The 72,089-nt window shown below is 37.7% G+C and overlaps 2 protein-coding genes and 1 pseudogene across 2 annotated transcripts; 2 read left to right on the top strand and 1 right to left on the bottom strand.

The window, feature by feature from the left end:
- The first annotated feature begins 9,109 nt into the window (after positions 1-9,109).
- On the top strand, positions 9,110-10,619 carry XTH16 (xyloglucan endotransglucosylase/hydrolase 16). The gene is made up of 3 exons (XM_010248659.3): positions 9,110-9,674; positions 9,762-9,955; positions 10,041-10,619. The coding sequence occupies exons 1-3, from the start codon at positions 9,402-9,404 to the stop codon at positions 10,447-10,449; spliced, it is 876 nt and encodes a 291-aa protein (XP_010246961.1). The 5' UTR covers positions 9,110-9,401; the 3' UTR covers positions 10,450-10,619.
- Positions 10,620-24,685: 14,066 nt separating this feature from the next.
- LOC104590123 (uncharacterized) lies at positions 24,686-37,722 on the bottom strand. Its single transcript, XM_010248660.3, has 5 exons — positions 36,887-37,722; positions 36,233-36,338; positions 35,301-36,145; positions 25,488-25,586; positions 24,686-25,392 (listed from the first exon to the last, which is right to left on the bottom strand). Exons 1-5 carry the CDS (start codon positions 37,556-37,558, stop codon positions 25,288-25,290), a joined length of 1,827 nt encoding a protein of 608 aa, XP_010246962.1. The 5' UTR covers positions 37,559-37,722; the 3' UTR covers positions 24,686-25,287.
- Positions 37,723-38,116: 394 nt separating this feature from the next.
- LOC104590129 (uncharacterized) lies at positions 38,117-39,228 on the top strand (annotated as a pseudogene).
- Positions 39,229-72,089: the final 32,861 nt, after the last annotated feature.

Here is a 72,089-nt window from a genome sequence, read left to right on the forward strand (position 1 = left end):
TATAAATTTTTGACAATTGTTGTTGTTACATTATTTGACAATTTTAGGTATAACAGTTATCAAATTTCAAAAAAAAAAATTCAAATAGCAATATTTTCAACTTACAATATGTAACAATATCTATAAATGTAAACCAAAGCAATTCAAGGTTCAAAGTATCGACACATATCCGCCCATATTGGCTGATATGTATCATGTCGGTGGCTCCCCTGGTTAGCCACTGGTTCAGAGGGTGGTCAGGCCTTAAACCAGCCCCTTTGAACCGATTTCAAAAAAAAATAAGTAATACATAAAAAAAGCACCAACATAGGGCGTATTGGCCCGTGTCGTTATTTAGAACTTTGAAGCAATTCATTAAGCTAAATGAAAATAGCATTTTTAACTAACACTATGTAACAACCTTCAAAGCGCAAAGCCCAAAAATTTAAACCAAAGAAATTCAATAAGCAAAAAGACAAACATTATTTTTGTTGTTTTTTGTTAACATTATTTATTAAATATTTAATTATTAACAAACATTTATCAATAATAGTAAGTAATTATAATATTTTATTAAATAATCAATAATGATAGTTTTAATAATATTATTTAGTTATTTTTAATATAACAATAATTATTAAATTTGTGATTAGAATTTATTAACAATATTCATTAAATTAATAATTACCAAAATCAAATTAAATTAATAGTATTTATCAGTAATAATCAGTAATTATAATATTTTATTAAATAATCAATAACTATACTTTTAATAACATTTTTAAATATTTTTAATATACCAATAGTTACTAAATTTATTAATAACAATATTTATAATTTTAGTTTAAAGTAAAATTAAAGTAAACATCTATTTATTAAAAATATTTATAATAACAATAATTATTAATTATAATCACTAATTATATTTATTAAATTAATGTAATAATCAGTAATTATTAAAACCAGGTTATTAATTTTATTAACAGTATTTATAATTTTAATTTAAAGTAAAATTATTAAAGTAAATATCTATTTATTAACAATATCTATAATAAAAATAATTATTAATTCTAATCACTAATTATATATTTATTAAATTATTATAATAATCAGTAATTATTAAAACCGAGTTAAAATAAATAGATAACAGTATTAATTTGGCGAAAGGGCAGTAATGAATGGTTGTAAAACATCCACAACAATTCATCTATCAAATCAATATTTCTGTCCCCCAAAATACCCCAACTCCAACTTCATCAGCCTTCAAGTTGAAAAGCTGTATAACTAAATTCTGATAGAAAATCCTTGACAATCCTTTTTAATTTTTGTTGATAATTTTCATAGGCACTTTTTACAACATAAAAGAAAGACACACCATAAGGTTTGCATAAGTGGATTTAACGTAGGGGTGTCAATTGGACCGGATTTGGTCCAATCCGATCCGGTCCAATGGGAGTCTATTATAAATGGATCAGGTCTAATCTAATCTAATGAATATTTTGGACCATTTTGTACTGGTCCAAATCAATGTTTAGACTGTTCAATCTGTTTAAATTCATTTTAATTTAGATTGGTTTCAACAAAAACTCGGTCCATTGACACTTATATTCTTATCTTATATCAAAAGATCAGATATTGACTCAATCCAACCCAACCCAATATTAAATTCATTATGAATGAGCCAGACCCAATCGAATCCAATAAATACTTTGGACCATTAAGTCTGGATTGGTCCAATTCAATGTCTTGTTGGTCATCTAATTCGTCCAAATTGATTTTGGTTTGGATGGATCGAGTCCAAAACTGGTCTGTTGACACCCTTAATTTAATGAATGTATCCAGTCTCCCTTAGGATATTTGGTTCTTTTTAAGAGGTCATTTGGAGGCTGTTATGATGTGGGTTTTGGCTTTGTGAGGTGAGGTCCACTAGGAAGCTTATAAGAAATGTTTGATCACTCACACGGTTCCCAATAGGGGTGCAACATGGGCGGGCCCAACCCAAGCCTGGACTAGCCCAACCCAAAATTTTACATGGGCTGGGCTTGGATTTCGATCCTTGGGCGGGGCTTGGGCCCAAGAAATCAGACTTTTCTATTTTTTAGGCCAGGCCCAGGCCAACTATACACATGTATATATACATATATATATGTTAATTACGCATACATATATATACACACACACATATTAAAATGAAGGACAAAATCATCACAAATGCTTATTTAAATGCTTATTAGAGAAAAAGACTACCAAACGCCCAATATGAAATAAGTGCTTATTTTTTAAAATAGGAGTAATAGCATATAAGGGCAACTTTTGGGGTTTAATATCAATAAAAGTAATATATTTAAAAAAAATTCGAAAATAGGTTAACTTTTTAAAATTAATATCAATAAAGGGCAAAAACAATGTTCATCTTCTTCTTCTTGCTATTTGTTCACTAGAGCCGCCGTCCACCAATGCTTGTAACCATCTGCCATCGCCGTCCACTACCGCCTCTGCCTCTGGCAGCATTGCCGGAGGTGGTTGGAGGTAGAGGAGGTGGCGGCGGCGGTGGTGGTGGTTTCTCTATCCAACGCCGCAACCTCCGACCACCTCCGACAACGTTTCCGGAGGTGGCCGGAGGCAGAGGTGGCGGTGGCGGCGCTGGTGGTCATTCCTTTGCCCGCCACCACTGCCACCTTTGTCTCCACCCATCTCCGGCAATGCTGCCGAAGGCGGAGGTGGAGGTGGGTGGAGGTGGCGGCCTCAGTCAGAGAAACCACCAGCGCCGCTACCGCCACCTCTGTCTCTAGCAACATTGCCGGAGGCGGAGGTAGAGGTGGGTGGAGGTAGTGGTGGGCGGTGATGGCGGGCGGCTCTAGTGAACAAATGGCAAGAAAAAGAAGATGAACAGTGTTTTGCCCTTTGTTGATATTATTTTTAAAAAGTTAACCTATTTTGAATTTTTTTAAAATATTACTTTTATTGATATTAAACCCCAAAAATTGTCTTTATATGTTAGAAACCCTTTAAAATAAGAACTTGAAAAAGTTGGATACCAAATGAAAATAAGTGCTTATATTCAAATCAACACTTATTTTTAAGTACTTATTTTAACTTAAGCACTCCCAAACATGGCGTAATATTCGTAAAATATTGACTCTTCACAAACAAAATAGCTGTCAGGATAGCTATTCAGCCCCTTCTCCAATACCGATTCTTTCATAGCATATTTTCCTCTTAAAATATGTAAAAAAAAAATTCGCTGATCTTATTTTCCTGTGATATTCTTTGAAACCCAACAAAATATATCTGCCTCCCAACACTATTTGAAAAAGTAATGGAGAAACCGTCTTGTCTCAAAATGGAAAATGCAATTAAAATCTTTTGAAATTGAAATCAGAATAATTTATTTTTATTGTCTGTTTGATTTATATAAGAATTAGAATTGGAATTAGAATAAATTAAAATGAGATTTCATTTCTAAGGAATCAGAATGCCATTTTAACAGGAATGAAAATGAGATTTCGATTTCGCCCAATCAAATAGTTGGAATAAAAATGATCGATCCATTTTGATTTTGATTCTAAACCCCTATTAATTCCCACAAACCAAACATGCGCTAAGTCTTTACTAATGTTGTAAGACTTGCATCGATTGAACGGTTGGGCTCTAAAAATTGAGGACCGATGGCCTTTCTAACTCTGCTTAAACGATATTTTTTACAAGTTGAATGAGTTATCCACCTGATTAATCCAAACATCCGTGACCCATAAAATATTCCAGTTTTCAGTCCGGTCCAAGTCTTACGACATTGACCGGTACATGAGCGGAGATTTTCCCAGATTTTCTTGGACTGCAAGCATTTAGTTGGGATCTAGTTAGGTTCTATGCGCATAAAGTAACACATTCAGGCTCTGTAGACTGAGTTAAGCCTACATATAGATACCACAATCCGAGGCCTATATAAAATTCATTAAATGCATAAGATTTATATTAATTACATTAATTATATTGCTTGAGCTTTGATTAAGCTAAACCAACACACTTGGGTTTGGACTTATTTAGCTAATTAATGTTAATAGATTAGGCTCAGGTGTGGTTCATGCGAGCTCAGCTGTCTCATCAAATTGACTAGTGCATGCTTTGATTCTAAAGTTCCTGCAACGCAAAAAGGTGTTATGAAACTGTTTAGAGAAGAATAATAGCTTCTCCTTCCTTTTCTGATTGTACATGAATTTCTCTGCCCCGTGATGGCTGATGGGGTCCAAGATTGGAGCTATCTATCTAGATTAGCCACTGTGCACTGTTCTGCTCCTATCTCATCAATTCTACACCCAACAAATGCCGTGAAATTTTTCCCGTGCATAGATAGTACCTACTACTTTTATTTTTTTTCTTGGTAAATTGTTAGAAGAGACCCGTGAAAGATGTTTATGTTTCATTCAGCTTTTTATTTAAGAAAGAAAAAGAGAAAAGCTTTGTTGAAGCATTAAGAAAAGACGAGGGAGACATCTAGTTTGACCCTCAACACAATACAAGGAGCATAAGCTTAGGCATTCGTCTAGAATAAGAAAACAGGGAATTGAAAAGCTTTATTTGAAATTGAATTGGTTGTGGATGAGCTTGAATAATCTTATATTTAAAGGGATACGATTGAGGAGCAGTATGAAGAATCTGACATAGGTAATTGATTTTAGAATATATACATGCATATATATATATATATATATATATATATATATAATATGGTGACATAGACTTTGTATTTGCCATGTGGCAAAGTTTCAAAGTTCATCTAGGCTCAAAGTTTCTCGGGAAGGTGAGAACAGTGGTAGAATGTATGGATCGTCAATTTCAGATTTTCAATTCAATTTCCATTAGGGGTGTAAATACATAGAATTCAAATCAGATCAGACAATATCCAAATTTGAATCCGATTAAATATTCGAACATTCAATTCGATTTGAATTTGACTAATTAATTATTTTAGGTAATTAATAAATATATAAAATAAATATTTTATTTATATAAAATATATAAATTATTTATATAATTTAATTATTATATATAGATTATATAAAATATTTAAAAAATTTATATATTATATATAAGAGTTAAATAATCGGTCGATTTCGGATATTTATCGAATCGAGTAAAGTCATATTCAAATTTGACCGATTAAATATTCGAATTATTCGAATTCGATTCGATTATATCAAATCTCAAATTCGAAATCGAATTTTCGAATACTGTTGACACCTCTAATTTCCATGTGTAAAAGAAGCCTGCCCTGTCAAAAGAAGGCGAAATGAAGGAATGTAAAGTGGAATCAATATAAAAATCTAACGTATCTACTATGGATGTGATAATTATGCCTTTGGTTTATGCTGAAGACAGAAAATAGCTAAGGATAACCAGGCAAAGACCGTTTGGTGGGAATTTCTTTATCGATGAGAATCTCGTGCCTTCAATTATTTATGCATATAGCGAAGCCAATTTTGGAAGGTAGTAGTAGTAGTTATGCTACATCTATTTTATATGACTTAATAATTATACACTACTTAACAAGTTTATCATCAATAAGATTCTTAAATAATCCCAAATTTGATTTTGGATTGAGAATTCAAGAATGATTAACCAAATAAAAAATCTAAAGGGATCTTTTGAGGTCCCCCTCCCTAAACCATACTAATGCTGTATTAGAGAGAGAGAGCTGCTGGGAATTATATAAAATTCATGAAGACCCTTAAGGCATTCACCATGATATCCTCTAGAGGGACAGCATTGATTGTGCTGCAGGGGGATATTTTTATTATTATCATTTTTTAAATAACGTTTGTGCTATAAGTAATGTTTTCAAAACTGGATCAGATCAGATGGTTGGTGTGGAAAAACCAATAATTGGTTATTAGATCGGTTCCGTTTTACCTTAAAACTGTTTTTTGGTTAAAAATTATTAATTTGGTCAGGGAATTGTTGATTTGGGCAATTGAACCGTCGAACCATTAACTCGGACAATGGTTTTTGGCCATTTTTTATTTTTTATTTTTTTTGTCAGAGCAAATCATCTGTTCAGATCGGATAATCGGGGCCATTCAACCTAAAAACCAGACCCAAAACGGTTTCCTATCCAATCCGGTTTTAAAACCTTAGTTTAAAAAAAAACTACAAAATACAGTTTCTTGCTGTTTATATTCTATACCTAGTATATGCAGCCTCTGTGAGCTAGGCTATGCTAAAAGAGAGCATTCACATATTTAGTTGATCAAATAGAGCAAAAGATTAGTTTAGAGAGTTAAATATCGTGATGGGGGCAATTTTAAATCCCGTGTGATCTTGAGTTATGTGCATTTCTTTGCCAGTTTCTCAAGTCTCTTTCTTTATCCTTTCTACAGTGAAAAGTAAGCAAACCCTTATCTAGCATGCATGAATTCCCTAGTTCAGTCCTGCTTAGTTCTCCACCCAACAAACATAAACAATTATTGAGGAGAATTATAAAATAATTTAAATTTAGCTAAAAACAATATGGTTCTACCTTACAATCAGATTGTTGAATAAAAAAAAAGATAGATACAGATTAATACTATTTGTTTGAATTTTGAAAAGCCTCAAACCCTTTTTGCATAATGTATAGAAGGGTGGGGACCTGGACACCTGGTTGGGCAACTTGATTAATTAGGGAGGAATCCTTATCTTTGGGTGTTTGTTTGTGACCTGTGAACCCCTCCAAACATTGTTGTCCAATGGAAAATTCAAAGATGATTAAAAAACGTGCCAAACAAGTATGGAATGGAGCCCACAAGTAACCAATAATGTAGAGATTCTTCAAATAAGTTGTGTTTGGTTTTATAAAAAAAAATAAAAAAGAAAAGCTCTTAAGGATTTTCTTTACCAAACACAGCATAATCAATACATGCACGAGACCTATCATAATTAGCAAATTCTACAACACCTAAAGAAAGTTTGCTGCTTGTGATGAATTGTGGTTTATTAAATGTGAGATTTTGGGCCATATATCGTATGGCAAAGAGATCGATATTGATAAGATGGTAAAATTCGAATTTATGTAATTCATGGATTTTTTTTTCCTGACAGGCAAGGTGGGACCCATGAATGAGAAAAAATTAGAAGAAAATAGGTAGGGCCCATGAAATGATATGCCAATTTTGTCTTGTAATGTATCTTTTATGGCCCCATTAGATTTGGATTTGTGTGGGTGAAGCTTCCAAGAGGTTATAAACTTTGTTTATTAACTTTTATTAAGGACATTTATTCTTTCATAGTAGTATATTTTCTAATAATATTTCCTTCCATGTTGTTAACTTATTATATGTTATTTCAATGTTTTAGAAATGAACTTGAAAACTGGTTGTGGTTCCACCATCCAGTCCTAATGGATGTCTAGTTGCAATTTTAAAAAATAAAAAAATTAAGGAAAACTAAAAAATGGTTAAAAATCATTGTTTGGGTCAAATAGATCAATGATTTGACTGTTCGGGTCAGTAGATCATTAATCAAGCCAACAGTTTTGAGAAGATTTTGATTCAAAGATGAAACAAAACTAATTGCTTAAACGGTTTCTGTGCCAAATGGTCCGACCTTCTGGATCAATAACTGTTCAAAAACCATATTTCATTTCCTTTTTCCTCGTTTATACATATATCCATACCCGTAAAATTAAATTTTAACTTCAAAACTAAAGAGCTCCTTAGTTAACTGTTGGTTCTAACTCTTAGAGCCATTAATTAAAGCACTGACGAAACATTTTCCCTTATTAATTACACCTTGTAGACATGGTTTTTCTCTTCTAAGAAGAGTACATATATATAATTCCTATATTAAAATGCCGTGAAGATTTAACCTAAAAATATCAATATTTTGTTTTTAATAGAAATAATAACCTAGCTCAAATTCCAAAGATGATGCCTGTATCCTGTCCATATCCCTTCTTAATTACAAATCAAGTTTTAGAATTGTCGAAGAACTAAAATAAAGAGTTGAAATGATATTTTGGTAGAAGCTTTTTCCCCTATAAAATAGGCTTTTCTCGAGTCTCCATTTGTTGAAGGCAAGCGCCAAGCGAGTAGTTTTTTTATTTTCTTCTGTCTTTGCCATAAAAGTGGTGCAAGTATAGATGAAATATTATTAAGGCCTTAAGGGTGAAAATTTTTTCTCCCTCACTTCCTTTGGGGAAAGAAGATCGGGGAGAAAACCCATGATTTGATTGTATTAATACAACTTTTTCAAGACTTCCATTGTAAAAGTTGTTTTTTATGGCAAAGGAAGTTTGTATTTTTTCAATGGAAGTGAGAGAAAATTTTTACAATGTAAATTCTCATCTCTTTTACATAAAATTTTCTCTCATCTCCTTTACCATTGAGGAGAATTTGCCATTGTAAAAATTTGCCAAGCGAGTAGTTTTATGTTTATATTAACGTAACCCATGATTTGATTGGGGAAAGGAGATGAGAGAAAATACAACTTTTTCTAGACTTTATTATGGGTGAAAATTTATTTCAAAACCAAATGAGTAGATTTTTGAAGAATATATATATATATATCTTGCTTTCCATGTGTTCTCTCACAGGGAAGGACCACATGTATTTAATTATCAAAACAAAAGGGATACCCCATGTATTTGAAGGGGAGCCATCAACTAAAGTGGGAACCCTATCACATTCTTGGATCTTTGAACACCTCTAATTTGATCAAGTCCACAAAAAAGAAAGAAATCCAGTGGTCAAATTGGGCTTGCCCTAGGATGTAGAGAATCAATCCTGAACCACCATAATCCATATTTGGTTAACTACAATACAACCAAATCAAAGAGCATTGTTGATTGGAAAAGAGATTGGTTGGCCCTACCATCAACTCAAGAGCACAGGAACCACCAATCAATTAGTGGGTCCACAACTCACAATTCTCAATTCCAGGATCCAGCCATAGCCTTCTCTTTCAGTGTTCAGTGATTCAACGTAATAACTACAACCAAATCATGGATCCAACATGGACATAAAAAGCTATATCCACGTAGAACCCACCTCTGACAGCTGTTTGATAAAACCTAAAACAAAAGGAAACAAAAGCTATGGCGGGACCACCGCCGCTCGCTCCCTACAAAAACAAATTAACAAAACAATCAACCTACGCGGAAAACAAAAGCTCCTCTACCCCTCCTCCCATGTCTTCTTTAGGCTCCAGCTTTCAAATTGTCCAGCTGTGTGTTTGCCAGCTTTACTCTCTAGTTTGTAGTCACGCGTCCTCTAACACCATCATAAAGACATAATCTCTCTATCTCTCTCTCCCTCTCTCCTTCACGGGCATTTCCTTTGTTCCTACCCATCACAATATCCTCCCTATATAAATCCCTGAAAACCCAACTCCACTCAACACAAAGTTACAAACGTTTCTCTCTGCTTTCTCTCTCTAAAGTGTCAACCATGGCTTTTTCCAATGGGGTTTCAGTCCTCTTGATTGCTTTAGTCATGAGTTCTCTAATGGCCGCCTGTGCGGGTAGCTTCTACCAAGACTTCGACCTCACCTGGGGTGACCATCGTGCTAAGATATTCAATGGAGGCCAGCTTCTCTCCCTTTCACTCGACAGGACCTCTGGCTCCGGCTTCCAGTCCAAGAAGGAATATCTCTTCGGAAGGATTGATATGCAGCTCAAGCTCGTTGCAGGCAACTCTGCCGGCACTGTGACTGCCTACTATGTAATCACCATTCCCTCACTACTTTACTAGAAAAGGCTTACATAGGCTACGACATAGACTCAATCATCACTACTGTTTGTTTTGCAGTTATCTTCTCAAGGGCCAACTCATGACGAGATCGACTTTGAATTCTTGGGAAACCTTAGTGGAGACCCTTACATCCTCCACACCAATGTATTCACACAAGGGAAGGGTAACAGAGAGCAGCAGTTCTATCTCTGGTTCGACCCTACAAGGAACTTCCACACCTACTCAATTGTCTGGAACCCACAAAGGATCATGTAAGAAAACTACATTAATATTACTATGGTCAGTACTCTATCATTGTTTTCTGATGACATTAGGGCCTGTACGTTCTTGTTTCAGATTCTTAGTGGACAACGTTCCCATCAGAGAGTTCAGCAACGCAGAATCAATCGGTGTTCCCTTCCCTAAGAACCAACCCATGAGGATCTACTCCAGCCTCTGGAACGCCGACGACTGGGCAACAAGGGGTGGCCTAGTGAAAACTGATTGGTCTAAAGCACCCTTCACTGCTTACTACAGGAACTTCAACGCCAATGCCTGTGTCTGGTCTTCTGGGTCCTCTTCTTGCAGCTCCAGGTCCACAAATTCTTTCAAAGATAGTGATTGGCAGACTCAAGAACTCGATGGCTGGAGCCGGAGGAGACTGAGATGGGTACAGAAGTATTACATGATCTATAACTACTGCACTGATCTGAAGCGCTTCCCACAGGGTCTCCCTCCCGAGTGCAGACGCTCGAGGTTCCTTTGAGAAACGGCATGGCATTTGCTTTATTAGTATATTGAGATCAGTTTGTAAAATATCCGTTGGTGGTGATTCCTTATTGGTTTGTTTATACTCAAATTTTCATGTCTAAATTATATGTAATAATGAAGTCAAATAAATAATATTCTTGGTTTCTCGTTTTCCTTTTATAATAAGAGTATAAGACCAGATTTTATTATAAATAAATATCAATTACATTTACAATGATTGTTCTAAAAATAGCTGTCTAGTTGCTGATCACAAGGCCCATGAGACGTGTGGCTTCAGTCAAATACCATGAATTATAGGGTCCATGGTGATGTAGCCTCAAAACTAGTCACTCGAATACTGGATCTCCTTGTTCTAATGGGTTTATAGCCCTAGAGAGAACTGCACTAGCCCAGATCAAAATCACACCAAGACTCTGATCGTTTTTCAGAAAGTTATTTATCCACTAAAGAGATGGGAATCACAACCACTTAAGAAAAATAAATTTTTCATAGACTTCATATAAATCTGAAAAAAAAAAAAAACATGGATATCTTGGTCAATGAAAATCAAAATTCCATTAAACAACTTCCCCCTCTCAAAATTCAAAAAACAAATGGGCCCAAAGAAAATTGTGCCCTAAGCACCTTCCAACCTAAAACTAGAACCAGAAATTTGTAATTTGAAATAGAAGAATATTTTCTATATTTACTTGTGGCTGGGGATGAGGGACTGAGGGATGATTTTAATGTGTTATATGTGGGATTTCAGATTCAAACCAGGTCAGTTGGACTCAAGAATTTTTTTGAATTTCTTTGAATTTTTTGAATCACAAAGCGGTCAAGAAATTTTCTCCTTTTCTTGATTTTTTTTGTTTTTTTATTCCATGTCATTTTTGGAACAACCAATGAGATGCACTTTCCCAATAACCTAAATAATCTCTTCTCCTAAAATTTATCCTAAACTACCTCCCCACTTTCTCTATAATTATCTCTAATTCCTATTTATCCTTCCCCTACTTTTTATCTGTATCCATCTAAAGAAAGTTTTGATTAAAAATTTTAAGAATTATTTAAATATTCTAATAAAATTATATAATAACTTCAAAATATTTACTAAAAACACAAAAAATAATTTTATATTTTTACAAAATATATCACGAAATTATGTACTAACAATTTAAATTATGTTTTTTCAGATAATCAATGTAAATGCTATTCAAGTATTGAATAATATGTAATAGCGTTAAATAAATAAAATTAAAATAACAAAAAAATTAAATATTTTATATATTATTTAAATATTTAAATAACTAAATATTTATCATAACTATATTTTAAATAGTCAAAATAACAAAATTATCTAATAAATAATTTTATACTTTTACAAAATATATCACGAAATTATGTACTAACAATTTAAATTATGTTTTTCCAGATCATCAATTTAAATGTTTTTCAAACATTTAATACTATGTAATAGCTTTAAATAAATAAAATTCAAATAACATAAAATTTTAAATATTTTATAGATTATTTAAATAACCAGATTTTAAATAATTAAAATAAAAAAATAATGTAATAAATTTAAAAAATTTCTTTAAAGCAAAAAAATAATTATAACATAATATTGAAATTAATAATAATTTAATATTTTTACATAATATTTTAAATAACTAATTTCACTTATATCAAGTAATAATTCGAGAAAATAACTTTCAAAAAAATTAATATTTATTAATAATAATTTTAAACTCTTAATCTGTATTTATTATATAATTATATATAATAAAATTAATATTTATTGTATTTTAGTAATTATTTATTTCTTTTGTGATAAATGTATTTTCAATGATTATGTATAAATTTATTTTATTTTGTTATTTAATAGAAAACTTTCAATAATTATTGGAGATTAAACTAATATAGTAGTGAAATTTTTAAATTTAATTTATTGTACTTATTGTATTTATTGTATTTTTGTTATAAATTATTGATTAATATTTCTTAGAGATTAAACTATTATTTAAGATTATACTATTTATTGACTAAGTTAATATATTTTTAGTACTTATTGTATTTTTGTATTTTTTCATTATCAATATATTTTCAATAATTGTGTATTTTTGCTATCAATTTTCAATAATTATTGGAGATTAAATTATTGTTATTTATCAGAGAAGAGACTATTAGTTTAGTTGAAATTATGAATGTTCATAAGTTGGTTCGGTTCAATTGTAGGCTATTTGGCCAACCAAATTGATCTGGTCAGGTTGGGAAGTTGGTCAGTTGAAAGTCTGAAATTAGCTGACCTTTTGTGAAACCAACCCATTCAAGTTGTATCGGTTTGGGTCAATTTTTTGGTTTGGTCAATCGGTTCAAAAGATTTAAACTTAAAAATTAAATTTAATTTTAAAAATTATGGTGTAATTATTAAAAAATAAATTTAAAAGTTAGGTTTATGATATAAAACATTTTAAACTAAGAAACATGGGAAATTTCCCACTTTTTCATATTAAAAATTATATTTAAAATATAAAATATTAATATATATCCATGGTTAGGTCATTCGATTTTGGTTGATTTACAAATGGACAAAGTGAAATTGATCCTACTTAGTCAAATTGGGAAATGTTTTAACCAAAGCCGACCTAAAATACTAGAAAATCGACCAACTCAGGTCAAGTTGATTGGGTTAGTCGGTTTCATTAGTTTGATGAATAAACCTAACCAAAATTAATTATTGTTATTTTTATTTTTATTTTCTTTTGATTAAATTTATTTAAATGAACATTACGGTCAACACTGTCATTTTCCAATGTCATCTAATGGAAGATTTATTAAATCCATTACAAATTATAAGTGGTGTTTTAGTAAAACTGTAACTATAGGGTAGATTTTAGTAAATCCATGAAACTATAAAAAGTATTTTAGTAAATAACCCTTTCTATTATATAACTTTCACTTACTAAATCCAGTGCATCCCCACTAGTAAGTCATTAAAATAAAGAATGTCAAATACAACCTTAAATCCTTAACACCAAACAGTTTGAGAAATTGACAAAATGCCTTTATTTAGTTAAGCAGTTTCAGATCATGAAATATTTGGAACTATCAAACAAAATTGTCTACAAAAGCCCTCGGTCTAGTTAAATCTATGTCAATGTGCTTCTTATTACCATGATTTGGATATTGTAGGCCCAGATTTGATGCTTAATAACCATGCCAATTCTTTATTTTTTTTTTGTTTGAACTACCTTAAATGTCTCAATGGGTCTGGCCTGCGTACACAAGTCCCAATATGATCTGGTGCCTATATATAAAAATTTTGTCCCAAAAGGAATTTCTCCAAAAATTCTGTTTTCGATAACAAACAAAATAAAATAAATTCGACCAGTGGAAATTAGATTTATTTGATCTATTCCTTACAATGCCATTAATCTTACAGCAATCATCTTACCAAAATTGCAATGAAAATTTATAAGAAAATTTGGAGAATACCATAGCAATTTTTTATTCTTTTAACATAGTAACTTGATATGGGGCAGAAAATGGCATCCAATCCATTTGTCTGAATTCGAATTCAAATTCAGTCCGGTTAAGGATGATTCAAACTTAACTTTTTTTAATTGGATGTAATATGGATATACCCCTAATTTAATTGTATGTGCTCATAAATACTAAAATTTATATTATGTCTTTTATAAATTTGTTGGTTTGAATGGTATATGTTTTTATTTTAGGCTTCATTCGCTTTTCAGTAAGTTATTTATTGAGGTAAATGCATGTATTTAGGTAAGTGTTTTTTAAAAAAGACTTATCTAGGTAAGTGTATTTATCCATGTTCTTTTGTTTTCCATGTAAATAAGGCAATGACTATTTTAGTCATAAAATCAGGGTCCATTTGGTCAGTTGGAATCGGAATCGGAATGGTCTATTCCCATAGTCTATTTGGTTCAGACAGGAATGAGAATGAAGATTAAAATCAACATGAATGGGATTTCATTCTCAAAGGAGGGGCAGGGAATGGTCATTCCCTCAAATGAGGGAATGTCATTCCAGCAGTAGTGGGAATGGAATTCCGATTCCGCCCAACCAAACGGTTGGAATCTAAATAGCCCATTACAATTCCAATTCCAGACCCTTATTCTCGCAAACCAAACGGGGTCTCAATTATTAAAATGGGGTATTTTTGTCCCATTCAAGTGTTGGCAACATTCCCCATAGGTGGGAAAGTTATTTACCTACCTAGGAGATGGGTATTAGGAAAATAAGCTTTCCCTTATACCCACATAAATCTGAAAAAAAAAATGGGCTTCTTTGTCAATACGAATCAAAATCCCATTGACCAACTTTCTTCCTCTCAAAATCCAAAAAAAGAACGCCCTCTTAGTGTCATAGGGATGATAACATTCTGATATTTTTTGTTTAATTTATCAATGCTACTTAAATCAGATTACAATTCGAATTTGATACAAGTCCAACAAATTCGTGTGTAGAATGCGAGTTTTTGACATATTAAATATTTATAATTTTGCGGTAGAAATAAAAAATCTGCATTGAACCTATCCGTATTTTTTTTAAAAATAAGTAAAAAATGAAAAAGAATGAAATATATACAAAAAAGATGTGAACAAAGGCCCAGCCAAAGGCTAGACCACAAAAAGCTCTAGGTCCAACAGACCAAAAATTCAGAACCAAAACCCAGAAAAGCTAGACCACTAGTTTTCTCGTCAACAGAAACCACCAAATTAACCAGCCTCCACCCTGCAGAATCAATCAATTTGGATCTATCTATAAACAAATTTATTAGATTTGAGAATATTCTGTTAATATTAGCTCTCTTCTCATAATACCTTATATATCTTCTATAAAATAGACATTTTATATGTGAAATTATTACAGATTAAATCAAGACAGGGTCTAATTCAAACACAGTACATCCGTATTCTTATCTTCTGTTAATAGATTGGATATTGGTTAATCTTAATTTAATATGGATCAGGTCCAATCCAATCTAATAAATACTTTCGAACATTAAGTCTGAACGTACTGATCCAATCAATATGTCTACTTGGACCGTGTAAAGTGTTCAAATTGATTTTGATTAATTGGAAAGGATTCCAACCCAAATCCGATCCATTGACACTCCTAAAAGCCAATCCAACCCCAATCAAAAGGCTTAACCATTGCATTATTTTATTTGTATTTTCGGACAAAATTTCAATGTAAACAATTTCTATAGCCTATTTATATTGTATAGGAAAAAACTTTGGCTGTTTGGAAACTTTTTCTGCACGGCATTGTCTTTCAGGTTAATAAAATATTGAGAATAATTATTCCTTTACCCTACACCCATACATATCATCCTTATAAAATTGATCCTCACACTGACCTCGCAATATTTCAACCCTGTATTATTAGGAATATCTCAGTACTTGTATGTTTGTGTTCGTAAGAAGATATTCGCATGGCTGAACTCCAGATTCTTTTCAAACAGTTAGGGTAGCTGTTTTTTACAAACAGCCAAAACTTTCTTGTTGTTGGATAAGGACCGTTCTGCCTAGTCCCAACCTAAGATGTCAATATCTCCAACCTTATTGAATAACTCCAATACTTAATTGAAGCCTAGATTGGCTGGACAAAAAATCATATACAATAGAGTACTGGGCAATCTATCACCACACACTAATATTGTTTTCTACACATACAGTCCATGTGCGACTCACACCTTATAGTATGGAACATTGGTGTCTTTTGTTGGATTTTAATCTCATAAGAAATTAAATTTGATGGGTTTGATTGGTCAATTACATAAGAAATTGCACATTCACACTTGTTTGGAAAATTAATTCTTTTTTACAAAACCTAGTTTTGAACTTGTCCCACATTGGAAAATTATAATCTTTGTTTTCAATATTTTAATAGGAGTTGATTTACACTCCTTAGAAATAGTAGAGGAGAGTATGGAGGTTTAATACCGTGTAATGCATGTGTGTGCGTGTGTGTGGTGCAATGAGGTGCACTTTGCTCGCATTTCGTGTGGCTCGCGAATGGTGGATTTGGTTTTGGTGCGATGTTGACTGTTGATCAACAGTCACGATTCGATCGGGTGTGACCAAGAGGAACAATTCAAAGTTAACCGTTAACTGTTCAATGTGCCTTATCTGAACCAGCACCTATATTTTCTTCATACCTCTTCATAAACTATTTAAGTAGCAGAATCAGACTTCAAAAACACATTGCTACAATCTCACAGAAGGTTTCTTCGGAGATTCTTCAACTTTGCTGGTTGTAGATTATTGCCCAAGACTCTGTTGTATCCTCGAAGGATTTGCCTGTAACTCAACAACAAACTCAGTTAAACTGAGTGGGGCAAAATAACGTTCTAAAGACAGTATCTTCAGACGTGCCTCAGAGCTTCTCCTCCAAAGTTACAATGACCCCATTTCCCAACATGTTCGCTCGTGATTTTGTTCGTCCATCTATCCTGCTTAGTCGGGCCTTGGAAGGAATAGGTGTCACAGAACCAAGATTTACACTTTATCTACTTAACCTTCTTTCTTAGCAAAATTGGTTTTATGTTACCACTATGATTTTCCTTGATTAAATCCCAGTTTGAATCGGTGCAAATCCATGCTCACACCTCCATGCAGTCTCTTGCAATCTTACATTGGGAATATCTCCCCATGAAATAAAATATAGAATTACAGAGATATTCTCGGTGCAAGGCTATAAAGGCTGTTTGAACGGACATTGCACTGACTGAAGCTGAGCTCTAATTTGACGCACTGTTCCACAATGACTGTGATCAAAAGGCCAATTGGTGCTGCAGCCTGCAGGGAGTTTCATCCTCATCACCTCAATTTTAACTGTTTGGCTTCATATTTTACGTCTCTCTTTAATTTTTGTTCCCTTCTAACTATTTCATCAGAAGGGTGGAAGCAAGCCCTGATTTTCTATTGGATTCCTTATAGTGATTCGCAATCTCGCTTTCTACTGTAAAAATGCTGTCTCTGAGATTCGTATAATTGAAAAAAAAAATAAACATAAAAAAACTCAAGATGAACTCTTGTTCAAACAAAGTGTCGGGCTCTTTTAGCTTCAGCGTGTAGAACTCTTTGAACTTGATAGGAATTGGTCGTGTAAGAACCATCTTAAAAAGTCATACGCCACATATGAAGCAGATCAATCCATATTTGGATTGACCGTTGGATTCATATTCCGAATTTGTCCTAGCCCACCTCTCTATGCCTGCCAACTGTTAATTCATTGACTCCGGGATTATTCAGGAGAATGGGGAATTAAGCTATCACAAGGATTATTCAGTGATCTGTGATTGTTTCTTATCCGATATTGCGTTATTAATTAGCTTGTATATCTAATTCCCTGAATAAACTGTTATTCTTGTAATTACTGCAGACCGTAAGAGATTGCTAGATAATAAAAATGAATGAACAAGAGAATGTAAATTTATTTTCACTAGTTCAGATTTTAGAGCATTTCACGATTTTTATTTTATATTCTTTTCCATTCAAGACCTTCCATGGAAGTCAAGAGAGAGAAATGCTATACTGTCATACAATGGATGTTTGATGCGTCCAAGCAAAAGAAAGGGAGGGGGTGACGGTGGGCCGGTGGCGGGTATTCACTCGTTTAGCAACTCAAAAACAAAAGATATTATAATCATGCAAATTCAAATAGCTAGGCTGGGTCAAATCTGGCTTGTTTAAGTCTTAGGGTAGCCAAAAGCATTCCCATTGATTATATAAATGGTTCTAATTTTTTTGCTTCATGCACCATAGATTTTGCCTATTATATCCAAAGTTTTTAATTAATAACTACTAATATTTTATTATTTTTATTGTTATTAAATATCAACTGCTAAGAAAAAAAAATCATTTTTTTCACATCAATTGTTGTTTGATCAATGGCTTTGATACATCATTAATGGATCGATCCTGACATGAAAATCATTAAAACATATAGAATAAATTATTGTTATTATTTTCAAACTTTCTTATAATTAAGGAGATTTTTGGTAAGTCTACCGAGCAAACATCAAATATCCATTTCTATTTGGCAATAAATAAACCAAAACGACCAAAAGCTTTATTCATTAATTTAAAACACATTGGTTTTGCATGCTTTCACAAACCCTCTTCGCCTTCCTAGCACATTTGCATCTATCACACATATTTCATGAATCACAAAACATTTAATTGTTTTTGATTATTCAATAATATAGTCTTCAGCCTCTCTATCAGCAAATAGTGAAGTGCGGTGGAGAAACCCTTCGTGAGTAGAGACAGTCGTCCAAATCCCTAAGTGCGCGCATCAATGGATTTCAGGTAGCGGTTGCAATTGGGTGGGTTGGGTTGGGTTGAGCTTCAATCCAATCCATTTAACCTGCCAATCCATTAATGATTCAGTTATATAAAAATAAATGGATTGCATTTGATCCAAACCCACTTTAACCTAATTCAATTCGTCCAAACCCATTAATCGTATATTTATGTATTTAAAAAAAAACTCTCTTAACAAATAAGTTGGTTATACCTTAGTAATAATATTAGTTGCTATTTACACAAGTTGTGAAGGTTCAAATCACATTATATGCATGTTATTTTTACACAAGTGGCGAAGCCATTTGATTATGTTCGGATTTCGGCTTTGACCAAACCACTTAGGTTCAAACCGGTCAGACCAACTTGAACTATGTAATTGGATTGTCTTCAAGTTAATCAACATCAAGGGTGATTGAACCGTTTAGATTTGGATCAGTCTGGTTGGACCAAACTGGACCGGTTCAGTCAATGGCGGATTGACTTGGACCAGCCCATATCAGGTTTGTGCACAGGTTTGGGGTCGAACCAACTGGCCCAAAGTAGGTCAAGAGAAATAGATCAGACTGGTCCGTATTTGAGTCGAGTTGTGCGGATACGGGTTGGATCGGACGATCCGAACCAAGCAAAGGAAGCAGGAGGCGAAACCATCCCGTCCGAACACGTTTTGGATTCGGCTCAACCCAGATTGGCCTGTAATGGGTCGTGTTGGGTTCGAATCGGGCTGAACACCCAATCGAACCGAACCAAGGTGATTGGATCTATTCATATTTAGACCAAGTTGAGCTGATCCGAACTCGGGTCAAGTTTATTTGGATTTATGTCGATTTGGGTGAAGTGTATAAATTATTTCATTCAAATGAAGAAAATTAAAAAAAATGACTAACGAATTAATAATTATATCTGCAGTGATTAACCCAATGGTTATCGACAACCCAACCCATTTAAATTGACCCAATGGGTAATCAACCCATTTCCAACCAACCAAGTAAATGGGCGGGTTGAGTGGGTTCAGCGGGTTGGGTGAAAATTTGCCACCCCAAATGTCAGGTACCTTTCTCTATGGGTACAAGTGGTCTTGCATGTCAATAATCAATTAGTAGAGGTCATTTTCTTCTTTGCCAGAGCTTTTTTACCTTCTTGTTGTAGGCCCAGTATCTCTGAATTTCTTGAATAACAGTTTGTGTGCAAAAAATATCAAGGCTCAGTTTGGAAGCAGTACAAATACAAATTTGTTGAGTGCAAAACCTTATATTTTGTATTATTTTGTACGCATTTGTATTCTACATATTTGTATTTGTAATCCTTCCAAACTGAGCTCATGCTTTGAAGTGAGGTGTTACTGTTTTCTAAATGGTGCAATGAGAGAAGTCTTGTTTATGTTATGTGGGCCCATATGTGGATCCGACCAATAAGCCATATATAAGTTCTTTTTAGGGCCATTTACTAAAACACCCCTACAGGTCATTTTCTAAACAGTGCAACCAGAGAAGTCTTGTTTATGTTATGTGGACCCGACCACTAAGCCATATATAAATTGTTTTTAGGGTCATTTACTAAAACATACCCTATAGTTTGCATTTTACTAAAACACCCTCTATAGTTTGCAATTGATTTACTTAATTGACCTTTCATTAGATGAGAGTGGAAAATGATAGTTTTGACCCTAATGCCCATTTGATAAATTAAATTAAAGGAAAATAAAAATAAAATACCAATTTTGCCCCTAATAGAACACAAGCAACTACTCTATTTGACTATATTTGGTCAATTTTATTTTGCCTACAAAGAAGTATTACGAGTACTTAGGGGGCCATGCCCTTAAATATTTTCCACTTATTTTAAATAATAATATTAAAACAAACACTTTTTAATGAAAGGCGTCGATTTAATAAATAGATTGTAAACTATAAGGGTATGTTCTAGTAAAATGAAAACTAATATAAGGTCAAATAAATCCGTAAAACAATAGGGGATGTTATAATAAACAACCCTTATTTTTAAAAGTTCGAGATATATATAAGGGAGAAACCTATAATGCAGTAAAAGACATGATATATATAAATAATTTCTCATATATACCCACCGATGCAAACATTGGAAGTTATAAGGGTGTGGAAGAAGACAAAATTTGGAGAGTATCCATAATACAAGTGTACATGCTGACACGAGTAGAATGGTCGATACCAAAGCCCATTCCAACCATGCCACAAGTCGGGTTGCATGGAAATTGAATTAATACACCATGTATGGTTATGTCCGTTGGCATGGACATGGGCATGCCTTTTTTATCCAACGTATCGTATTGATATTTGGAATTTTGTATACATCTTACTGTTATTAATATCAACTATCAACTTTTTGCAATTAGCCAACATCTGGTATAATGAGGTTGGCCTTGTTGTTAAGAGCAAGTATAATGAGGTTGTTTCCATCTACAAATGTCAAGAGGGTCTGTGCCATAAAATTTCTCTCGTACTTTATTTTGCGATAAAGACTCCTGTATTATGACTGTGAGACAAAGATCCCTTTCGTTAGTTTTCCGTTGAAATCGACAGTTTCAATTCGCATACTACCCTTGTAACAAATATTCGAATAATTGAAAGAAAAGTACTATTCATCTTCCCCGAACAGCACCCCAATTCCTGCTTCTCAAGCCTTGGCCGCCCAGAAAACCACAGATTAGAAGAGCTCTTCAAGCTCTCCCTCCAAGTTGCTCTTACCGAGCTCTGCGAGAAGTTGTTATCGGCTTCCAAGAACAGCGACCTCAGGACATGGCTCAGTGCGGCAATCACGAACGAGCAGTCCTGCTTAGACAGGCTACAAGAGTTGAACAGCACCACCGCTGCAGCAGTGCTTGAAGAGTTGAGGGTAGCAATGAAGATCTCAACCGAGTTTACAAGTAAACCTGGTGGTGATTGATTAGGTCGTTCGGGTCAACAGATTAGCCGAGCGGAGCGGCACTCAGAGTGATTCTTTATGCATTTGATGCTTAGAATGCCGTATTTGATGACTGCAATCAGTAAGCCGCATTTGATTCTCAGAATGATTCTTTATTTAAAGTGGCTTCAATTTCATTTGCACTGTGTCTATTGACTGATAGAGTGCTCTTCTGATCTCTAATGATCACGCCATACCCGACTAATTCATGGATGAGTCTCAGAGAAAAATATGGCTTCCTTGGATTACTCGGTCAGGGACTATCCCTTCAAGTCCTTGAACTTTTAATATAGAAAATCACTATTAATGGAGTCTGAATTTACTGGGCCTCAAAACGGACCACCACCATCACCAATTTTTTAAAGCTGGATTGCATCTTTAGCTTTACTCGACTATTAATGGAGTCTGACAATACGCACACAGACCCTTGCGTGCTTAAATGGGTCTTTAGCTTTACTCGACCCATCATACAACAAGGTATGTATGACCAATCGGATCCACAGAACCGTCTCCTCCAGCAGTCTCTGGCCACCAGGGTGCATGGACGAGATAGAGTCTTCAAACTGGGTTAGGCAATCACGCAACGTGGCCACGAGAAGAGGATCGCCATTGACCTTGGGGATAAGCTTTGTGGGTAAAGAAGCGAGCTTTGAGAGCACGGTAAGGGCAACTTGGAGAGAGAGCTTGAAGAGCTGTTCTGGACCTGTGGTTTTCTGGGCGGCCAGTGAAGAAAGGAGAGCTTGAGAAGCAAGATGAAGTGCTTTTTCTCAATTGTTCAAATACATCCCATAGTAAAGGGGTCTTTGTACATAATGGATTCTGAGAATTTTCATTCAAAAAATTATCAAATGTATTTGGCATATCATCTGATTCCTGTTTTTAAGAAATAGGATCATGTTTAACATCACCTTATTTTTTGGAATCAATTCTTTAGATGATTGATATATAACTATAGTAGTAAGCAGAAATGTTTTCGATTAAAGAATGCTGGGCACTATATGTGAAAATCAGAAGAGAAGTAACTTGTGAATCCGGATGGATGCCAAAGAGGGCCCAAAAATCTCTCCTAAATTATTGCTTCTAATTAATACTCATGGTTTCTCCTAAAACTCTTATTCTCTCTCTCAAATCTTCATGTTTTCTTTCAAACTTGTCAATTGTTTGACTATTGCTCTTTTTTCTTATATTTTGGACTGAAATTGCTATAAGCTTTCAGAGGAGTACGTCCATTGATCACCCTTTAAGCTTAGAGGAGGAACAACAAACCTGAAACAGAGAGATTTAAATTTACAAGAAGGTCCGTAGCCACTGAAGGTTTCAAACCATTTCATATCGTCATTTTCTGATTCTTTTGTTTTTTCAAGTTTGTTTAGAGGGGTGGGTCAAAGACAACTTTCATTGAGGGTGCCCCAAAGAAAAAATCGGTTTTTTCAAGTTTGTTTTGTATAGTCTGATGTTTTGTTCAGTTCCTTTTGATTACTCCCTTAATAATTCTTTCTACAATTAAAACAGTTGTATATGCAGCTCCAAATCAATAGGCGTGAAAAAAAAAATTGAAAAACGATGAAAAAATGAAAAAAAAAATAATTGGTTTGTTGCAGAACTCATTTTTACTATGCGGGTGAAGAAGACGGTAAAAATAGGTCTGTGTGGAACTCTTTTCGAAAAAGAACTTGCATCCGGTATGGGGTTCGATATTAGTTTTTAAATGCACTGCGACATCAACTTCTCCCCTCCGATAACTTCAGATTCAACGAACTGCCGCTTATCATTCTCTACTTTGCCATTGCAGCATTTCAAACCCAATAATATTTTCCCATATGACGACTTCAGATTCTAAAACCGTTGCTGCCATTCAGCACACTCCTAATAATAATTGGGGGGCATTGTTTTTTGGATTTGGAGAGAGGAGAAAGTTGGTCAATGGGATTTTGGTTCTTATGGATCAAAAATCTCTTGTCCTTTTTCCAGATTCATGTGTGGATCAGGAAAGTTTATTTTCCTGAGTATCACTTATCAGGACAAGTGATACCCATCTCCTAGATGGGTAAATAACTTTTCCATCTACCGGAAACTTGTCAACACTTGAATGGAACAAAAATGCTCCTTTTAATAATAGATTTTTATGGCTAAAATGGTCATTGCCTTATTTACATGAGGTAAATAATTTACCAAAAAGTGAACAGGGCCTTAATGTCACCTCCTCTCAACGACTTCAGATTCCAAATTGCCACATGCCACTCCCTTTACTCACTGTTTTGGCCTTTCAAACCCAGGTAACTACTTGGTTATATAGTCTAATTGTTGGTGAATAGTACTTAACCATCAAGTGAAGGAGATGAAGGTATCTGGGCCATTGGGTTGGCTATTGGCTCGAACGGAGCATTTGAGTCCGGTCGGACGTCTGAGGAAGAATACGTGTTTAGCTGGATTTGGGGAAAATGTCTAAGAAAAAATGACGAGGAAGAAAAATGAAAGAAAAAATGTTGACAAAAAACATAGTAGTTCGAGTTTACTTGGATTTGGGAAGCTTGTTGCAGAGGAAGTTTGCGCGGAGCGCCCTAAAAGAAACATGGCCAAGAGCTGTGTTTCTATGCTTGTCGAACTGGGCTCTAATTTAAATATGAAATTATCGAAGTGCCCATGTTCGCACGTAGAACAAGCACACGCATGTTCGTTTACTTTAAGGACAACGTAGGGAGAATTGTATAGGATGAGAATTCTCATTCTTAAGGACTTTTTTATGGATTCGGAGAATCGTGATTTTAAGAGAGAAATTTCTATAAAGAAATGAATCGATTCATAGGACGAGTCAAACCCAAACACTATTCTCATCCGTAGAATCCCTAAAATCGCTGGAAACAATTATCCGGATGAATGCCAAACGGGGCCTAACTTGCTAACCTCATCAATACATTTTCGTATTGAGCCACCAATGCAAGAAGCTGATAAGTAATTAAGAAAACAATCTGCATACGAATGGAAATAGCTCCCTCCCTATAAATAGTAATTGCATCTACAACGAGGAACTCAGATTGAATGACAACTTGACCAAATTGCTTGGGTTTTCATCTTGGAGCTAGTTAGTGTTCAGACAGACCTATTCAGTACAAAGACTAACATTTCCAATCTTGGGTGTAGTCTCCAATTCAAATTGTTTCAACCAAGAGTAGAAAGCTGACTTAGCAGTTCAACGGATGGGATGGGACCATATCCTTGAAGCAATTTGTCAGCTTCGAAGGTTTCTAAGCTGCTGCAATTTCCTGAAGAGGATGGGATCTCCACAAATGGTTGGAAGAGAAAAACAACTCTAGTACCTTGTACTTACTACCAACCAACCCAAAGGAATCCTACCTTCGAGACTAACATCCATTACTTTAAGGAGCCCTTATCAATGAAATTTAAGTGCTTTCAACTTTTTGCAATTTCCAATGGGTGACGTATAACCCCTGATAGTTAAGCTGCTACAACAGAACAAGGCACCGCCAGCCTCAAAATGAAACTGGCCTAAATGATAATAGCAATTCCACGAAGATCAATTGCACTCTCATGAACGGCACAAAATAACCTCTTCATCCACTGTTTTCAGATTTACTCTTTGACTGGAAAGCCCCAATACTTTGACTGGGTTTCACTTCAGAAGAATTGACAAAATTCACCCTTGGTCGCTGCAAGCACTGTCAAAAGCATAGGTCAAGCCAAAATGAGCTTTATGACAGTTTAAGGAAGATTCTAATGTTTATATTGAAAAAGTAATTAACAGAAGGCTTACTGTCATTCTGCAGTGAATATTGAGATCCTGTCTCATTTGCATTAGTTGGCATTTAGCCAACCCTTCTGCTTCGGACGCTTTGCTGCAAGCTTCTTGTACCTGCATTTCAGTAAACTAAAACTTTAAAGGTAGGTACTTGAATATAAAATCACACATAATCTATTTTAGAGAACAAAGAGGTTTCCTAATTGAGTAAACAAAGTTTGTTCACTAAATGATCTACCCTACTATCACGTGGATGGATGATGACTGATCAGAACTCTCCACTAGTAGGGAACACTTTGGGCTCATATTCAATCCCCAGTCCATGTCAACCCTATGTTTCACCTTGTATTAGCAATTTTCCCCTCCAATAGCAGGTATCCAAAGTTGGCACTTTGAAGATATTAATCTGGACTTATGTCAAGGCTTTCTAAGGTAAATTACCTATTAATAGATGGTGGTCTGGTGGAGATTCAACCATCTTGCAACAGGGAGATTCCTGTATTGTTTGTACTGCTTCACAGTGGTCAAGGCATCGGGTGACAGTGGAGCACCTAGTTGCTTAGGTCATGCCTAGGAGATAACAATTTCATTAAAAAAAGAAAAATAAATAAATTTTACCTAGTTCCTTAGTTTTATATACCATTCAGAATGCATGTTAATTGCAAAGCAATTTTCTTTATTAAGAACATTACTTTTCCTCTCAAAACATAGCAAATCATCATATCTAGGACTAGTATTTCAAATATATAAATTACAGTACTTTCAAAAATAATACTAATATAATAAGCATTTATAGAGCAGTTTCATATCAAATTAGCAGCTAAAGAAAGCAATAACATTATATGATAATATTCAAGAGAAAAAGTAAAAGAGAAAAAAACAAGGATGAAACGGCTGTGTTATTTAATGTAAGAGATAGATAACAATACTTATTCTTTTTTTCTCTTCTCAAAACCCCTGGGTTTTTTAAATGTGTAGTAAAACCTCGAAACAATGTATAAATTATATATAGTATATAATACAAATATATTAACACACTTATTAGTAACCCATGCCGGAGCCTTGTCGCCTAGGTGATGTCTTGACAACTATGGACTGCTTCACTAAACAGCATATGGAGCAAAGCAGGTTCTTTATATGCATATCAGAAAAAAGGGCCAAGGATGGAAGACACATCAAGTGGATAGGTGGGACAGATGAACATGTAAGACTGGATGAAAAGAGAAATGCATAATAAGCCTAAGGAAAAATTCAAATCCCTAAATGAACTTTCGTTTGAGAAAAAATATCAGTAAGCTGTTTATTTTGTTCCCCGCCATGGATCTGCGAGAGTGGAGAGGGGGATTAATAGCTATGATTAGATGGATGTGTCAAAGAGACAAGTGAACAACCCTCTTCTGTTCTTTCCAATTCTATTGTTCTCTGTCATCCATCTTGCATTTCTCAACCTCCAGAGCATTTTGGCTTCTTTGTTCTTGATTCTATAGATATTCCCACTACATATAAAGAAGCTATAATCATCCCACATTGGAAAGAACCCATTGACACTAAGATCCAAATTTTCATTGATAATGACGACCATGTTCTTGTTTCTTCTATTATTTGGGTGGGAGGATCACTTTGATAACAGCTATCCTCATGAACCTACCTACTTATTACCTCCCTGTCTTTAGGATACCATCTAGGGAAGCGAAGAAACTGGAAAAATTGATGAGGGACTTTCTTTGGGAACCGGGAGAAGGTAAAAAAGACCACTTAATCAGTTGGAGGGTTGTGGGTAGAAGCAGCAAAGAGGAAGGAGGATTAGGGCTAGAGAATGTGCTTAAAAAGAATTCAGCTTTGTTAGGGAAGTGATTGTGGAGGTGGCCTTTGGAGCGAGATAGACTCTAGCACGAAGTGGTGAAGAGTATTCATGGATGTTCAGAGAGTGGATGGGATGTTGGCGCATCAAGGAGGGCTAACCTGACTACACCATGGAAAGCAATTCATAAAATTCTTTCGTAGTTCCTCAGTTGTGTCAGGTATGATGCTTATTCTGGTAATTCTATTCGGTTTTGGGATGACATTTGGGCTGGAAATCTCCCTCTAAAAGACCTTTTTCCATCCTCGTACTCTATTTCTTTGTATAAAAAAGAGGTGGTCTCAAAATTCCTTCTGTCAGTTTTAAATTTTTCGGCGTTGTCTTGGGATTTTGGTTTACGTAGAGGGTTAAGGGACGAGAAAGTTGAGTGTTTGTCCACTCTTCTTTGTCTCCTTGACAATGTTTGGTTGGATCCTTCGAAGCTTGATAAGAGGATTTAGGCCATTCACACCAATGGGTCTTTTCCTTGCGGTTCCTTTTTCAAATTCCTTGGACAAACATCCTCTCAACAAACAAAGTTTCCCTTCCAAAGAAGTCTGGTGTAGGCCAGTTCCCCCCAAGGCTATGGCTTTGTGTTGGGAAGTGTGGCATGGTAAAGTAAAAACAATGGATAACTTACAAAAGAGAAGAACCTTCCTTTGTATTTCACCAAACTGGTGCATTCTTTACAGATCTCATGGTGAGGATTGTAATAACTTATTTTTATCTTGTAGTGTCACTGCAGAGCTCTAGGTTTGGTTTCTATCTTTGTTTGGGTGTAGTTGGGATATGCCAACAGAAGTAAGCACAATCTTTAACCTTTCTATGTTCTCTTGGCCCCATAAAGGAGGAAGGAAAATGTGGAGGTGTGGACGAGCAGCCTTGTTATGGACAGTTTGGGAAGAAAGGAGTACTAGGATCATCCAAGAAAAGGGAAGCAGTCAAGCTTTTAAGGATTGCATTATGTACAGGTCAATACATTGGTTAAAGACTCTGGAATTGTTTAACCATTTCTACTTTACTGATTGTTGGAGGGATTGGTTATTAGTAGCAAGCTGTTCCTCCTTCAAGGTAAGGGTATTGACTAGCTAGGTCCCCCCTCCTCTCAGTTCATTGAAGCTGAATTTTGATGGGAACAGCCAAGGTAACCCGGCCCCTCTGGGTTGGGATGTGTACTGAGGAATGAGGCCGGAGAGGTTGTCTTACTCTACTCTGGCCCATTAGGTGTTGGGAACTCTATTTGGGCAAAGCTGTTAGCTGCAATACAAGGAATACTTCTTGCAAAAGAAATGGGTGTGGAGCAGCTTCTGATTGAAGAGGACTCTAAGATGGTGGACTGGTTAAATAATCCGGAGGATGTCACTTGAGGCTACAAAAATGAGTTAAAGAAATTCAAATGGCTGACAAGGAATATGTCTATAACAGTACAGTGGGTTGGGAGATCAGCTAATGCATTTGTTGATATTTTGGCAAAACAAGGAACAAATAGGGAAACATTGTTCTGGGCGCAACTGTAACTTTTGTTTTATGTGTTTTCTGTTTGGAGAGGCGGCACCTCGCACCTCTCTAAGGGGATTTTCATGTAACAAATATTTGAATTAATGGAACATGATTTTTTATTTATAAAAAAAACATCAAATGTTAAGTCAAATGGGGTAATTGGTGGGGTAATTGACAGATATGAGGCATGTTTGGTTGTACATGGCTTCAAGCAAGAGTATTGGATAGATTATAAAGAAACTTCTGCTCCTGTTGCTAAAATGGCTACTAAATGTGTTGTTCTAGAAATATTTGCCATTCAATAACAGGCCATCTTTCAGATGGATATTAGAATTTCCTTCACCGGCATTCCAAAGAGAATTTGTATGAAGCCTCCACCTTGTTATTCCATTAAGTCAATGGTCTGAAAATTGAAAACATCATTTCATAGAACAAAGTAAGCACCCTAGGCCCTGGCTCAAATGATTTTGACTAGTTATCATTGTTGCTTGGTAAGTGCAAATACAGTACGGCAGTTCTCTATTTATCCACTCAAACTCTACAGGTTATACATTTCTCTTCTATATGTTGGTGACATCCTGATTATTAGGGATGATCTAGATAGTATTACCTAATTGGAAGCTCTTTTTCATCACTTATTTATATGAAGAATATCATGCCATCTTTGGCATGTGGAACTTTGAACTTTGGTGAACATGGAAAGTCGTCCCGTAAGGTGGAACTTTGCAAGGATAAATACTCACTGGAATTATCCCCACTAGTCCAAAAAGGATTGCATTTACCATAAGTCTTCTCCACTAAACCTCAATAGATACCCAAACAACTCAAGTTCCACTCTTTGCAAAATGATTCACAAAGAGCTCATAGGGCCCAATTGTTTCAGGAAGGCAACCAGCATCAGCAAACAACAACTGTAAATCAAGTAACCTCCAAATAAGCTTTCTTTTCCAAGAAAGAGTAACTTCCATTAGAAACAAAATCCAATAGATGGATCATACATGAGAGGATGTACAAGATAGACAAAAAAGGCAAAAAGTCAAAGAACAGACAGCCCAACCAAAACACTACACAGACAGTATTTCCACTCTAAAAAATGAACTTGCACACCTGATTCAGCTAATCTATCAGATACCAATTAATTCCCTTGGAATCCATCTAATCTGACCATTCAGTTGAGATGGAATTTCTCCAACTTCTTTGAGAAAGTAGATGATCTCTAAGGACGACTTTAAGCACAATGAGTCCATGAAATAGCATTTCTTGAGTCTCCTTCAATACTTAAAGAAGTTATTTAAAGAACTTTGGCTGTTCCAAGGCCAACCATGAAATCAGCCTGGCCTATTGGCCCACTAAAAGCCAATAATGTAGCACCATCTGCCTTGCTAATTCTACCAATACCTGGCTGCATTTGGGGAGCCAGGGATCCCCGTGAAGCTACCATCAAACTGAAGTTTGAATTTCATGCAGGGACTGGATTAAGGATTAATCTCATAAAAGGCTCAAAATGTGAGCTACCATATAAGTTGATGATTGGTCCAGTAAACGAGGATCTACTAAATTAATATTTACCATCATTAGAGAAACTGGTTTAACTTAGGAAGCCATTGCCCATTAGAGGATCAAAGCAAGAAACCATGAAATTCATTAAAAAGTTAACAATTTTTCTTTTTTGTATACACAATGCAATACTGTATTGATTTTAACTGACATATCCAGCCTGAGTAGTTTGCATTTTGAAAACTAAAAATACAATGGCTTAGATATCAAGGGCTTTTATAGTTTGTCCTGCACTCAACCTATGTGGGCAGCCCAGTGCACAAGGCTCCCACCAATGTGGGGTCTAGGGAGGGACAGATCTATGCAGCCTTACCCCTGTACATACAGAGAGGCTGTTTCCAAGATTTGAACCCTGGTCACCCAGGTCACAATGGAGCAACCCAACCATTGCGCCAAGACCTGCCCTCAACCTATCATAATCTGTACAACCATCAACATTGAGTTTCTTGAACTCTTGACTTAGTCACAAAAGCTCAACCCTCACCTATTCCCACCAGTCAGCCATAGGATGATAATAAGATACTACAACATCTTTCTAGTTTCCACACTTGATTAATGCCCATTTATTCTTCCTCTGGTTTATATGTTATTCATATGATACAGGTATTTTAATTTTTCAAACCAACTGTGCAAATATTATCCCATATATGGAAAAAATCTGTTTTGGGAAAAAAAATTAAGTAGACATCATGGTCATACAAATGGTAGTCTCAACATTATCTTTGACAATGTTTTAGAAAGCTAAACCATGAAGTAAGGTATTTCATTTACTTGAAGCATGGGTGAAACCTTTAACATGTGAAGCACTGAAGCTTAAGCCTCATTGAACACATCTTTTTAGTAAATAACAACCATAACAAATATAGCATTTATACTATTTTACATTTAAATAGTCTCAGGTTTAACTTCAAGATAAAGAAAATTAACATACAACTGAACTCAACAAAACTTTTCCCATTTGGTTAGCTACACTAATAATGTTTCAACAGTCCACTCTATCAAGGGTCATATCATCTTTTAAACTGAGTCTCTTCAGGTCTTTCTTCACTACCTCAACCCCAATTCCTTTTCCACCACTCCCAAGCATTTTTAGAACCCTCAACTTGCAAGTAGATCTATCCCTATTAGTGCAATAGTACAAATGCACTTAGGCTCCCAAAAAGAGCTAATGTTGATTCCATTGTCTCTATTTTTTCTACTCACCCAAACCAAATATCCTAGCATCTACTACACTACTTTGTTGGGAGGTTGTTCCATGAAAAACTTAACACTTGTAACCTTCTACAAAAAAGGAAACCTAATGTTTACCTTCTCCCGCTTGGTGTGTGCTTTGCAAAGCTAATGATGAGACATGATATCACTTGTTAATATCCTGTCCTTTTATTTCTTGTATTTGGAATTGGTTTCTCTCTCTTTTTGGTTGCAGGTGGTTGACTGCTCCTAGCATGTCATATGTCTTTGTACCTTCTGTTTTCAGATGGCCAAAGAAGTGGGGAAGGATCTTGTGGAATGTACTAGAGCAGAAGTATTATGGACAATTTGAGAGGAAAGAAATGCTCAAATCTTCGAAGGGAAAGAAAGAACTACAGAAGCAGTAGTAGAGTGTATCACTATCAGAGTGGCTCATTGGGCTAAGTCCTTGGAGCTTCTCAACAGTTTTGGTAGATGACATTTTAAGAGAGTTGAGAGAGGTAACAAGAACTTCTATAAAAAGAACCTGATTTACACAATCTGGACTCCTCCAATGGAAGGATTCATCAAGCTCAACTTTGATGGTAATAGTAGGGGAAATCCAGGACCATCAAGGATTGGAGGCATTTTTAGAGATGAGTGAGGGTTATAATAGCGTTATTTTCAGCACCTACTAGAGTAGGAGATTCTCTAACAGCGGAAGTCATGGCTGTTATGGAAGGGGTACAAAGAGCAAGAATGGTGAGTGTTAACAAACTAATTGAGGGAAACTCTAAGCTGATGTTGGAGTGGTTGCAAAAGGGGAGGCAGCTTTATGGCAGTATAGGAACAAGCTAAAAAAGTTTCTATTACCATCTAGAGAGATGGAAATGAGATTTTGACAGGTTCAAAGGACTGCTAATAGTACAGATGATGAATTAGCTAAGCAAGGGGTGGAGAGGAAGCAAATATTCTGGGCACAATTGTAAGGAAAAGTTGTATGGGGAGATAAAAGCATTCTCCCACTGATGATTGTAACATGTAGCCTTAATTTACATTAATAAAATATTCAGTTATTGATCAAAAGATTCCATTCCACCTAATTGAAATGGAAAAGGTGCATTTAAGACCGACAAAAATTGATTTGTTCTTTGTAGGTGAATCCTTTACATGTGGTAGTTGAAGATATTGATCCAACATTCGTCTTGGTTGAAAAACAGAGGAAGAACTTTTAAAAGAATAGAGGGGCATCATGATGAGGAAGACGAATAGACAAAATGGAGATGTTGAAGACGAAGGGTCAAACGAGGAAAGGGGTAATTTGGTAAATATTGAAGGATCTAATTCAAAAGAATCAGGTTATCCCACAACTAACATCACACATATTACTAATGAGGCGAGTATTGGGCCAAGTGGGTCTAAGACTCCACGTCTACAAGTTGGGCAAGTAAACATGGGAAGCAAGGTGGTTGGCACTAGGCTGGGTGGGATTTTTTCTTTAGGGTCTTGAGCTAGCTGAACATAATAAGAGGAAGAATATCAAGAAACTCGAGGAGTTATACAAGAGGGGTAGAGATAAGTTAGAAAAGAGTAGAGTCTAGGAATGTATGGTGTATCACTACATTAATCTACAGAGAAAGAAGATGAGTTAGAAAAGAGTAGAGTCTATTAGGTGAGTTCGAGCAAGGTTAGCAGTGATGTTAAAGGAAAATGTTCAAACTTCAAAGATTAGAAGAAAAATTCATGTGGCAGCAAATCAAAGAGACATGGAGTTCTAGATTAATCATAAACAAGGGGAGTTTGACCGGCTGGGAAAGAAGATCGAAGAAGTAAAAAATTTAGTGGCATCAAGCCAAACTAGTAATAGTGTAGGAAAGAGCTCTCGCAATGGAAATGTTAGAAGTGAGATAAGATCTCATAAGGTATGTTTTGGCAAAGGAGTTAATGAAAGGGGGTCATTGAAGGAATCAAGGAAGAGGGAAGGGCGGATGTGAAAAATCAAGTATTCAGGAAGCTGGAAGGGAGGAGGGTGAAGTTGCAACGGGTGGGGTGGCTAATAATAATGGTAAAGGTGAAAATTAAAAAAGAGGGATTTGTGGTACTAGGAGAAGAGAGTGGAGGTGAAGAAGGTGGGGCTGGTGTTATGGAAGAGGGAACAAGTGAGGACTGAGGAGATTCAAGAAGAAAAGTGATGCGTTTAGAGATGATGGGGGCTTGGCAAAATAAGAAAGGGGGCAGTAGAACCAATGGAGGTTCAGAGTGTTAATGAGGCAAGAGAGGCAAGTGGGACAAATGCAGAAATTGCTGAATCAGATGGGGATGAGGTGTCAAGGGAAATGGAAGACAGTAGGGAGGGGACTAACTTGGAGAATGGTGTAGATGTGTCAGGTAGGAACAAGGGTGAGGAGATTAGGGTTTACAAAAGGAAGATGAGTTATAGAATTTATAGCTGATGGTAAAGAAGACGAAGAAGGGGACAATAATTCAGATGAGGATGTCTTGGATGAAATACATACAACTGAAAAAGAAGTTGAATTAAAGGTAGTGGTGGATAAAGAAGTGGAGGTTAGTAAGACTTTGGGGTTTGGTTTTTCTAGGGAGTGAACAATTTGTAAGGAAGTTGTTTAAAGACCTAGAGTAGAGGGATCAAGAGGAAAAGAAGTCAAATTCATGATGAGGATGGTTCCAATTAAGAAGAAGAGGAGGTTCAAGATGGAATGGGATCAGTTGGAATTTGGAAATGGTGGAGTGGTCAATAAAGAAGGATGCCGGGGAGTGGAATTCAAGAATTTTGAAAATAATGCAGTTTTGGAGTTGGAAAGGATTACTTACAGTGCTAAAGATGTTAAGAACTTTAATGCAGTGAAATGTGTTAAAAGGTTTAAGCATCAGCAAAATTTTCTGGTGTCAAAAGTATTTGCCAGATCAAGAGGAAGCATCAGTGGCATGGAGTCTATCAAGAAGGTGAAGAAACCTAAAAAAGTTATTGAGATATAGTGAGGTTGTGGCAATCGAGTTCAACATAGCCAAGTAATTCAGTTCAGGTTGGGGTTTTGAAGGTCGTAGAAGATCCTGGCTGGTTGAGAGTTTTTTATGCTTTTGCTGGTGTGGTCAAAATTGAAGGGTGGTGGTTTTGCAGGGTTTCAGTTTATCTTGTTTTGGGTGGAACCTGTCTGTATGGGATTCTGATAAGTGGGTGCTTTAATTGGGGTGGGTTTGAAATTTGTTTGTTGTTGTAGTCATCTTTTGGATCTAGGGTGTTGCTGCTATTGAGTAATGGAAGTTGTTGGTTGGGGCTAAGATTGGTTTTAGTTTTAAGATGTGTTTTGTTCTCTTTGTTGATTATAAGATCACATTGATTGTGTTTATCCTCTCAGGTATGTGCTTGTCACCCTTCTTGTTATATTCTTTTTCTTTTAATAAAATTTTGATTTTATCTTCAGAAAAAAAAAGTTTTTAGTCTTTCAAGCTATGTGGCATGTTAGGATACAAGATCAAAAAATAGAGATTCAACAGCACTATCTTTGTTTCCCAATTCAAGTACTCAACATACGGTTCAAAGAATTCTAACCAAGATAGGAATTAATGGGTATAGAACTAATGAAGCATTCATTTATCAAAAACAAAAGAAAAAAAAAAAAAACTAATGAAGCATAGAACAACAGCCAAGTGCAAAATCTATTAGACAACCATACCAATGCTGAGCAATCACCAAGAGAAATGACATCATAGAAAAGCCTTAGAGTCTTTTCTATATTCACCTGACTAACTTGAAGAACAGCTTGATCCTTTGAATCATCAATACATTTCTCCAATAGATTTCTCAGGCAAGACAGTTCTTTCATCAAATATGCAGTTACTTCCTCGGCATCTTGCATCTGATTCCTTGAAAATTCAAATGCCCTCTCCGCATGAAGACGAAAAGAAGAACAATTTAGACATGTGCAAAGCCCTCTGCATCCTCGTGGATTTCTCTTGAGAATCCCCTTCAGTTTACCAACACCAGATGAATCCTGATGAATGCTGACTGCAGCAACAGGATTCATGTCTGTAATTAAGTTTGGTAATGGCGTTACAAAGCCATCTTCAACTTCAGAAGGCAAGCAAGAAGGGACTTCTAGGGCACCTTTATCTATTGTTGAAGCTTCAGGACAAACAGAAGAATGTGATGAATTGTTCACTTGATCTGTTTCATGAATGGAATCAACAGCATGATGGCCAGGTTCCAACCTACTGGATCCATCTGGTATCACCTGTTGAACTTTTGGTGTACATTCACTGTATGAATCAGGGGTTATCTTGATCATTGAACCACAAACTGGTGAAACAAGAGGGGTATCAGGAGAAATTTGTAAATGAGGTTCAATAATGGGTTGTTGAATAGATACCAAATTGGAATGCTCAACTTCAGATGAACCAGTAGATGGAGTTGATTCACTTGACTTGATGGTTGGAGTAACACGCAGATCATCAAAATGATGTTCCATGGGAAATTTTTCTGCATTAGTTCCATTTAAGAGAATGTCCCTAGATTTAGTGACTGAAATTGGAAGAAGCCTTTCCTCAGCCTTCTCAACTTTCTGACATGGATGAATTTCCAAAGCATCTGCAAGTATTGAGTTCTGAGAAAATTAATCTTCTTGATAATTTATCAGAAAAATTAAAAAGTACAGATAAAGAAGATAGAAATTACTGGAATTATCTTTGGCAAGATCCATAAGAAATGGCAACAATCTTCTGTAGCTGAAGGAACTAGGGGTCTTAAATAGCCTCAGTCGTGAACATGGAACAAGTCCCTCCTGCAAAATCGCAATTCCTATTTGTATATCATTTATGGAAAGACATTAACAAACATAGGCCAAAACATATAGCAGAATATTTTTTTCGTCCCCTTCTAGTGCTTTTCCAAGAGGTTTATTATTGAAATTTGAAACAAGAAAAGTTTCAATTTTTTTTCTTTTCTTTTGGTTTGTTCCTATAAAAAAAACAAAGAGTAATAAGAAAATTATAGGAGCATTTAGGCACACCAGAAAGCAAAAATAAAGAGGTCATTTTCTGCAGATAAAGCTCTACTCCAAGTCATCAGGAGAGAGGGGAAGAAAAACAATAAGCTTATATTACAAAAAGCATGGCGTGCATATAAAGCACTGACGCTTTTTATTTTTTGGGTAGGCAAGTGGTTTGGTGGTTAGAAAGGGATAGTTGGTGCGAAAGGCTCAGGATTCAGGTCCTGCCATCAGATTATCCAACATTTGCAGTCACAAAATTAAGCTCATAATCTACTGGAAGTAACTGAATGGCATCTATTAAACTTAAAATTTCAAATCAGAAATGGCTATACAGTTACCATTCTACTCCTAGCGTTCGGTTGATTGTTTTTATCCTTCTCGACCCGGAAAAACCTTTCACCAGCATAACAATCTCTATCAGAAATCTTTCTATTTGATGGGTTCTCTGAACTACAATCAGCACTCTGTATCTCAAACCCAATTGTGTTGCCTTCGGTCTCATCCACCTCCGATCTGCAGAAGACATCAGTATCCGGAGGTGTTGTCTGAATACAATCTTCCGTGGGCGCATCTCCCCGACAAGAAATCTCACCGTCTCGATCATTTTTCTGCTCACTATGTGAAGCCTCCACACTCAACGCCTCAGCCCCTCCATTATCAGACAACTTGGGTTTTTCGGCATCCTCAATTTCTTCACTGTCGACAGTTTCGTCTGAATAGCACTCAACAGGAATCGAAGCAGGAGAGAAAACCCGTCTAGTCCGAAGATCCTTGATGGAAATACGAGCAATTTCGTTATCGAAAGCTTCTTCGTTGGACAGTCTAGGATTTATCCGAGTCCAGTTGGGCCATTCCACCTCAATGTGGTTATTTCGGCATTTGGAATCGGATCGAGCTCGACCTGATCTGTTGCGGTGGAGGAAGATCTCGGACCTGCTCCGAGTGAAGATCCCTGTGAAGGAGTCCATGGACGAGGACTTCCGTTTCTTCGAGGTCGATCTTGTCTCCATCGCTTCTTCTGGTTTGGTTCCGACTTCCGTGTATGACGAGGAAGGGAGAAAAGGGGGCGCGAGAGAGAGAGAGATGGCGCGCTTCTTACTATCAAGTGGCGGGAATGGAATTTGGCGGCAAAAGTTGGTTCCCCCTTTCACTGTTTCTTTTTTCCTAGGGCAGACGATGTGAATTCGCCTAGGCATGTGTTTGGTTTGAAAGAAAATATGAGAACTACCGGGTTTCCCTATCTTTTCTTTCAAACCAAACACAGCGCTAGTCTTCAACGATGAATAATTATTAGGGAAAATTCCCGATGGGTGCCCTGTACTTTAGGCCGAGTGCCAATTTAGTACCCGTATTTTAAATCATGACAATCTAGTACCCGAACTTTCAATTTGGGACAATTTGGTATTCGACAGATTTTCGTCGATTAGAGGATAAAAAGTCTTAAATACCCCTAGTACTATTTCGATTGAATAAAATAATTAAAATAACCCATCGAGCAAAGCAAGTAGGAACCATTGTTCATACTTGCGTTTACAGAGACATCGAGAACCAACTCCCTCACGCCGGTGATGTCAGGCAAATGTGTCGTCGGGAAATGGCCTAAAGTACACGATTTAAAGTACGGGTATTAGTTTCTTTATCAAGAAACTAATTGAATCTTGACAAACTAATACATCTCTTCCTGTTCTTCTTCTTCTTCCTTTGCAAAAATATCTACTTTGAATTGGAGTTCAATTAATTTTATGTTTTAATTACCTGGTCTACTTTATTCCCCTTGAAGATTTTCATGTAGGAGGAGTTTTGTAAACGAAGAAGAAGAGAGCATGATGTTTTCCAAGATTTTCTTCATCCTGATTGTCACTGTTGCCGTTTCTAGCCAACATGGACTTAAGTCCAATGGTTCTTCTATTCTTATTGGTATTGAACTCCCCGATCACCTAAGCTTCAATTCAGTCATAGCTTTGGAAAATACATGGTGTCGTCTCACAAAGACGAAGACTTCTTCGCATAAACCAACAGAAGCAACCATTTTAGAGGAAGAAGATGGTGATGACGACAGAGATAAGATAGTAGGAGCTCCATCCAGTAAACCAACGGTGAAGCTTCACCTCAAACATAGATCGATGACTCATGGAAATGAAGCTGGGAAAAAGGAGTCAATACGTTAATCCAACCATAGAGACTTGACCATAATCCGGACCCTTTTTAGAAGGATTACAGAGAGGATGAACCAGAACATGGTTTCAAGGTTAACAAAGAAGAAGTCAGTAGGGCTGAAGCCTGTGGTTGCACCGGAATCTAACACAAGTGGATCAGCCGGAAGACTTGTGGCAGCTCTAGAATTCGGTGTCAGCCTCAAGTCAGGCGAGTACTACATGGATGCTTTAGTAGGTACTCCTCCCAAGCATTTCTCTCTGATTCTTGATATTGGTAGCGATCTCAACTGGATACAATGTCTTCCTTGCCATGACTGCTTCGAGCAAAATGGCCCCCCATACAATCCGTAGGAATCGTCATCCTTCCAGAATGTCACCTGTCGTGATCCTCGCTGTCAGCTGGTCTCCTCCCCTGATCCCCCACAACCTCTTGCAAGGCCGATAACTAGTCCTGCCCCTACTTCTACTGGTACAGTGATTGGTCGAACACGACCGGAGATTTTGCCTTGGGGTGGAGAAAGTAGAGTTTCCTAACTTTGCAATTCTATTTGAAGATGGAATAGTCTGGACTTTCCCTATTGAAAACTACTTCATCAGACTTGATCCTAAAGATGTTGATTGTTTGGAGATCTTGGGTACGCCTCGATCTACTCTTTCGATAATAGGGAATCAACAGCAGAACTTCCACATCATGTATCACACAAAGAAGTCCAGACTTGGCTTTGCACCCATCAGATCTGTGAGCGGCTTTGGTATGGGAGTTTTCATACCCATCAGATCTGTGAGCGGTTCTAGAGATGTTGGGGAGACGCTTACCACCTTTCTTCATCGGTCTCTCTACCGTTTCTCCAACCATTCTTTGCTGGCCTCTCTATCATTTCTCCAACCTTTCTTCGCCGGCCTCTTTGTCGTTTCTCCAACCAATTTTGAAGAGAAGGGTGGAATGGAAGTGCTAGGAATGAAGAGGAAGGTCAGCTCTCTTCTCCTCCTTCGCTTGTTCAACCCAGATTGAAGACTGTTAGACAGTTTTGTATGCCCTTAGCTTCAATCAGAATGATGTACATTATGAGTTTATTGTAAATGAATAAAAGTACATATTTCATTCATGTTCCCTTGGTATGTTTTTGTGTAATACCCTTAAACTGGACACCTAATGAGACTCGTGTTAGTTTAGAATGTTCACAGCCAGTGGGTCAGTCTGGTGAGACCTATCCCGATAAGGCTGACACTGTTGTGCCACCAAGTCGGTTGGGGTGGCCTGTCTCAGCTGCCAGGGTGAAACCCTAGGCACATACAGTGTAGGATTAATTGAATCTTTGAACTGGACTAGATTTCCAGTATTGCCCTGGACCTTGGAGATTAATGGGCAAATCTAGAAAGTTACACCCGACCCCTAAACTCGATTATGATACTGCAGTAGGTGTCGGATTGGGCTGTCTTTGATGTACTAATTAGTGAGATCCTTAGCGGGGGTCAAAACTTGGGTATGTTGGGACAGTCTGAGAATTCATCTGAGTGGGTGATCATAGTGACAGGATCAGCCCCTTTGTCGGACAAAGGTAATGATCGGGGATGCACTTTCACTGATGGAAACCAAGATTCCTGGTAGCCGATTTCAATCATTGAGATTTGTTTTTGCAAAATATATTTTATATGAGATATAAAAATATATATATATTATGGTTTCTAAAATGTTTGCAAAAGGTTTTAATTCCCGGGATCCATATAAGTAGAGGGTGCAACACTGTTCTTTGTAGCCGAAGGAGATGTCACCTCTTGTCGGGTAGTGTTTGATCATTATGGGCTGAGAGGTTGTGTGTAAGATCATTGAGGATAATACCTGATGGGCTAATCTTGCATCTGCCCACAGTCCTTGGGTGTTATAAGGTGGTTTGGCCCAGGGACCACTTAGGGTAAGTGTTGGGCCCATGGAGCCCATGTGATGGGTTTCATGGGGTGAACTGTCCATAGTAGTGTATTCGGCTAGGCCTTGTAGCAAAGGCTGGGCCGAACCCATGTGACTGATGTGTAGATCAATGTTTGGGTTTCACGCCATACAAGAAAGCCCAACTAGGTAGCAGTTTGGAAGGGTAAATAAGTGCATAACCTTAATGGGCCTCAAGCCCATTTCGAACTGGGCTAATTTAATGAGTTAAATATGGGGCGAATTCTGAGATAGATTAGCAGATAGGATAGGGTCTCAACCCTATCCACTCAGAGAGTCCAGATCTGAATGTGAATGTGATTCAGATCTAGAAACCTCCTAATGAGGTTAGGAGAAGGCTGATCTAATCTGCAGATAAGATAAGGGTTTATCCTTATCACCTAAAGGGATGTCTGATCCAAATATGATTTGGATCATTAATTTCTAATTGGATTAGGAGTTAATCTTTTAGGGTTACAAAAGAAGGAAGAGGCGGCAGCCTTTAGAAGACACATACTCACATCCTCTTCAAAGCTGAAATCACAAAAGAAAGAATTAAGCAACCATGCAGAATTCTTTATTGCCGCCTCCTCTTCTTGCTGCCTACCTTGCTAGTTCGATCTCCAGTTGTGGGTGAAGTCAAGATTTGATCTTGATATCAGTTCTTTATGAAATGATTGATAGGAAGCTGTGCTCACGTGCCATCCTGTTGTTTTTGCGAAGGATAAGGTTCTTGGAGAAGAACACTGTTGATTCTGCTCCATCCTGCATTGCGCCATCTTCAGTAGGAGCAATCTTTGGATCATTCCTTGGGCGTGAACACCTCAATTGAGAGATAATATTTCTCTATATCAGGTATACCTCTCTCCTACTCTTTTTTCGTAGCTGGTTTAGTTTATGGTTCAAGATTGATCATTGAAAATATGATTTTCTAAATAGGGAATGCGATTCTCAGTTGAAGGGAGAGAAAAATTTTTGAAATTCGCCCCATTTAATTCTACAAGATTTGGGCGTCCATACGATGGATCTCTCATCCCTTCAAAAACATCATTTGTTCAACCCAGAACGAAGACAACAGGAGATTAGGGAAAGGGAATAAGAAGGGCATTTCGTAAAGGGTATTTTTGAAATTTTTAACCTGCATGTGAGTTTCTAACTGATGGAAATCTAATGTCGGGTACCAAATTGTCACAAATTGAGAATTCGGGTACCAAATTGTCCCAAATTGGAAGTTCGGGTACTAGATTGTCACGATTTAAAGTATAGGTACTAAATTGACACTCAGCCTAAAGTACAATATACCTATCCTGAATTTTCGCTAATGGTGGCTTAGTTGTTGTTCTTTTCTAGCTATACATTCCCAAAGGAAACCGACATTTCCTTAATGGGTCTCATGATGCTTGTTTGTACTCTTCCACTTACTTTGATATACTTCCCCAATGGGGGTGGAATGTTTTGTGGCCCATCCATGGATCCAGATTTTGTGGAGGGAGAAGAGTTTGAAAGTACTATTTACTGGAGCAAGATTTCAATCTACAGGAAACTATATAATGGATGGATCAAACTATCAAAGCCGACCGACTCCAACAAAAGCTAAGAAGATGCTCTCTGCTACTGTAGATAAGTAATGGTAAAATACTAAAATTTAAGGCAAACATTAACTCTTTTCTTATTCGCTGATGGAGTGATGGGTCATCTTTAATGTTTACAACATACCTACTGCTATTGATGAACTCGGTAGTGAAGGGCTCCATACCTACTGATGAACTCGGTACAATGGAACTCGATCAAAATCCATTGTACGAGTAGTGTAGTGTAGTGCCTTGTTTCAATTCTAATTTCCACAGAATTTTGTGGAGGGTAATTGGTAAGTAGCTAAATTTGAGCATCAGATTCCAGACTCCAAAGCATTGCACTAGTCATTTTGCCAACTGGTGTCCACTTACACTATAGAGATGAGAGATATATAGGATAGGCTATAGATGATCATTAATCATTCACAATTAACGATTAAGTTTGTTAGAAAATAAGAACTACCGAATCCTCAATTAATGGAATTGGAATCCTGCTTTCATTTTTATCCAAACCCATTACCCAAGACAAATCTGAATTCAATTCAGGTAAAGAACAAATTCTTCATGTAAAAACAAGTGTCAAGGTTTAAAAACAGTCATAAATTGAACATCATTTCAGATATTTATGATAAAATTTAAATGAAAAATTAATGACAAAAGTTGTTCATTAATCACTAATCCAAAATTGCTTGCAACCATTCAAAAACTAGGTGGCCTAATGGGCATTGGAACTTCATGCTTGAAGAAGAAATGCTGCCATGCTAATGACTCAATTGTCAAGAAACAAACAAGAAAAGTTTGTTTTAGATTGTCACATTATTTGGAAAATGCAATTTAAATTGTAGAAAAAATAATTATACTTGTAAAGATTATTAAGTTTTACCAAAACATCAATCATCATCACTTAATTAAACTTATTTCGTTGTTCCTGAGAATTCTAAAACAAAGAAACAAATATTAGTATGTAACCCAAAAAATTATATAAGTTATACATAATATCATGAAATAAAGTTTCACAAGATAACAAATATTACCTAATGCAATTTATTTATATTTTTTCCATTTCATCCATAGTTTCTCGAACATTAATTGGGATTGATTTGGACCGTAACCAATCTTGGCCACATATAAGAGCCTCCACCATTTTTGGAGATAATGAACTCCTAAATGGATCAAGTAAATGCCCACTTATGCTGAATGCTGATTCCGAAGCAATTGTAAAAATTGGTATGGCCAAGACATCTCTTGTTATTTAAGAAAGTATATGATACTTTTAAGAATTCATTTTCCACCAAATCAAAATATCAAATGAATCACTTGACATAACTCTCTAAGAAATACCTTGCAACATTAGATTTACTTTCTACACTTTCTTCACTTTCTAAGTATTTTACAAATTGAGATGCTAAGAATCTCCATGTATCTTCTTCATTATCATCAAAATCCATCTCATTAGAAGCTTTACTTGAACTTAATGCTTCATGTCCAACATTAAAATTTGAATTGCATTCATGATCATGATAATGGTAATATAAACGATTAAGAGTTTTCTCTATTCTCTTGGTCATCTCTCTAGCCCTTAAACTATCATATATTTGATTAAAACAAAATTTCACATATTTTAATTTGTAACAAGGATCTAAAACAATGGCAACATATAACAAGAAATTCAGATTTTCAAAGTTCTCTCAATATTTATCAAACTTTCATTTCATGCGCTCTACCATAGAATTCAAGAGACTATCTCCACTTCTAGACAAACAAACCAACCTATTTTGCAATGCCACAAGTTCATGAAAAAATGCATTCTATGTGACATAAAGAGATCCTGAAAATCACAATGTTACATTATAGAAAAGCTTAAGGAACTTCACAAAACATCTGGTGTTGTCCCAATTATCATAATTAGGGGGCCCAACATGCTTAATCCCTCTCCCTTTTCCTCTCCTATTCCCACCTCCACTCTCATCATTTTCATTCTCATCACCGCCTTCAAAGTATAAGAGATATCTTGGGTCATCCTCACCTAGCCGGTGAAAAATTCTTTCAAAAATTTCAGCAACTTCCAACATCAGATAGGTAGAATTCCACCTAGTCTCAACATCAAAGCATACAAGATTCTTATTTTCTATTTTCTCATTTTCAATACACCTTTTGAAAGTTTGAAACCTAGATGGAGATGATCTCACATATCTTACTGCATTTCAGATTTTGAGAATAGACTCATGTAAGTCTTCCAATCATTCTTTTACTATCAAATTCACAATATGAGCAGAACATCTTAAATGCATGAATTCATGTTCTAAGATGGTGCATTTCCAATCCCTAGTTCTTTTTAAATATCTAATTGCACCATCATTAGAACTTGCATTATCAACAATAAATGTAAAAATTCCATCAATGCTCCATTCTAGCAAGCAATCCATAATAGTCTTACTAATTGTTTCTCTCTTGTGATTAGGAACTTGACAAAAAGTTTTAAATTTTTTTGTTCAAGTTCCATTCACTATCAATCCAATGTGCTTGATTTAAATTATGGATTAATGACCAAGTATCAGTGGTAAGACGTATACATTGATTTTTCATCACTTTTTGTTGTTTCATCTTTTCCTCAAGAAAAATTTTCATGTAATCTCTAGAAACTGTAATATGGGATGTGACTGTAAACTTACATTGCAAAGCTCGAGAGTAGTTCTTAAATCCTTTCCCCTCCACAATCCTGAAAGGCAATTCATCAATTATAATCATTTTAACAAGCTCATTTCTAGCTTCCTCAACACTAAAGGGCACTGGTTTTAGCTTACCAGTAGTGAGACCATCTTCTCCTCCTTCATTTTTATGCTCAAAAGATAATGTCTTTTGCCTTTTATCAACTCTATAGGGATATTTTATGCATTGTTACTGTAAATGACTCCACATGTTATAATGCCATGATTTTTCGTGTCACATGTGTAGTCTTTGCCACAATAATTACATGTAGCCCTAGGTTCATCCTTATCCTCCATTTTAGTGAAATGGTCCCAAACTTCTGATTTTAATCTAGAACCTTGCCTTTTGTTTTGCTTAGTAGGCTGTGTCCTAGTAATTTAATGAGGAGCAGGGGATTTTTTACTGGATTTGCAACCTTAGAATCTTGTTGCTTTGAGCCCATCGCTACTAGATCTTCAACTTCATCAACTCCATGCACATTTTCACTTCTTTTAGGATCCATCTGAAAACAAAATACCATCATAAATTTATAATGATTATTGAGTTTCTCAAGATGAACATCCCTAATGTAACAAATTAAAAAAAAAGCAACTAATTGGTTATAACAAAAAAACTATATATATATATTATTTTTTTATCTAACATCAATAAAATTGAAATATATAAAATAATAAAAATATGTTTCAGAATATATATTTTTGGAAATATATATTCTGATATTATATATATATATATCTGATATTATATTATATTGTATTATATATATCTGATATATTTCAGTAAAAATATATAGTTTTTGTGCAAATTATGAAATTACTATAAATATCTATCACTATATTTCAAATATATATTCCGAAATATATCAGATAGATATTTATGGAAATATATATATATATATATATATCTGAGGTTTATTATATATTTCAGATATATATTACTATATTTCAGTTTTAATATATATATTTCAGATATATTACTATATTTCAGCTTTATATATATATATAAGAAATATACATATTATATATATAATATTTCAGAATATATTTTCTGAAAATATATTTAAAACCAATATATATATATATATTTTGGAAATACACATATTAGATATAATATTTAAAAATATATTTTCTGGAAATATATATCTGATATATTTCAGAATATATATTTTTTAGATATAGATTTTTTTAGATATTTCGGTTTTTATGCAAAACCAAAATATCTTTATTTAATAGTTTTAAATATAAAATATATTTAAATTAAAATCGAAATATATATTAAAATAGATTAGGTTTTTCATACAAAACTGAAGTTTTTCAGATATTTTCTGGAAATATATTTAAAACTGAAATATATATACAAATATATTGGAATATATATTTTCTGGAAATATATATCTGATATATTTCAGAATAAATATTTTTTAGATATAGATTTTTTCAGATATTTCAGTTTTTATGCAAAACTGAAATATCTTTATTTAATAGTTTTAAATATAAAATATATTTAAATTAAAACCAAAATATATACTTAAATAGATTAGGTTTTTCATACAAAACTAAAGTTTTTCAGATATTTTCTGGAAATATATTTAAAACTGAAATATATATTTTAGAAATATATATATTTAAACAAAAATATATATACAAATATATTGAAATATATATTTTCTGGAAATATATATCTGATATATTTCAGAATATATATTTTTTAGATATAGATTTTTTCAGATATTTCAGTTTTTATGCAAAACTGAAATATCTTTATTTAACAGATCTAAATATAAAATATATTTAAATTAAAACCGAAATATATATTTAAATAGATTAGGTCTTTCATACAAAACTTGAGTTTTTTGTGCAAATATATCATAAATAATCGGATTTTTTTCAAAGCTTAAACTTAAACAAAACACAAATAAAATATATCAACTTGTAACATGTATTAAATTAAAATAAATAAATAAATAAATAAATAAATAAATAAATACTAACCTTTGAATGACTGAATGTGATGCTTGTTGTTTGAGTCTTGAAAAATTGAGAATTGAGACTTGAGCTTGAGTTGAGAGAATGAGAAGATGGGAGTTGGGAGAGCCAAGTTCGAGTGATGTCTTGAAGTTGAGAATTTGAAATTTCAAAATTTTGATTCTTGAGAGTCAAATTGTATTAGAGATTGTGCTTGAGTTGAGGGGACAAGGGGGGCGACCAAGAAAAGGGAAAGTCAAATTGTATTAGAGAAAGAAGACTGAAATTTGTATATTTCAAGAAACCTTCTAATCTAAGTAAAAAATGACACCTAATTCTAATTGTAAATGGTTGCCTATTTGGTGTACAAGACCTTAGAAACTAGGATCATTTCTTTAAACTTTTCCAAAAAATGCAAGAAATTATCATTTAAAGGAGGAAAGGTGTAGGGAGTAGGACTAGGGATTCCTTGTCTTGCAATACTTGCCATTAATGTCATTCCTAATTAGAAGACTAGAAACTAAGTTAGGTTGTAACTAGGATAGAAACAAATTAGTTAAGTAGGAACTAAGTAGTTTGTAACTACTAATTAGGAATTAACTACTAAGTCAGTTCGGGTCAGTTTGGTTTCATTTTTATAACCCGAAACTGACCGGTGCTAAAGAAAACCCGACCGACTCGGGTTGGGTCGGATTGGGTTGGTCAGTTTGGGTCTTCTTATGAACAACCCTATCGCTAGACATTCTAGTGGCAGTTTTCTCGACTGCCAGTATAAAATTTAAATTGCCGCTAAAAGTAACTGCCGCTATAAAATTTAAACGACCGGTGGACTTCTTTAGCGGCAGTCAGTCGCGACTGCCGCTAAAAGTATACTTTGGTTTTTCAAATAGCCTATTTTTTTTAAATTTTTTTCCTAATTTTCTTCAAATAACCTATTTTCCCTATATTCATTTAAATCAAAATGAAATACAAAAGTAAAAAACATCAATTACAAAGAAAATCTAAAAATTCATTATCCATTCAAAACATTCAAATCACAAATACATCTTAATTTCAATTTGGTAAATTCTTGGTTTGTACAAAAAATGTTCTATTCACAATGCAATCAGTTCTTGGTTTGTTCCCTCGAGTCTCCTCTATTTGTGGCTTCAAATTGATCTCACAAAACATTTGTAGTTCATCTCCAATTGATGGGCATTCCTCAGTGTTCAAACTGCAGTGTTTCAGCTCTTATTTCTCACAAAGAGATTCTGATTTTGAGACGACAAAATGCATGCAGGGCAATATTCATGTTGAGTAGTTGCAAGGGAACCAAGTGCAGTAAATCCTCCAGAAACACTCTACCTGTTGCAGTAGTTTTTCTTTAGGAACAATTTCTCCAATACAAAGCACAACATCCTCTTGTTCATTTAAAGAAAGATGGGAGATCATCCATGGCAGAAAATCCTCCAGAAACACTATAGGAATGCTGCATATGAACTGCCAAACAAGTGACGCCTGCTCTTTGTAAGAGAGCTTGCATAAGCAAAAAAACCCGCATCATTTCAATATACAATCAACAGAAAAAACAGGATGAGTGGTGTTAATCACAAAAGGAAATGAACCATGGCAAGTGAAGCAATCTACTCTGAAAAGGCATGAACTGTGCTGGGTTGTCCATATTGGGTGGTATTTGGTCATTCAGATCATTTGAAACCTAGAAGGCTAGGACTATTTCACATCATAGTTAAAGATCAATAGCATTCAAGTAGCATAACAAGTCAACTGACATGGTAATCCACTAACTAATGAATAATAGAATCCCTGGTGTTACTATTAACCAAACATTATAATTGCAGAAATGCAATATCTAAATTTTAAGTAGCCAACTCCAAGATATTTGAAACTATAGATTATTTTATTAGAAATGGACCAAAAATGCCAAAATACAGTGGCAAAACAATAGCATCTTAATGCAGCATGTTCTCATTGAAATAACCAAATAAGAAACCAAAGACTAATTTTAAAAGAAACTTTCTTCAATCATACAATAAACTAGGGTGAACCACCTAACTTTTTTTTTTTTTCATTGAGAAAAGATGACCTCTATTATAAACATAAAAGAGCAAGGGTGTACATGAGAGGATGCTTGCAAGAAGAAAAAGAACGAGTCCACAACCATCACATAAAATAAATATAAATCTGCATACCTTCTCTTCTTCTTTCAACAAACATAATAAGTTTGCCCAATTAGTAACCAGGTGATCATGTTATAGGTTCATTATTATAAACATAAACACAACCATGCATGCATGGCATAATTGGAGTTGGGGCCTGGACGTACAACATACTTAAAGCCCGAGTGCTAGTACTTAGTGTTAAAAAAAAAAAATGAAATGTGGCTTCATGACTCAGGAAAGTAACCAGTGAAAACTACAGAACCTGGAAGTAGTGACTGTGTAGCTGGATTAAACGATTTCAATTCAATGCCATCTTCTATTCACATGACCCTCCCTCGCTTGCATTCCCTCTATTCTATTCTATGTATGGATAGATTTCTTTTCAATGCCTGTAGAGGCTGGGCTAGATTTCTGGTTTTACGGGTTCAGCCGGCCTGGCCTGCTTGGGTTGCATAATTATGGGAACTAGCTCGGAGCCTAGCTAACAGGACTGAGAATAGAAACTACTTCTCTAATCCTTTTCATTCTTTCTCTGTGATGCCCATGTGGGTTTGGCAAGAACGGACATTGCAATTCTGCACCAAACAGGGAAAGTAAACATGCAGATTCCAATGCCAACGGAATTCAGGGATTCATTGATCGGTCACATCCAAACAGACCCTGTGCATTAGTAATTCTAATGTGCCACGAGCAGATGATCACCATGGATAATGGCACTGATCTAAGTCTAACCCACTCTTATTAACTTAAGCTAGCTAGGTAGCTTACTAGGTTGGTAGATAAAAATGAAATCCAAAAGTTACCATTTTAGTAATTCTAATGTGCATTTCAAATCATTTCTACAGGGAATTGAAGAGAAGACAAAGAAGTTCAATTCTCATGTCAAACCACTCACAATGAATTTCAATAAGAGAAATTTCTTACCTCATGGCTTGCGATTTTCCTTGCAAATATCAATATCAAGCACTAATGTAGAAAGATGGGTGGCTAGTGGTGGTAAGCCAACTAACGTAGTGTTTGCACACCATTTGTGTATACCATTCTTTTTCCATTATCTAACAAATTTTTGATTGTTACCAATAAAAAAAGTCACATGTTTCTTACCTCTACATTGGTCTGTGTAGAACCATGACAGACTAGTATGATCCGTTTGCTGGTTTTTCTACATCCAGAACTCCCTGTTGCTATGGGTGAATTTGGTGTCTACAACAACACCATTTTAAAACTCATCATTTCCTTGCAGAAAAACTTCATAGTACTGATGAGAAATTGTAAAATCCAAACCAGCCAACTTCTTTAATATAAGAAATGACTTCTGTAAAATATAAGGACAAACACTGAAGTCTAAATTCACTAAGTTTAACTCATGTTCATGTAAATATCCCCAAGTTTGGCCTATATTTAGTCCCCACTGCTGACAATAGATGGTTGAGATACTAACAAACTAGACTCCTACCTTAAGCTATAATTTAATTGAATGATAAAATTTCTATTGTCCTGTAATATTTAGTAGATTTCAAGAATGAAGTCTATTGTCACCAGGACTACTCCAACACAATAGATTGTCAATACTCTTTTGCATAGCCTCTATACACATGGCTCTTCATTCTTTCTCTTCAATAAATGTTATTGAATCAACTCAAGGAGGAGGTGTCACTATCTAGTATTTACATACTATGATGCTTCACGTGGTGCACTTTATCCGTCGAGAACCTAACTGGAGGGCATATACGGGATTTTTGGGTGTCATTATGTACTGGGCATTCAACTCAAAATGGCCATGTCATTTCTATAGTTTCTTCTTTTCTACAACAATACAACCTTGGTGGGGCGTTTTCCATATATAGAGTATCAGGAGAAGTATAAACATAAAAGCTGCAGTACTGAAATAAAATCTTCTGTTTTCTCCTTTTTCTACTTAAAAATAAATATTTGTATAATTTTTTAGTATATGAAACTATTTTTGTCCATCAATAGCTTCCTACTTGGCAAGAAATCACATTCCCCTTATGAAGTCTATTTAATCAGCACATAATTCGATCAAACTAATTTGAGATAAAAGCTACTATCAAGTTCAAAAACATACATATGCACCATTGGGGTACTTGATGGGATTGATAAATCTTTATCACCACTGGGAGGGCTAGGTTTAGGCTTCCGCCCCTCTTTCAATGCCTTATATCTGCTGCTTCCCATGCGTTATACTTCTGTTTTTGATCAAGCTGTCAAAGGAAATGGTACACAAGTGTGTAAATTATTCAAAAAAGCCTAGTGATGACAATACAATTTGTCAGAGAATACCAGAATTATCACAACCTACAGTATAAGATACTTATTCTTTCTAAACCTTAAAACTTGGTAAGAAAACACCATATTAGCACTAAAAAAACATGGTTCCAAACTCACATCAGGTTGGAGTTCACCAAACTGGTTAAGAATCTCAAAGAAAGATGCTAGCAGCACAAAAGATGCTAGCTATCAAAGAAAGATGGAGTTCACCATCATAGTCGACCAATAGAAATTGAGGAGTAGGATGTGGTTATGTAGGGCAAGTTGGTCTTGGTGGGCTACAGGTTCAGAACTATGGGCTGCATCTAATACGTCATCAATCTTGATAGCTATAATTATAACCCTAGCAAGTGCACTAGTTATCAAGTAGTATAAAAATATCGTTCCCACGAGGATTTAACAAAATAAGTATTAGACTACAGTCTCCCTTAATTATTTGGACAATCGAAATTCAGATCCAACAGTAAGAACTACTGAAAATAAAAGAATAGAAAAAGAAAATAAAAGCAAGGGCAATCAATAACTGAATATGCAGCGATTTAGTGAAATCGCTAGGACCATTGGTCTGCCTAACCATTCCGACGAATATTAATGGATGAGATTAACCAAGATAATTTGTCATTCCCATAAGCTGAAGTTTTTCCAATTGTATTTAATATTCTTTCCCAAGATATATTAAACCTACTTCTATCAAGTCACCCCTCGATCCCTCGACTAGAGTTCTCAAGATAGAAATGCATTAAGTGCAAGAAAAACTTATATATTCAGATGAATCATGTGTATATATCCCTATATACCATTCAATTCACACCATGAATTATGTGGTCTAATATATGAATTACTCTCCCGATTCATTCATATAAATCAGTTCATGATGAAGGAAATAAAGCAAACAAGAGGAAAGAAAGAACTCATGATGTCACCCTTGGAGCTAAAATCCTCTCTTCTTCTTGCCGCCACCTCCTTCTTGCTGATCTTCTTCTTGAAGCTTTCTTGATGCTGATATCCTTGATTGCTTCAGAGGGAACTTCAATAATTGATTGGTGGATTCCTTGATGCCCCAAGCTGGTCCGCCCCACCCCCCGCCTTTATATAGCTTTAGGAGGGGGGGCTCTCTCCAACTCCTCTTAGGAGATTATCCTCAAAAATAGAAAGTCCTAATTGGTTTTGATCTAATCCTATCCTATCTCTTATCTAGTAATCTCAATCCTCTTATCCTTCTAGAATTACATTGAAATTTAAATCTGATAGGACTCTTCATTCTTGAATTCGAGTGGCCTGCTACAAGGCGTTTCTACGAATTGGGCTTCGGCTGTGAGCTGGGCTTTACTACAGATCCGCTTCAACTTTGGGCCTGATTTTGACTTCAGTGCAGGCTGAATCTGTCAAAACCCAAAACATGAAAGTTGTATATCTCGCTCTTATCTTTGCAGTTCATCTTGAATCAGCCCAATCGGAGCTCAGATATGAGAGTTAGGCCCAAAGTACTGAACAATGCCGAAACTGTGAAAAACCATCCGATTAGCCTTGTTTTCCTTCTTGCGACTTCTTTCCTTGCCCTGAATCAAAATACCAGAGTGATGAGTCCAATTTAATGTAAATTAAGTGTAAAAAGACTGAATATCAGAGATAAGAATATGATAATTTTTATTCACATCAGATCTCCTCACCGGCTAAGCATCGCATGGGTTTTCTTGCGTGCAATCTCTTGTACAACACTCCATCTTGGAGGTAGAACTTCTTAACCTTAGATAATAGCTTCCTCTGCAATTGGATATCGATGGGGAGTGTGTGTTCCCGTAGGTACTCTATGTACATCTCCTCCAGTCTTCATCACAGACTACTAAACATCCTCTGCTGTCTATTTATGGGATGCATTTATTGCATTCTCTTTGTACCTTAGTAGAGCCCCACTTCATTGTAGGTCAGTAACATCCTAACTGTTGTAGTTTACAGAATAGGGTACTTGTGACATCCCCTCAATTGGCCTTGTGAACTTCATTTAGCACCGTTGTCGCCTCTGATTGCCTAGGCACCTTGTCCTTACACCGTCTGATTCTCTATGATACAACACCCAGTTTACCAATTGGAACTTTTCGATTAACCTAATATCTTGTGTCCTTATGGCCTGAATTTTTAGCTTCTGTATTACTTCGTACCTCCAATCGTCTGCCACAATTTGTTCCTCATCTTCCACTTGGTCTCTCAAGGTGAAAGTCGGTTGTTTGTCGACCGATTGGATGGTAATCCATATTGGCTCTAGACTGGCTTGCATCTTCGACCCTAAGGTAGCTAGTGCATCGACGAACCTGTTTTTAGCTCTATTATGATGTTTGAAGTCTACATCCAGGTTACGAACTAGCTTTTGGATCAAGGTCCTATATGGTAGGATGGTTAGCTCCTTTAGCGTCATGCTTCTATCAATCTGTTCGATCACCAGCTTGGTGTCACCAATTACATTTATCTTTTTTTGTCGGCTTCTATTGCTTTTATCAGGCTGAGGACTAATGCTTCATACTCTGCTATATTGTGGGAACAGGGGAATTGAAGCTTAAGTGATTAAGCAGAGGTTTGTCGATCAGGGGAAGTTAAGGTTACTCTAGCGCCAACTGAGGTGTTCGTGTTGCTCCCTTCGAAGGTTAGGATCCACTCTCTACTTTTGGCTAGGGCGATCATGGGTATGTCTCTGGGAACCTCTTCTGATATGGGAAAGTTGGAGCTCGATGGGAAGGTGGCCAGTAGGTCCACTGCTGCCTGACACTTAGAGGCTTTAGGCTATGTGTACTCTATCGCATACTCATTGAGTTGCATCATCCACTTGACAAGTTTGCTAGAGAGAGGAGATCTATCCATGAACAACTTGATTGTGTCATTTCGTGCGATGAGCCTCACCTTTTGCCCTAGGATGTAATGCCTAAATTTTTGTGTAGCAAAAACTAGGGCCAAGCAATGCTGCTCCATATGGGAATAGTTCCTTTCCACTGGTTTGAGGGTTCTACTGGCATAGTAGATGGGGAGTTCCACTTTGCCCTCATCATCCTATGCTAGCAGGCATCCTATACCTTTTATTCCTATTGCGATGTATATTCTGAATTCCCGTTCGTCTTTGGGCGGTGACACGTCGGTGCCTTAGCCAGTGTTGCCTTTAGTTGCTCAAAAGTAATTTGATGCTCTTGAGTCCATTTGAGTTCAGCAGATTTCTTGACTAATTTCATCAACGACAGAGTTACGTGCGCGGGGCCGGGGATAAACCATCTTAAATATGAGACTTTTCCTAGGAATGTTTTTAACTGGGACTTATTCGCTGTTGGCGGAAGATCTAAGATGGCTTTAACCTTGCTTTCATCTGGATGTATCCCGATCTAATCTACTCGGTATCCTAGGAACTTTCCGGACTGTACCATAAATGCGCACTTCAATGGGTTCAATCTTAACTTGAATTCTCTGCATCCTATGAACACCTTTCTCAAAATTTCTGAATGCTGCTCTCTTCTTCTTGCCTTGACAACTATGTCATCCATGTAACGCTCAATTTCCTTGTGAATCATGTCGTGGAAAACACTAGTCATCGCTCTCTGGTATGTGACTCCAGCATTCTTCAAGCCGAAGGGAATCATCTTGTAATAGAAGTTCCCTATGGGTGTCCTGAAGGATGTGTGGGGTACATAAGCGGGGTCCACAAAAATTTGGTTGTACCCATTCTAGGCATCTAGGAAGGAGAAAAGCTCTTGTCTCACGGTTGAGTATATCAACACCTCCATGTTGGGAAGGGGGAACTCGTGTTTCATACAAACCTTGTTCAGATCCCTAAAATCGACACAACATCTGTGATAAGGTGAAGTTAGTATTTGGGTGTGGGACTATTGTTAAGGGACTAGGTGGGAAAGGTACTAACCTTAGTTGCTCGTTCTTCTTCTTTACTGGAACTACATTAGCGATCCACTAAGAGTGAGCTATAGGTTTGATGAAGCTTACTTTCAAAAGCCGCTCTACTTTCTTCTTGATCTTTAGAGTTATTTCCGGCTTAAAGATCCTTTGCAGCTACTTCACTAGCCGGAATTTTGGATCTATGCATAGAAAGTGGTGGGCACGCTCTAAATCGAGTCCTGATATCTAGTTGTAAGGCCAGGCGAATACATCTTGAAATTTTATGAGAGAGACGCAGGTTGAATTGGTTTTGGGCTCTAAAGTTTCTGTGATAAGGGTATATCCTTACCTTTTAGAAGTGCGATGAGTTTCCCTTTGTCTTTGGATGCTAGCCTGGCGGATATGTATAAATGTCTTTTATCTGTTCCATTAGTTTCTAGATTAATCTCCTCTAATGGTTCCTCGACATTGTTGATGGAATCTGTCATGCACCTCGGAGGTGCTCTGACTTCATCGTAGTATTCCAATGCATTTTCTTTCAATTCCTAAAGTTGTCCAAGTTGTTATTTGTTTCGAATTTTGGAAAATTTGTGTCTATATATAGATCCAAGGTTTAAAAGTTGTACCTTTGTGCCATGTTCAGTGGTTGGATTATTGCTTGATGGTAAGATTGTAGTGACATCGGTTTGCAATGTGGTGAAGTGATACTGGTTGAGACATTACTTTTCTTCCATTGTCCTTGGTTGAGACATCGGTTTGCGATATGGTGAAGTGATACTGGTTGAGACATTACTTAGAGTCTTCCATTGAAAGAAAATGAGATATTTGATTTGGGAAATATGATTTAAGATTGAACCTCTTTTGGAAAATAAACTTCATTTTCTTCTATCTTTTTTTTTAATATATGCTGCGATAAGGTTACGTTAAACAAATTGCAAGATCATACCTTAGGGATCACTTTCTTAGCTACAGGTGGTTTGTCATCCTCATTGTCCTCGATGATGGTGTAGTATTCCTTCCCGTCGTCCCTTGTCATCTAGACGCATTTGCTTCTCTTCTGACATTTCGTCATTCCAACTGGTTCACTCTTAGGTGGGTGTGGCAACTTCGTTCCCTCAACCTTGGCTATCCTTGTTTCGCCGTCTTCTTCTAACTCCATGAAGTAGATGGCATCTTGGAGGTGCATCTCGGACTTATCGAACGGGCCCTAGTGGCTGGGATTCTTATCAATCTCCCTCGGTATCTAGCTTTGATGCATTGGTGGTACATCGAAGGGATGAAGGAGAGGTCATGGATTAGTGGACGCCCCTAGAGTGTGTGATAGCAGGTCCTTCCTGGGATTACTTGGAACTCTTGCATTATTGTAAATGGCCTGATCACAACCTATAGTTCGATAGACCCTTGGGTGACAGGCGGGTTCCCATTGAAGTCTGTTACCTCTAAAGGAAATCCTTTATATCCTCTTTCGAACATTCATTAATTCTAGTGTATGGACGGAAATGAGATTAACAGAACTTCCCGGGTCGACCATTGATCTTCTCATGTCAAAACCCCTATCTTCGCCATGATGTATAGGGGTCTGTTGTGATGAGGGTTGACAGCCAACATGTCCTCCATTGTGAACTCGACGTTGCTACGGTTGCGGATGTACGGTTGTAGGGGGTACTGAAATACTTCGGCCAACACCCTGATGGCTAACTTCTGTGTTGTTGTGTTGGCCCCCTGTTTGGTGAAGAACTGTTGTAGCTCTTCGCTTTGCTCCAGTTTCTCTATCAGAGCGTCAGCCTGGTACTGTCCGAACGCCCATACAATGTTGATGCTACCTCCTTGGGTAGGGGTCGGGAGGGGATCAATTTCCATGCAAGCCGGGTCTTTCTTTACAAATTGCTCTAACTTTACTTTCTGTGTGAATATCCTCAAGGTGAAACAGTCCATTAGGTCATAGTGAGGCATCTAGTGGTAGATGCACCACCTTCCTCCGCGCTTGTCTTTCTCTAGGTCTACTCCTAGCAGTGGCGACGGAAGGCTGATGACCTTGTCCTCCACTAGCTTATTCATAATCATGACCACCTCCTCCCTTGTGTAGGGGAAAGGAGGGGGTGGTAGTGGGATTCTCTTCTCCTGGGTGTCTCGCTGATACGGTCCTTGTCTGGCTCCTCCATTATTCTTGGGTCTCCTATCAACTACGTACGCTTCATTCCTATTGAATGGGGATGTATCCTTGACGATTCACGTCGTTCTCGCTGCACATCTCTAGAGCTGGCTGAAGGTTTCGACTTTGATATTTTCGATGCTGATTCTATAGGTAGGGTGCATACCTTGAACGCACTGCTCAAAAAAGCTCTTTTCGGTGGTGTTCTCATCAAAGACAGAGTGAGTCAGTTTCTGGAACCTCATGATGTAGGCCAGAAGGTCTTCTCTTGGTCCTTGCTCTACATTCCATAGATCAGCCATCGTTAGTTTCTTTCTAGGGTGAACCATTTTGATAGAAACTTCTTGGCTAGTTCACCCCACGAATCGATGCTCGTAGGGGTGAGACTCACAAACCATGTATATGTCGGGCCAGTTAATGACTTTGAGAACTCACGTACTTTGAGGTCCCCATCGACAGGGAAGGAACCGAGGGTGTCTTTGAACTTGTTGATGTGTTCTTGTAGATTGCCTCTCTGTCCATCGTGTTAGACAGTTTTGTATGCCCTTAGCTTCAATCATTTTGATGTACTTTTGTTATTTAGTGGAAATAAATAAAGTGCATGTTTGATTTATGTTGTTTGGTTTAATTCTGTGTAAAACCCTAAAACTGGACATTTGTAGAGACTCATGTTAGTTTTAAATGTTCACAGCCGCTGGATAAGTCTGGGGAGATTTATCCTGCCAAGGCTGATACTGGTGTGCCACCAAGTGTTGGGATGGCCTGTCTCAGCCATCAGGGTAAGACCCGAGGCACATACAGCATGGGATTACTTGAATCCTTGAACCGGACCAGATTTCCAGTCTTGCCCTGGACCTTGGAGATAGATGGGCAAAACTGGAAAGTTACACCTGACCCCTAGACTCGATTATGACACTTCACTAGGTGTTGGATCAGGCTGCCTTTGATATGCCAATCAGTGAGATCCTTAGTGGGGATCAAAACCTGGGTATGTTGGGGCAGTTTGAGAATTCATCTGAGTGGGTGGTCATAGTGACAGAATCAGCCACTTTGTCGGACAAAGGGTAATGATCGGGAATGCACTCTCTCTGATGGAAACCAAACTGCCGGCAGTTGATTTCAATCGTTGGAAATTTGTTTTTGCAAAATTAATATATTTACATATATATGTACGGTTTCAAAATGTTTGCAAATGGTTTTAATTCCCGGGATCCATGTGAGAGGAGAGTGCGGCACTGTTCCTTGCAGCCGAGGGAGAGGTCCTCTCTTGTCGGGCAGTGCTTGATCATTAAGGGCTGAGAGGTTAAGTGTAAGACCATTTAGGATAATACCTGATGGGCTAATCTTGCACCTGCCCACAGTCCCTGGGTTTTTATAAGATGGCTTGGCCCAGGGACCACTTAATGTAAGTGTTGGGCCCATAGGGTTCATACGATGGACTCAAGGGGTTCATTGAGATTTTCAGTGAATTTGGCTGGGCCTTGTATTAAAGGCTGGGCCGAACCCATGTGGCTGGTGTGTAGATCAATGCTTGGGTCCCACGCCATACAAAGAAGCCCAACTGGGCAGCAGATTGGAAACTAATTAAACACTGAATACTTAATGGGCCAAAAGCCCATTTCGAAGTGGGCTGATATGATCACCCATCAATGGGGCGAATTTGAGATTGAAGTTAGCAAAAAGTATTGGGCTCTTAGCCTTATCCACTCTTAGAGACCAAATTCAAATCAGATTTGAATCTGGTAACCTCCTGATAAGATCAGGAGTAAGCTAACTCTATCTGGGAAAGGGATTAAGATTATCCCCTATCCAAATACTGATTTGGATTGGGATAACTCCTAATTAGGAGATTTCTTAATCAAGAAGAAAAGAGAGGAGATTTTCGAATGAACCAAGAGGGAGAGAAATCAGATTTCGATCCAAGGGGTTTTGGTAAGCAAGAAAGGTTCCTGCGAATTGAGATTAGATCTCATTCTCTCCAGAAAAGAAAACAGTTCAGCCTTTTCGTTTCTGGAAATCTCCTCCTGCCGCCGCCATCTGCATTGTTGCAAGATTTGATCTTTGCAGAAAAGAAAGTCAAGAAATCAGTTCTTGACATCAGTCTTGCAAGAAAGACTGAAAGAATTCAGTGTTTAGTACATCCAGGGGATTCTTGTGAAGGATCCAGTGTGTAGGACGCACCCTGCTGGTTCTGTTCCATCCACAGCTGTGTCATCTTCAGCAGGGACAGATCTTGGAGCATTCTTTGGGCGTGAACACCAACTTTGGGAGATACTGCTTCTCCGGATCAGGTATAATCCTCCCATTTATCTTTTGGTACAGATCTGGTTTGATTAGGGTTCAAGTAGATCCTTGAATATTGTATTCTAAATTCAGGGAATATGATTCCCAGTTGGGAGAAGGTAGGAAATTTTTGAAATTCGCCCCACCCATTCCGCAACCTTTATGGCGTCCATTAGATGGATCCTACCATTCTTTCAGTGGTATCAGAGCCACAGGTTCGAATCTTGAACCAAAAGAAAATCAGATCTGACCCTGCGCAGATGGATAGAAGGTGTTCTTTCAAGATTTGCGCAGATTGTTTTCTTTTTTTTTTTCAAGAAACTGTTTCTTGTTAAGGGCGATTGATCTGAAATTAATTTCTATTAAATCCAAAATTTATTTGGAATTGTTCTTTATTTATTTTGATTTAATGGACTGTTCAAACCTGGAGATCGCAGTGCAGTTTTAGCGCAGATGGTCTGCGCACCCTTTTTCTTTTCTATTTATTTATTTCATTCAATTCGGTCTGTAAATAATTTTTTTTTTATTTTTAGACTGAATGTATAGGATTTGATCAAGAATGTAATTAATAGAAATAGGATTTCTGTTATTTTTCTTGATTAAAGAAGATGGAAGAAGATGGCGGCGCTGGAGATTTGCAGATGGAGAAATCGTTTTCTGCGATTTGCAGTTTATGAAACTGCAACCCTTGTGATTAACCTCTGTTTTGCAGGTGGTGCGAACAGTCCATAATTGTTTTGTGTTTGCTAGAAATCAAAACTATTAATTTCAGATCATTCAATAATTAATTCTTGAATTGAAAATCAGTTTTGGACCATTTCGGACTAGATTGGACCGAATCTGGGTTTTGAAAGGGGCTGTTCTCAGTCCAATTGTCTCACACTTTTGTTCCAAATCTGATGTTCAATTACAGGGATTAATTCGGCCCACCTGTAAAGCCCAGTTTTAAAGGGTTAAAACTGCAAAAGCCCATTATTGTGAGATAAGCTGTATGGGCCGAACTGCTATCTGCGATTCAGCCCATACACCTAGTGGACATTAATCGTTAATGACTTGGTTTTTAAATGGGCCGTTGAATGGGCTTTACAGCAATTAATTGATTGGATCAATTCCTCCTTTACATGTGATGTTTGGATGTTTGATGTGCTGCGACCATGGGCCATAAGTACTTGGCCCGTGATGACTCGTTAGTGGCTCTTGCGCACACCATGGCTGAATGCACATCATTGCCATGGTGTCCCTGAAGGTCATTGGATGACCCCCTCTTTGCCTGGTGGGCCCCACAACCCTGAAAAGGGATGCGTACGGAACCCCTAGCCGATGAAGGCCCACCAGAAATCTGACTTTATGAAAGTCAGTGGGAGCCACTTTGGTTTGACCTAAATTAGAACTAGGCCGTAATTTTGTTCCCTCCAGCAAATCTGAATGCAAGTGATAGGGAGATCCATATGATGGACTCTCTAAAGGCCTTCCGTCATTAGCACAATGATGGGTCCATCAGTAATGAGGAAACGCACCATAAAATTGGGCTATCCATTTGCTGTTGGATCTGTTAGAGTGTTTCATAAGATGATAGGGGCGTCATAGACCGATGTGGGAGGGGCTTCACCAGAAAATGGGAACTCTCTCACGGTACCTTGGCGTAACCTGAATATGATGGGTGTGCACTCACTGACAGAAGGGTTTACCTGAAAACGGCTCTGAACCTTGTCTGACAGAGGCCAAAGGGAAACTCATTTGATGAGTGGATATGATCCGTCACAGAAAGGTGGTGGGGTTATGCAGCTGAAACAGTTGGCTTCACGCACCCCATGTGATTTCCCACATTTCCAGAGACATTTCGTCATCTCCGTCACTGAGATAGGAGGGAAATCTCAGAGATGAACAAATGGGAATGGAACATAGATTAAAAGCCATATCTATGTAGGTAAACATGAATCAAACTAAGGTTGTGGACTAACGATTTTGCTGTTTTATCAGAAAATGGCAAACGGTCAATTTGCAAAGCTTCTAGACGATAACAAGCTTAAGGGCCCAAACTATGCCGACTGGTACAGAAATCTTATGCTGGTCCTAACTTCTGAAAAGTTAGACAAGGTAGTGAAAAATCCTGCCCCGGAACGTCCGGGTGATAGGGCTTCTGAGGCCCGTAGGAGGGACTACCAAGATTGGGAGGATAAGAACTCCCTAGCCCGCTGCTTTGTCATTGCCTCATTAGACAACTCAATACAGAGGCAGTTCGATCAGATCGAACTTGCCAAGGACATATTGGACAGTCTAAGGACAATGTATGAGGAGCAGAACCGTTCTACTCGACAGAAGGTCCTGAAATTGTTCATGACCGCGCAGATGACCAAAGGGCAGAAAGTTCATGACCATTGTCTTCGGATGATGGGATACATCAACGAACTTGAAGCTCTTGGATCCGGGCTAGATCTTGGCACGCAAGTGGATGCCATCCTAAATTCTTTGCCCTCTTCCTTCAATGCGTTCACTATGAACTACAATATGAATAAGCTGAATGTCAGCGTCCAGGAACTCAGCAATATGTTGCAGAGGGCCGAGGATTTACTCAAGAAGGATGAGCCTGTGGTTATGCTTGCTGAAGCTAACAAATCGGGCAAGAGAAAGAGAAAGGCAAAGAAGCCCCAGAAGAAGACTACCAAACCCAAGAAGCAGAAGAAGAACAAGGCATCTGATGTCTGTCACTTCTGCAAGCAGACCGGCCACTGGAAGAGGAACTGTCCTACCTACCTGGAATCTAAGAAAGGTAATATCGAAACTTGTGTCATAGAAACTAATATGTTAGTTACTTCTGTGTCCTGGTGTGTTGACTCCGGGGCTTCAACTCATGCGTGTAACTCACTGCAGGGGTTCAAAGTTAGCAGAAGGCTGAGTGAAGGTGAAGTGACACTGTTCTTGGGAACAACTGCAAGTGTTGCAGCTGCGGCAATAGGAACCGTAGAATTGGTTTTTAAAGAAGGAGTCCTTGTACTTAAAGATTGTCTTTATGTACAGAACTTGAGAAGGAATTTAATTTCTGTTTCAAAATTGTGTGCTGATGGATATACTGTTTACTTTAGTAATATGATTACTGTTAAACGGAATAACAAATTCATCGCATGCGGGGAGCTAGAGAACGGTCTCTATGTTCTGCATCCTTCTTTGGAAACTAACTTAACCGAAACTACGTCGGTCGAAAATCCCAAGAAAAGGACTCGTGATACAGTAAATCCCACGTGCCTCTGGCATTACCGACTTGGCCACATCGGTGTCGACCGAATCACAAGACTGGTAAAGGATGGTCCTTTGGATTTTCTAACCGTAGAAAATCTTCCCACTTGTGAACCTTGCCTCCAAGGTAAGATGACTAAGCGGCCATTTGACGGTAAGCCTGAAAGATGTGCAGGCACACTTGACCTAATACATACTGATGTATGTGGTCCCCTGAGTGTTAGGACACGGAATCAACACGTGTACTTCATCACCTTTACAGATGATTTTTCACGATATGGTTACGTGTACCTAATGAGACATAAGTCTGAATCATTTGAAAAGTTCAAAGAGTTCAGACAGGAAGTCGAGAAACAGTTAGGGAGAGAAATTAAGGCCCTTCGATCAGATCGAGGTGGCGAGTATCTCTCTGACGAATTCAGGGACTACTTAAAGGCCAATGGGATAGTGTCACAACTAGCTCCTCCTGCTACACCTCAACTCAACGGTGTTTCAGAGAGGAGAAATAGGACCTTGTTGGACATGGTCCGGTCACTTCTCGTACGCTCAGAATTACCCACATCCTTTTGGGGATACGCATTAGAGACTGTTATCTACGTGCTGAATAGGGTTCCAACCAAATCAGTTCCGAAAACTCCATATGAGCTTTGGACCGGAAGGAAGCCAAGTGTGAGACACTTGAAGATTTGGGGTTGTCCTGCACACGTTAAAAGAACAAGTGCGGACAAGTTGGAATCTAAAACCAGCCGTTGCCTGTTTATAGGCTACCCAAAGGATTCGGTGGGTTATCTATTCTATGACCCAAGTGAGCAGAAAGTGTTCTGCAGTCGAAACGCCCGATTCTTAGAATCCGATTACATCCTGGACACCCATCGTCAGGAAATAGTTCTTGATGAGGAGAGCTCAGGAGCAGTGGGAGATGACCCACAAGTTCCAGGTAATGACCAACCTAGAAGGTCCACCCGGGTATCCAGACCACCAGTCCGATATGGTTATGACCAGGATAGTTACCTGGTGGAAGCCTTGACTAGTGAAGAGGATCCCGTGTCTTACGCGGAAGCTATGTTAGACATAGACTCCCAGAAGTGGGTGGAGGCCATGAGAGCCGAGATGGACTCAATGGAGACCAATGGAGTCTGGACTCTAGTGTATCCGCCCTCCGGGGTAAAAGCAATTGGTTGCAAATGGATCTACAAGAGGAAGAAGGGCCCCGATGGCAGGATTGAGACCTTTAAAGCTCGTTTGGTGGCAAAAGGGTATACTCAGAAAGAAGGCATCGACTATGAGGAAACCTTTTCACCGGTGGCCATGCTTAAATCCATTAGGATGCTGCTAGCTGTAGCAGCGTACCATGATTACGAGATTTGGCAAATGGATGTCAAAACAGCGTTCCTGAATGGAGATCTTAGTGAAGATATCTACATGCAGCAGCCGCAAGGCTTCATTGCTGCTGGTCAGGAACACATGGTATGTAAACTTAATAGATCCATATATGGACTTAAGCAGGCTTCTAGGAGTTGGAACATCCGTTTTGATTCTCCAGTCAAAACGTTTGACTTTGAGCAGAATCCGGATGAACCCTGTGTTTACAGGAAATCCAGTGGGGATAAGATCACCTTTTTAGTCTTGTATGTGGACGATATCCTACTCATTGGGAATGATGTAGGAATGTTGACTTCGGTCAAGGTATGGCTATCACAGCAGTTCTCCATGAAAGATCTTGGAGAAGCTTCATACATACTGGGTCTTCGACTCTATAGAGATAGATCGAAGAGGATAATTGGATTATCCCAGGCTGCTTACATTGACAAAATTGTCAAAAGATACAGCATGGAAAACTCCAAGAAAGGAAACGTTCCTTTCAGGCACGGAGTCACTCTCTCCAAGAAGATGTCTCCCAAGACTTCTGAGGAGAATGAGAGCATGAGAGACGTTCCCTATGCCTCAGCTGTGGGGAGCATCATGTATGCCATGTTGTGCACTCGCCCGGACATAGCTCAGGCGGTGAGTGTGGTAAGCAGATTCCAGGCAAACCCAGGACAGGAGCATTGGACTGCTGTGAAGAACATACTCAAATACCTTCGAAGGACGAAAGAGTTTTGTCTGGTATTCGATGGTAGTTCACTGCAAGTTCTAGGGTATATCGATGCCGATTTCCAGTCGGATCCAGATGATAGAAAGTCTACATCTGGGTATGTTTTCACGATAGGATCGTGTGCTGTTTGCTGGAAAAGCAGCAAACAGGGGTCCACTGCAGACTCCACAACCGAGGCCGAGTACATTGCCGCAAGTGAAGCTGCCAAGGAAGCCGTGTGGATTAAGAAATTCATACACGAATTGGGAGCGATTCCATCCAGCACATCACCCATCCCGTTGTTGTGTGACAACAATGGAGCGATCGCCCAGGCTAAAGAGCCTCGGGCCCACTCGAAGTCAAAGCACATCGAGAGGAAGTACCATGTACTGCGGGAGATCGTTGGTAGAGGGGACGTCCTAATTCAAAAGGTAGCATCAGCGGATAATGTGGCAGACCCATTGACTAAGCCACTGACACAGAAGGTGTTTGAGAAACACGTGGAAAGTATGGGACTCCGGCTTGTACCAGATTGGACCTAAGTGCAAGTGGGAGCTGTTAGACAGTTTTGTATGCCCTTAGCTTCAATCATTTTGATGTACTTTTGTTATTTAGTGGAAATAAATAAAGTGCATGTTTGATTTATGTTGTTTGGTTTAATTCTGTGTAAAACCCTAAAACTGGACATTTGTAGAGACTCATGTTAGTTTTAAATGTTCACAGCCGCTGGATAAGTCTGGGGAGATTTATCCTGCCAAGGCTGATACTGGTGTGCCACCAAGTGTTGGGATGGCCTGTCTCAGCCATCAGGGTAAGACCCGAGGCACATACAGCATGGGATTACTTGAATCCTTGAACCGGACCAGATTTCCAGTCTTGCCCTGGACCTTGGAGATAGATGGGCAAAACTGGAAAGTTACACCTGACCCCTAGACTCGATTATGACACTTCACTAGGTGTTGGATCAGGCTGCCTTTGATATGCCAATCAGTGAGATCCTTAGTGGGGATCAAAACCTGGGTATGTTGGGGCAGTTTGAGAATTCATCTGAGTGGGTGGTCATAGTGACAGAATCAGCCACTTTGTCGGACAAAGGGTAATGATCGGGAATGCACTCTCTCTGATGGAAACCAAACTGCCGGTAGTTGATTTCAATCGTTGGAAATTTGTTTTTGCAAAATTAATATATTTACATATATATGTACGGTTTCAAAATGTTTGCAAATGGTTTTAATTCCCGGGATCCATGTGAGAGGAGAGTGCGGCACTGTTCCTTGCAGCCGAGGGAGAGGTCCTCTCTTGTCGGGCAGTGCTTGATCATTAAGGGCTGAGAGGTTAAGTGTAAGACCATTTAGGATAATACCTGATGGGCTAATCTTGCACCTGCCCACAGTCCCTGGGTTTTTATAAGATGGCTTGGCCCAGGGACCACTTAATGTAAGTGTTGGGCCCATAGGGTTCATACGATGGACTCAAGGGGTTCATTGAGATTTTCAGTGAATTTGGCTGGGCCTTGTATTAAAGGCTGGGCCGAACCCATGTGGCTGGTGTGTAGATCAATGCTTGGGTCCCACGCCATACAAAGAAGCCCAACTGGGCAGCAGATTGGAAACTAATTAAACACTGAATACTTAATGGGCCAAAAGCCCATTTCGAAGTGGGCTGATATGATCACCCATCAATGGGGCGAATTTGAGATTGAAGTTAGCAAAAAGGATTGGGCTCTTAGCCTTATCCACTCTTAGAGACCAAATTCAAATCAGATTTGAATCTGGTAACCTCCTGATAAGATCAGGAGTAAGTTAACTCTATCTGGGAAAGGGATTAAGATTATCCTCTATCCAAATACTGATTTGGATTGGGATAACTCCTAATTAGGAGATTTCTTAATCAAGAAGAAAAGAGAGGAGATTTTCGAATGAACCAAGAGGGAGAGAAATCAGATTTCGATCCAAGGGGTTTTGGTAAGCAAGAAAGGTTCCTGCGAATTGAGATTAGATCTCATTCTCTCCAGAAAAGAAAACAGTTCAGCCTTTTCGTTTCTGGAAATCTCCTCCTGCCGCCGCCATCTGCATTGTTGCAAGATTTGATCTTTGCAGAAAAGAAAGTCAAGAAACCAGTTCTTGACATCAGTCTTGCAAGAAAGACTGAAAGAATTCAGTGTTTAGTACATCCAGGGGATTCTTGTGAAGGATCCAGTGTGTAGGACGCACCCTGCTGGTTCTGTTCCATCCACAGCTGTGTCATCTTCAGCAGGGACAGATCTTGGAGCATTCTTTGGGCGTGAACACCAACTTTGGGAGATACTGCTTCTCCGGATCAGGTATAATCCTCCCATTTATCTTTTGGTACAGATCTGGTTTGATTAGGGTTCAAGTAGATCCTTGAATATTGTATTCTAAATTCAGGGAATATGATTCCCAGTTGGGAGAAGGTAGGAAATTTTTGAAATTCGCCCCACCCATTCCGCAACCTTTATGGCGTCCATTAGATGGATCCTACCATTCTTTCACATCGTATTGAGGCCATTACTGGGGAGAGATGTGCCCGATAGGGTAGGTTTGTATAGAATACAGTCTGAATGAGGTTCCTGTAGGACTACTAAATCCTGGGCCTAATTGCGACTTTCAACCACTAGTCCCTGAACATACATCCTCAACTCGTCTCTGCTAAGAGGGGTCTCTGATGTGTGCGTATGCTACACATCATTTTTATTGCTGTATACATGGTTTTAATGATGTTTTGCAATGGTTTTTACCCTAATTGAGCAGAATTCCAGGAAACTAAGAGTTTGGGACAATCTAGGGCCTGACTATGACTATCTGTACAAATCGGTGCCCTCAGCAAGAAGATAGATGAAATGCAGTTGGCAGCCATGCATGTTCAGACCGTAGTTTGTGATTGGTGTGGAGGAGGTCATATCAGCACTGAATGTCAAGTCAGAAATCAGTTCATGCAGTCCCCTGAGCAAGTAGATTTTGTTGGTAATTTGCAAAGGCAGCAAGGCAATCAGTACTCTCGTGCATTCAACCCCGGATGAAGGAATCACCTCAATCTGTCTTGGAAAAATCAAAATGCGGTGAAACCCTTTCCCCAAAATTTCAATTAGCTAGAGAAGAAATCCAATCTAGAGGAGCTGATGACCAAGTTCATAGCAAGTGCAAAAACGAGATTTCAGAACCAAGAGGCATCAATCAAGAACTTGGAAACTCAAGTGGGGCAGTTGGCACAGATGATATCTTCTAGAGTCCAAGGCGCTTTACCCAACAATACTGGAGCAAACCCAAGAGAGCAGTTGCAAGCCATTATTTTGAGGAGTGGTAAGGAGCTGCAAGAGGTGGAGAAGAAGGCAAAGGAAGAAGGTAAGGTGAGTGCAACCCTAGAAACCGAAAAGAAGGAGAAAGAGCAATCTAATTCAAAGAAAGAGAAAAGTCAACAGCCGCAAGTACCATTTCTAAATAGGCTAAGGCAACACAAATTGGAAAAGGAATTCGGTAAGTTTCTTGAAATTTTTAAGAGTTTACATATTAACATTCCTTTTGTAGATGCTTTAGCCCAGATGCCACACTATGCAAAGTTCCTGAAGGAGATATTGGCAAACAAAAGGAAACTGGGAGATGTGGCTACAGTTGCATTGAATGAAGAATGCTCAGCAATCCTCCTCAACAAGCTGCCTCAGAAATGGAAAGATCTAGTGAGTTTCACTACTCCTTGCACTATAGGCAGTTTGAAAATTAATAAGGCACTGTTTGATTTAGGAGTTAGTATAAATTTGATGCCATATTCAATGTTTAAGAAATTGGGGTTGGGTGAACTCCAACCCACTAGAGTTGCATTGCAGTTAGCTGATAGGTCCATAAAGCATCCTAGGGGAATCATAAAAGATGTGCTTGTTAAGGTTGACAAATTCATTTTTCTTGTAGATTTCATAGTGTTAGACATGCAAGAGGACGTTGATGTCCCTCTTATCATAGGGCGACCTTTCCTAACTACGGGGAAGGCAATGATTGATGTCCAACAAGGGCAACTCAGCCTTAGGATTCAAGATGAGGAAGTAATTTTTAAAATGTCTGATGCTATGAAACATGCACCTTCTAGTGATGATTCATGTTACATGATTGATGTTATTGATTATGCGGTTGGTGGTTGTTTTCAGGTTAACAAGTGGGCCGATCCCCTTGAACTATGCATACAAGAAGGAGAAGCCATAATGGGAGGCAACGAAGAGATGCAAAGCATGGTGGCATATCTGAATGCCAATCCGCAGTTTCAAGGGAAGATGTTCATTAAGTTGGAGAGCTTGGACAGACCCTCGATGCCAAAAAGAAAGTTTTCAATCGAAGAGCCGCCCACCCTTGAGCTGAAGCAACTCCCACCACATCTAGAGTATGCTTTCTTAGAAAGAACCATCGGCCCTACCAGTGATCATATCAGCAGCCTTTACCCCTTTGCAGAAAGAAAAACTGTTGCGGGTGTTACGGGAACACAAGACAGCTTTGGCTTGGAAGATAGCAGACATCAAGGGCATCAACCCATCCATATGCACTCACAAAATTCTGATGGAAGATGGAAGCAAGCCCTCGGTTCAGCCCCAAAGACGCCTGAACCCGAACATGAAGGATGTGGTGAAGGCAGAAGTCATCAAGTTGCTAGATGCTGGTATCATTTATCCGATCTCCGACAGCTCATGGGTGAGCCCCATGCAAGTAGTGCTGAAGAAAGGAGGCATGGTCGTGGTACTGAATGCGAAGAGTGAACTCATACCGACTAGGACGATTACCAGGTGGCGAGTGTGCATAGATTACAGAAAACTAAATGAAGCCACACGCAAGGACCACTTCCCTCTACTCTTCATCGATCAAATGCTAGAGAGGCTAGCCGGACATGAGTACTATTGTTTCTTAGATGGGTACTCGGGATATAATCAGATTCTAGTTTCATCGGAAGATCAGGAGAAGACCACCTTTACATGTCCCTACGGTACCTTTGCCTACAGGAGGATGCCATTCGGGTTATGTAATGCTCCAACAATTTTTCAGAGGTGCATGATGGCTATATTTTCTGACATGGTTGAGAAGTTTATGGAGATCTTCATGGACGATTTTTCAGTCTTTGGCTCTTCCTTTGATGTATGTTTAAATAACTTGGAGAAAGTACTCAAGCGGTGCAAGGAAACTCATCTAGTGCTGAACTGGGAGAAATGCCATTTCATGGTGCAAGAAGGCATTGTGCTTGGACATAAGGTTTCACAAAGAGGGATTGAGGTTGACAGAGCCAAGGTGGAGACAATTGAGAAGTTGCCACCACCAACATCCGTCCGGTCTATGAGAAGCTACTTGGGACATGTAGGATTCTATAGAAGGTTCATCAAAGATTTCTCCAAGATAGCTAAGCCGTTGTCCAATTTTCTTCAGATAGATGTGCCCTTTGAGTTCACCAAGGAATGCTTCGAAGCGTTCAACATCTTGAAGGACAAGCTGAGCAATGCCCCGATCATAATAGCGCCGGATTGGACACTTCCTTTTGAATTGATGTGTGATGTAAGTGATTCAGTAGTGGGAGTTGTTTTAGGACAAAGAGTGAACAAACATTTTCAGATGATTTACTATGCTAGCAGGACCTTGAATGGAGCTCAACAGAATTACACCATGACGGAAAAGGAATTACTAGCGGTATTTTTTTCTTTTGATAAGTTTCGTTCATATTTGATTTTGTCCAAAGTTATTGTGTATACAGATCACTCGACACTTAGACATCTACTTGCAAAGAAGGATGCAAAGCCAAGGCTGATCAGGTGGATCCTGTTGCTACAAGAGTTTGATGTTGAGATCCATGACAAGAAGGGTACCGAGAACCTAGCTGCAGATCATCTTTCCTGGTTAGAGAATGCAGATTTGGAAGGGAAGGTAACCAGCACCCTCCAAGATGAGTTTCCTGACGAGCATCTCTATTCCATTTAGGTAGATACATCTCCTTGGTATGCTGATTTTGCCAATTATCTTGCTGGCAATGTCCTTCCCTCTAACCTTTCATATCAGCAGAGGAAGAAATTCTTCTCTGATGTGAAACACTATTTGTGGGAGAACCCCTTTCTGTATAAACTTTGTGCAGATCAGATCATTAGGAGGTGTGTCCCCGATGAGGAGATGGAGTCGGTACTCCAGTACTGCCATGATTGAGAGGTAGGAGGCCACTTCGGAGCCAACCACACTATAGCCAAGGTGTTGCAATCAGGTTTCTATTGGCCCACCTTGTTCAAGGATGCTCACAGGTATGTGTCCGCATGTGACCAATGCCAGAGGACAGGTAACATCTCTCGACAGAATGAAATGCCTCTCACTAATATATTAGTCTGTGAAATCTTTGATGTATGGGGAATTGACTTTATGGGACTGTTCCCAAATTCTTTTGGTAATAAGTACATCCTAGTTGCTGTTGACTATGCGTCCAAATGGGTGGAAGCTATGACCTTACCCACAAATGACTCTAGGAGAGTAGTACACTTCCTCAAAAAGCTATTCACTCGATTCGGAACACATCGTGCCATAATTAGTGATAGGGGAACTCATTTCTGCAACACCCAATTTGAGCGGTTGATGCGAAAATATGGTGTCACGCATAAATTAGCAACCCCATATCACCCTCAAACCTGTGGCCAAGTCGAGTTAGCTAATAGGGAACTAAAATGAATTTTGGAGAAGATGGTAGACTCTTATAGAAAGGGCTGGTCAGTCAAACTAGATGATGGATTATGGGCATATAGGACTGCATACAAAACACCCATCGACATGTCCCCATACAGGTTTGTCTTTGGAAAACCATGTCATTTACCTATTGAACTTGAGCACAAGGCATATTGGGCCCTGAAACTCTTAAATTTTGACTTGCAGGCCGCAGGTGAACAGAGGTGAATGCAGCTAAATGAGATGGATGAATTCAGACTTGTAGCCTATGAGAATGCCAAAATCTACAAGGAGAAAACCAAACAATGGCTTGACAAGAATTTATTGAGGCATGACTTTCAGGTGGGATAGCATGTATTATTGTATAATTCACGCCTCCGGCTGTTCTCGGGCAAGATGAAATCGAGGTGGTCTGGACCTTTCACCATATCACAAGTTTTCCCTCATGGAGCTGTAGAGGTGATGCACCCGAC

This window comes from Nelumbo nucifera, chromosome 1, assembly GCF_055504915.1.
Source record: "Nelumbo nucifera cultivar China Antique chromosome 1, China Antique-T2T, whole genome shotgun sequence".
Lineage (NCBI taxonomy): Eukaryota > Viridiplantae > Streptophyta > Magnoliopsida > Proteales > Nelumbonaceae > Nelumbo > Nelumbo nucifera.

Coding starts and splice junctions, on each gene's coding strand:
- XTH16 (XM_010248659.3), top strand. CDS start 9,402: ATGGCTTTTTCCAATGGGGTTTCAGTCCTCTTGATTGCTTTAGTCATG. Junction 9,675..9,761: donor GCACTGTGACTGCCTACTAT/GTAATCACCATT, acceptor TTTGTTTTGCAG/TTATCTTCTCAAGGGCCAAC. Junction 9,956..10,040: donor TGGAACCCACAAAGGATCAT/GTAAGAAAACTA, acceptor TTCTTGTTTCAG/ATTCTTAGTGGACAACGTTC.
- LOC104590123 (XM_010248660.3), bottom strand. CDS start 37,558: ATGGAGACAAGATCGACCTCGAAGAAACGGAAGTCCTCGTCCATGGAC. Junction 25,587..35,300: donor CTGTTCTTCAAGTTAGTCAG/GTGAATATAGAA, acceptor ACTGAAATGCAG/GTACAAGAAGCTTGCAGCAA. Junction 25,393..25,487: donor ATATTCACTGCAGAATGACA/GTAAGCCTTCTG, acceptor TGCTTTTGACAG/TGCTTGCAGCGACCAAGGGT.